Here is a 72,089-nt window from a genome sequence, read left to right as displayed (position 1 = left end):
GGGCTTTTCTCTATAAAATCCCAACGAGCGTCTAAACTGTGAAACCGGACCGGAACCAAACCGTTACTAACGGTTCGGTTTGGTTCGGTTTAAGAGTTCAACGGTTTGGTTTTGATTTACGAAAATAAAAAACCGTTATTAACGGTTCGGTTCACGGTTTGACCTAAAACCACGAAAACCGGACCGTAAACACCCCTAGCTAAAGAAATATGTATTTCTACAATAAAGTTAATAAGTATCATGAAGTGTGAATGATTGATGGGTTACTATCCATGACACATGATTTTTACTAAAAATGATAATGATCAGGTGACGGAAAGTATATCTTAAAAGAGTATTAACTATTAACTATTATACATTTGTACTTCACTTTGTTGGATTTTGAAATTTCTACCTTTAGAAAGAATAAAACACCCACGTGCCATTATAGTACACTTTGTAAAAGTTGAACCATCGACACATGACTAATATTGATTCTCTTTTGAAAAAATGGTCCACACCTTCATCTATTATCAACCAGTAGACAACCACCATACAATGGCATACATTCAGAATCCAGTTAACCCATGGACCACAAGAACAGTAAGTATATGTAGGAGTGTCAATTGTGATGGATCAACTTCTTGTAATTCTTCATCCCTAACCTGTCTTGTTGTATCGACCAGCTTAAATTTGTGTTGTGTTCGGACGAACAATTATCCGTTCATTTACAAACGTTAGTAATACCTAACGGTTGAAACAACTAATTGCTCCAATTCATAGCGAAACATTTTTGGAATTTGTGATATTTGAAATGATTGTGTATTTCTCTTCCTAATTCAGAAATTTGAGTTTACATATTTTACTTGTGATTAGAATAAATGAATGAAAATATTCAGTGAATTGACATAACAAAAAAAAATGTTTTAAAAAAAATGTTTTTACAATTGGAAAAAAAGAAGAAAGAAAATTGTTTTACTTTTTTAAAGTTAATGGCTATATGAAAAAAAAAAAAAAGATATTTAACATAACACTTCTCATATCCCCCACTTGTGACCTAGTGGGAGGAGGCTTGAGTTTTCCAATTGAGACTCAAGTTCGATTTCCACTTGTGTCGCTTTGGGTGGATATTTGCAATGAAGAATTTGAGCCAGGCCTTGAATAATGGTTGTCAGTTTGAACCTTGAGCCCACCCGGGTTTTCGTCCCACCGTGTGTTACGCTAGAGAGTTCTGCTCTTGTGGTGACACGACGGTTGTCATCGTTCTTAAAAAAGTGGGTTAAAACGTCAACCTGGTTTTTAACAATGGGCCTTTTAAGCAAGTTGTGTGCCGTCCGCCGTCCTAAAACTTTTTTTTTTGTTGGGTTGGATTGTAGAGGATTTGCGGTTCTAAACAATAAGCCAATAATGCAATTTGGTCAAGTAAACCAAGTTCGTCGAAATTGGCTTGTTCGATTACGTTTTTTAACAAGCTTGAGGACAATGGAGATTGGAGCTCAAGAAATCTGGTTGAGCCGAACCTAACAGAGGTATCAAAACGAGCCACATTTTAGCCCATCAATCATGAGCAATGTTTTTAAAACTAAATCCGTTGACAATTTGTTTTAACTAGTATTAAATTTGAAGACATTATATATATATATTTTTTCTGGTGTGGACCGAGTTGTTACTGCTAGTCAAGAGAAAAATACTCCGCAAACAAAACCAAAGAACCATCCAAAATTAAACACAAACAGTCGAACAAAAATTACAGACAATGTTTTTGCTATCTCAATCTCTTAACAAAACCCGGTTCACGTCAACATAGCAATAACCGATTAACGTTTAAAAAAGATGTAACAAAAAGTTGAAAACCGAAAGCAAACCTCTCAAAGCTTACTTCTTCTTCTTGGCAGCATCTCCAGCCTTTGTCTGCACAATCAGATAAAGTTTAATCTTGATAACCATCAACCTTGCTAAATATTGTGTTTTTGTGAAATCATAAATAATATCAATCTTATAAAATAAATAATTCTTTTTTACCTTCTTTACACCTCTGATCTTCTTTGCCCTGTTCTTTCTTTCCTTCAACTGCTTCCTTGACTTCTCAACCTTAGTATCCAAACCATTCTACACAAAACCGAAAACTAATTAAAAACTAAAAAGAACCAAAAAAATAATAACAAATTAAAAAACACAAAAAAAAAAAAAGTAAAGATGATAATTTACCCTGATAAGCCTGTATTTTGGCTCGTATTTCTTTGCATTTTCAACTGAGTCGTAAATCAATCCGAAACCAGTGGATTTACCACCACCAAAGTGAGTTCTGAACTTGAATACAAAAATGGCGTTTGGGTCTTTGACCTCGTACATCCTAGCTAACTTTTCTTTCAATTCAGCCTAAATAAACAAGATTAAAAAGACATAAAAATAAAGTTAGAGAATTAATAACCGAAAAGTAGCATGTATTGTAACAGATTGGTAGTTTTGAAGAGTGTTGAACCTTAGAAACATTGGGTCTTCCAGGATGAAGCACATCAATAACCTACATTAGCATAACAAATATCATCGTCATTATTATCTAAATTATGAATCGAAACAAGAATTACAATCGAATTATTACTGAAAATAAAAGCAAGTGCTTTTAAGTATGAACTCACAAATTGCTTCCTGGAAAGAAGCCTGTTTGTCATAAATTTCCTGGTTCGGATAGTAACTGCCTTGGTGTCCGCCATGTTCACTGTTGAATCCTATAATCAAAACGCTGAAAATTAAAAACAGAGTCGTGGATTTGGAAGATAGCAAACATTAAACATACTGTAGCAACTCAACATGCATAACAAGATTAACTAATCAGTTCTTCAAAGCAATATCTCGCGCTTTCAACAAACCAACGAATACCAACCAAGACCTTGTTTTATGTTGATCCATTAAGCTTTTATCGAACCATCAAACGGTTCACAAACACCTGACAGAACAAAACTTCTTGTTCGTGTTCGTTTATTAAAAATTAAAAAACCAAGAATGGTCGGCGTCAACGGTTTGTCAGGCTGTATACTTTAACATTCTTATTCCTATTCTAACTTACATACAAACTAATTAGTTAATCTTATCATAATACTCCTGTATATGTTTGTTTTACAGTTAATAGCTTAGCTTAAACCTATATGATAAAATTAAAAAAAATCATTACGAAAATATTGAAAGCCTTTAATGAGCAAACACTAACAAACATAAATAGACGTAAACAAACACAGTTACTCGAACAAAATTACTGATTTACAGCCCTATTAATATCAATATTCTATAAATCAGAGCCACCTTCAGCTGGATAAAGCTTAAATTGAACTTTAACAAACCCTAGCAACTAACAAAACTATAAATCTAGAGCAAAAACCGCTAATGAACGAATATAAAGTTAAATAATAGTAATAATATTAATACCTCTAACTATAATCAGTTCATCTGTCAATCATAGGCACCTAGCTAACTGATCTAATTGTGAAAAATGACTAGGAGAAGTTTGTACGGAATAAACGAACCTGTGATTAGCTACTCCGATGGACTGCGGCGGCACGGCCTCTTGTGAGTAATTGGATTGGAAGTGATGAAACCCTAATACTGACGATGATATGTAAATGAAACTATAAAATGGGCCTATTTGCTGGGCTGGGCTGGGCTAACTCATCAGCTCATATTAAGTTGTTTTGTTTAATACTTCCATTCCATTTAATTATTTGGGCTGGATGGATTAGAGAGAGAGAGAGGTGCACAAAACAAATCATGTATTTTCATGAGCAGGAACCGGATTGCAAGAGGTTTTGGGTAGAGGAGTACAAAACTGGTTTGGTTTAGAAACTAATTTAGGAACATGAAAGTTGAAATGGTCCAAATCGATTCGGTTCGGTTTAGAAACCGGTTTTTCTCAAACCGGTCCAATTTTAAAACCGATTTGGTAGTTCAGAAGGGGAATTGGCGATAGAACTGCGAGTCGGGTCGGTTTGGGACCCGGTTTGGCTGAAACCGATTTTTTTGTGCATCTCTAGTTTTGGGTATGGTCAGCAAATGTCAAAAGCCGGGCTGGGTGGGAACCGGTTCCAGATATGGTCGGATTTTGACCGGGCCAGGTTTGGGTTTTGACCAGGTAGAGGTGGAACTGGTTCCGACAGGTCTGAGTATGATTTTTCTGAGAACTCGAAACCTAGTCCGTAGCTGGTCTAGTATGACCGGGTCAAGGTCGGGTCCAAAGCCGTGGTTTTTGCCCACCTCTAGGCTAGATGACGCATAACAAATAGGCATAGGTTTAAGCTGTTAATCCTAGTCTCATATACGATTGTAAAATCGTATTCTTTATTACATTCAATACAAGTTAATTACGTATTGATAATTACTTGTTGGATATAGGGTATACCTGCTAATGTGTTAAAAGTTGTCGGCTGGTATTGCTAATTACATATTTTTACTATTTTATTTTTCTGTTGTTTTATTACTCAGAAAAATAGAATTATAAAAACTAAAACTTAGTGAAATAGTAGTTGTTTTATCACCAGGAACACAAGAAAATATAAATAAACACAAGAAAATAAAAATAAACTTAAGATATTTACGTGCGTGTATGTTTTAGTAATCGGGTCAGGTATCACCTATAACGCTACCGTCTCATGCCCGCATTTTGTAAAACCAAAATCTTATTGTCCCTTAGTTGTTTCAAATGCTTCGGGTTTGCCCAGTTTGAGGTTGTTAGTCATCCCTAAAGCAAACAAGTATTAGCTAACTTTCTATCATAATTAACTTAAATTTATAATTTATAATTAACTAGTTTGAGACCCGTGTATTACACGGAGAATTAATGAAAATTAATGCAGGTGACCCTAACAAACAGACTCTAACCGGTTGTGAGCAGGTGACGCTTTGGTTGACCTGAAAGTTGAAGAATGATTTGTTTGTTTCAATAGGAAAAATATTTTTTTTAATGTTTTTTAATACTTACCGCGATAAATATGGCGAAATGTCCATGCAGACATGCATTGTCATGTAAATCTCGGGCCACAAGCTCTTTTGCAGGCGGTTGCATGGAAAAATCCTATTAAAAAAATGTTTATCACATAAAACACAAATTTTCCAACTTCATGATTGGGTTGATTCAGGTTACGTTTTTCTCTAACGGGTCAAACTGGTAGAATTAACAAAATTAGAAGGAAGCGGGCCAAATGAGTTTACCGAGTCAAAAGTCAACCAGCGTCTACTGAAAAGAAGTTGAACTCACAAGAGGCGGAAAGATTTTTTCGACTGCTCGAAGAGGAACAGAAAAGCCTCCATGAGTGCTAGTATCACTTGCTGTCAAAGTTTTGCAAAAAAACTCGGTGTGTGGCTTGTGTGCTTTCATTGACAAATCTGACCTCAATAGTGCTTCTCTATCAAATTGCTAATGATAAACAATTATGAATTATAATCAGTAACATAAATTTAAGCCCAGTGAATTACAAAAGTCCATACCGAAGGAACGGGTTGGAGTGTCATTTGAGCATGCACTTCATCTGTTTTTGTATCAGCCTGAAAAAAAAACATTTTTTGTAACAAAGTTATAAAAGTAACTCATATTTAAAACCAGTGTTGTAAAGATCAGGATTGATCTGTGATTAATCGCTAATCGGTGGGTTATTGATTAATTTTCAGCTAATCGGTGCAACTAATAGAGTAATCGCTAGTTGGCCCAAATGGGAACTTTTTAAAGACAATTGGACCTCGGTTTTAACCCGTTAAACCCAGTTATTGGTTTTCTTATTGATTTGTTATATTTACGTTTAATTGTTTATGTGAACACTGAAGTATTTATGTGAACTTTTATGTTAAGTTATCAAAATTATATATATAATTTTGAAAAGCTACATATAAGAATTCCAATTCGATTAATAAGCGAGCTCTACAACACTGTTTAAAACAACAAAATCGATTGATAAGTGGCGCGACGTACATGCAACGTGACATTATGAAGGATGCACAACAATTTTGACTGAAGATTTAGATAGCTTGGAACTTAAGCATCCACATCCTTTTTAATAGATGCAGCAACCTGAAAACATGTATTAATGTATTATAATCATGTATTATAATAAAAAACAGTAGGTTAAATTCAAAACTTGAACATTCTAGAGTAAATTCCAAATAATAATAATAAATAAGGAACAATATAAAATTGTTCAACCATCAAAATAATGTTACTACTCTAATCAAACCTGCAAATTGATGGCGGTGGCGATGACGGTAGGAGACGGCGGTGGTGACGACGGTCTTGTAGTTGGAGAAAATACATGGATTCAACAACTAAAAGTAGGAGACGGAGGTGGCGATGGCGGTATCTTAGGTGGTGATGACGGAGGTGGCAATGGAAGAGAGGAATGGCGGTTGGAATGAACGAGAATTAGGGTTTGTCATCTCTTTTGGTGTTGAATGAAAAGAAAGAAAGAATAATAAAAAAGGATCCAGTTAGTATTATTGAGACGGGTTGACCCGAAAGAGATACCATTTTTTGAAAATGGGTTAAAAATTGTGAGAGTTGATAAGGGGTTGACAGGTGACACATAGAAGCATTAATTTATTAAAATAGTAAGATTATAAAGCGCTAATAAAATGTAATATAGAGCATAAACGCGTTCTCAAACAATAATTAATTACGATACATATAATAAAGCAAGTATTAATATGTTTTTTGTATGATTGTTTTGGTATATGATCAAAACATTGAAAAAATGTGATGGTAAAATTAATTTTTGTGATTTAGAAAGAACGAGTAGTAGCTTTCAAGAAATAAACAAGGCAAATGCTATGCATGTGGCCAGTTTGGTTCATTGTGTTGTTTCAAAGACCAAACAGAAGACGTATCTATCAATCAACCACATTTATGGAGGTGAACAATAAAGACACTAGAAACAATAGGCTTCTAGACCTCTAAAATGCAAACACTTGGTTCAAAATATATAATGGCCTTGGTTAATGTAGAAAAAGATAAGTCGTTGAAGAGGTAGGTCCGAGCAGAGCCCAGTTGGACCCGCAAGACTCACCTTGAAGAGGGACGTTTGCGCAAGGACCAACTGGTTCCGCATGACCCACCATGCTCAGAGATGAAGACCTTACGCGCAGTACGCCAGCTGTTCCCGCAGGGAAAGCCTCCTAATGGTGAAGTACCCCGCCTGTCCCCGCAGCTGCGGATACAAGCCATCAGGGAAGGCTACCCGCACTAATAGCAAGGCTACACGCACAAGGCACTAACTCAATAATTCAGTGTCACCTGAAGGAATGAGCAAGGCGGGAATACTCCCGCCCAAATGAGCCAGTCCGTATGCTTCTGGAAGATCTTTTGTACTATACCTGCCAATGTATGGACAAAATAGACAAGATCTGACCAAAGCAGCCCATGAACCAATCACAGGGTGACAGCTCACCGACAACAGTACGAGGAGCATGCTCTAGTACTGTTTGTCACTATTAGCCGCTGCCTACTCACCAACCCTTGTCGTGGCACGCACATAGCCTGCAGTTGGTGGAAAAGGAATAGTACACAGCCGGCCTGGTCACTATCAGCCGCTGCCTACCCACCAACCAGCATGGCACGTGCGTAGCCCATAGTTGGTAGAACAGGAATATTATACAGCTGGCTGTACCTGCTTGGAAACCTACCTTCGGCTATAAATACTCCAACACCTTGGAACGGTAGGATCATCTGGTATTTTACCTTCACTAGCTATTTCTCTCAATATACACTTATATTCAGAGCAATCTAGTCTGATTCTCACGCCGGAGGGTGGTCACAAGGAGGAACCCCCCCTTCTCAGTGACGAGCTCACGGTGTCTGTTTTGCAGGTCATCTGAAGAACATCCTTCTTTGCCGGACCTAACCCTCGTGGGAAACATTACTTAACCCCCAGATTATCCATAATCTACTCGGGGTCACCTAGTGTTTCTTCATCCCCCCCTTCTCAGTGACGAGCTCACGGTGTCTGTTTTGCAGGTCATCTGAAGAACATCCTTCTTTGCCGGACCTAACCCTCGTGGGAAACATTACTTAACCCCCAGATTATCCATAATCTACTCGGGGTCACCTAGTGTTTCTTCATTGGCGCCATCCGTGCATAAAAGCTAGAACTAATTCAGTTTTTTCAAAACTTCTGAAAAAATGGTTAACGTTACTCCGGTCCCAAGGCCAGTAAATGACCAAGAAACCCCGGTAACCACAACCCCAGCTACTGGGGGGAACACCGGCGGTTACACAAATTTTACGAACATTACCCCGGTTACCCAAGCCGGGGCAAGTGCAGTAAACAATATTTCACTGGGGTTCACTGATGCCCAGTTGGAGAAACAGACGAGGCTCCCTCGCCAAACACTCGATCAAGTTAAGGCGTGGGCCGAAGCACGTCAGAAGGAATTCCAAGCCGAGTTGGATGAACGATTGCGTTCACTCCAACAGGCTGACGAATTCGGGAGCACTCGACAACAGCTCAACATGAACAGTGAGTGCGAGTACTCGGACGATGATCGGGAGGAATCCGACACTGACGCGAACCCTCGCCATAGGGCGAAAGGGAAGCGTAAAGAAACGGACTTACAACCAAGAAGGAATTTCGGAGAAACCTTCAAACCAAGGAACGCGGGGGGAAACCCACGCGACTTCTCCAAAACCTTTAGACCAACTGCTGCAAATGCGGGAACATCCAAGTTTGCAAGGGACATTGCGGAAGCAATCGCCCCGAGAAGTGCCAAACAGATGTCCAACATCGGCACTTATGATGGTCTATCCGACCCAGACGATCACTTGAACAGATTCATAGCGGGGGCAACCGTCAGTAACTGGACGGAACCCACGTGGTGTTATATGTTCCAGATGACGCTGGTTGGAGCGGCCAGGGCGTGGTTTGATCGTTTACCGGTCCACCACATCTATGATTGGGCGGACTTTCAACACAAGTTCAGCCAACACTTCAGTCAACAGAGGAAATATACTGAAGAGCAGTGGACGATCCTCAACTGCGTGAGAGAGGAAGATGAATCTTTACTAGACTTCATCACTCACTTCAACTCCAAAAAGCTGAGTCTGGGCAACATAAGTGAAGATCTTGTTCGCGCCGCTTTCATCCAGGGCGCCGAATACCCAGAGCTTATCCGCACGTTGACGGGTAAGGACGGCATGCCATCCACATGGGATGCCATCATGACGGCGGCCAAGCGCTTTGCCGAGACGGAGAAGCAACTGGGTAGGGATCTTCCCCAGAGTACACATCTCTACACGCAGAGGACCAGAGAAAACAATGTTCGGATCGCCCGGCAGAACAAAAAGAGGAAGCTAGGTATTTGGCAGTCAAGGGTAAACTTTGACACCTATCCAGCTCTCGCCCTCTTGTTGGCGGAAGGGATAACACGCACCCTTCAAGCCGAAAACACCGGTGGACGCCACTCACCAAAAGCGTCACAGAGATATTTGCCACCGAAAAACTCCCATGGCCAAAAGCTCCAATGATCCGGCAACGACCTAATACGGATCAGAGTAAATCCTGTGACTTCCACGGGACAAAGGGTCACAGTACAGAGGAGTGTACATCCTTGAAGGATATTGTTGAAACATTCGTCAAGGATGGAAGACTTGCACACCTTGTGGCATCAATCAAGAATGGAGGAATGAATGATAACCGGTATAAAGGCAACGGCGAAAGCCCGTTGACATCAGCATCCACATGGTTCATGGCAACATCAGAGGAAGAAAAAGACGAACGACAGAACCATGCGAATGGAAGGAAGCTGAGGTGCGCTTCCCGCGAGTGCCAGGAGGACCCAGCAAGGAAGGCCCTATCGTCATCAAAAGCCAACTGGGGCATTACATAACTTCCCGCACTCTTGCTGACAACGACGCCTCGTCAACGGTTATGTACAGGCAGTTCTTCGACAAGCTAGACGACGAAGACAAAGAACGCCTGGAAACGGTTTACGCCTCAATGGAAGGGTTCGACGGCAGCACAAACACCCCCTGGGTATCCTATCTTTCCCCGTCATTCTCACGGACGGGAAATACTCCCGCACAGAAGACGTGGACTTCGTCGTAATGAGGAAGCCACATCACACATACGACATTCTCTTCGGGAGAGACGGGATGGCAAGATTCAACGCCGTGGTATCTTCAGTCCACGGCATGATGGGATGGCCAACTGCTGAGGGTGTAGCGATGATCACCGGTATCCCCCAGGTATGCATCGCATCCGTCTCATCTAAACCCAAACCAAAGATGGCTAAACCAACCATTACCGAACCAGAAAAATGGGCCCTTAATGGCAAATACCCTGACCAGGCTGTTACAATTGGCCCAACAATCGCTGATCCTACGCGCACCTTACTCAAACGCTTACTACAGAGAAACGCTGACATCTTCGCGTGGACACCAGCTGACATGACTGGTGTACCTCGAAGTAAAGCAGAGCATAAGCTCAAGTGTGACCCGGCTTTTACGCCAGTCATACAAAAGCGCAGAGTAATGGGGGCGGAACAGGCTAACGCGTGTAGAACCCAAGTCAAGGAACTCCTTGACGCGGGCATCGTACGCGTTAGTAGATATCAAACATGGGTTGCAAATCCCGTTATGGTACCGAAGGCTAACAAACAATGGCGCATGTGTATAGATTTCAAAGATTTAAACAAAGCATGCCCCAAAGATTGTTACCCATTACCCGAAATTGACCTCAAAGTGGATTCATTAGCACCGTTTCGTCTTAAATGCTTCCTTGACGCATATAAGGGGTACCATCAAATCCACATGGTTGTAGATGATCAGGACAAAACCGCATTTCGGACGCCCGATGGCACATTTTGTTATCAAATGATGCCATTCGGACTTAAGAATGCAGGGTCCACATACCAACGCCTGATGGACAAAGAGTTTCATGCCCAAATTGGGAGAAACTTGGAAGTCTACATGGATGATTTGGTCATCAAAAGCCCTGAGCCAGAAGCGATGTTGAAAGACATCGAAGAAACTTTCAACACGCTCAGAAAGATAAACATGAAGCTCAACCCGAGCAAGTGTTCCTTTGGGATGGAAGAAGGGAAGTTCTTGGGAGTCATTGTTACAAAAGATGGCTTCAGAGCGAACCCTGAAAAGGTCGAAGCCATTATCAAAATGGAATCACTTACTACCATCAAGCAAGCCCAGACACTGAATGGACGTCTAGTCGCACTTAACCGCTTTTTGTCAAACCATGCGGATAGGTCATTCCCATTCGTGTCAACATTGAGAAACTGTTTAAAGAAAACGCACTTCCGCTGGACACCAGAAGCGGAAGCAGCTTTTCAGGAAATTCGGTAACGCTTGATCGAACTCCCAACGCTCACAGCACCAGAAGCGGGGGAGGAATTAATCATATATCTTTCTGCCACAGATAGAGCAACCGGGGCAGTCCTGCTAGTAGAGCGAAAAGGTACCCAGATGCCTATTTACTATGTTAGCCGTGTCCTAACAGACGTAGAAACCCGGTACTCCACCCTGGAAAAACTAGTCTTAGCACTTGTACAGGCTTCACGCAGGCTAAGACGATATTTCCAAGGTCACCCAATCACCATTCTCACCAACTTCAAACTTGCAAACGTTCTAGGCAAACCCGAGTTATCGGGACGTCTAGCCAAATGGGCAATTGAGTTGGGGGAATATGCGATAAAGTACAAGCCAAGACCAGCCATAAAAGGCCAGGTTCTGGCCGATTTTATAGCAGAAGTCCCCGCTTCGCGGGAGAAAGAGTGCCAGGAGGAGGCTCAACCCTCCCCAGCACAGGACATCAATGATGTCTGGCGACTCTACACCGATGGAGCAGCCAGCAACGAGGGTTCAGGCGCAGGGTTGAAACTAACCAACCCAGCAGGCCAAGAATACACTTACGCTATTCGACTGGATTTTCCAAGTACGAATAACGAAGCCGAGTATGAAGCATTCTTGGCCAGGCTGAGAATTGCGTGTAAAATGGGAGTGAAAAACTTGGAAGCCCACGTGGATTCCATGTTAGTAGCCAACCAAATAAACGGAACGTACACGCCAGTGAACGACACAATGGCCCGGTACCTCGCACAAGCAAAAACCCTTATGCACAATTTTAATGATTGTAAAGTTATACACGTCAAGCGTAGCGAAAACAAATCTGCGGATGCGTTAAGCAAGCTTGCATCATTAGCCTTCACCCATTTGGGAAAGGACATCCGCATTGAACTCCTTGAAGCACCATCAGTCCCGCACAAGGAAATTTGTGTCATCCAAACCGGCACAGAAACGTGGATGACACCGATAATAAATTACCTTGCAGCGGGTATACTACCAGAGTCAAAAACACAGGCAAGAAAAATACGTTGTAAAGCATTAAACTATCAACTCATCGATGACATCCTTTACAGACGTAACTTTCTTGGCCCACTCTTAAGATGCGTGGACAACCAAGATGCTGACTACTTCCTAAGGGAAGTACACGAAGGCATCTGTGGAGTACACGCAGGTCCACGCGCTGTTGTAGCTAAGTTAAACAACGCGGGATACTTTTGGCCGGGGATGCATACGGATGCGCTGGCATACATCAGAAAGTGTAGGTCTTGCCAGCTCTACGCACCCAACACGCATCGCCCGAAGAATGAACTTGTTCCAGTCACCTTTTCATGGCCATTTCAGAAGTGGGCCATCGATGTGACAGGCCTATTTCCTACAGCAGCAGGAAACGTTCAGTTCCTAGTAGTAGCCGTCGACTACTTTACCAAGTGGATAGAAGCAAAACCCTTAGCCCAAACAACCGCAAAACATATTAAAAAATTTATTTGGGAATTTATTATTTGTCGTTTTGGACTTCCACAGACTTTGGTGAGTGATAACGGCACCAACTTTGCTGACAAGAAGCTACAAAAGTGGCTAGAAGAACTTCAAATCACCCACACCTTTACCTCAGTGGCACACCCGCAAGGTAACGGTGAGGTGGAAAGAGCAAATAAAAGCATCGTCGAAGGCATAAAGAAAAGACTCCTGGAACACAGATCCGGCTGGGTAGACGAAGTTCCACACGTCCTTTGGGCAAACAGAACGCTGAAAAAGGCCAGTACGGGAGAAACCCCGTTCAGCCTCACTTATGGCACTGAAGCCATGGTCCCAGTCGAAATTGGTTTGCCCTCACCAAGGGTCTTGATTCAGCCAGAAGACAATGATGCGGAAAGACGGTTAGACCTTATGCTAACCGAGGAACGCAGAGACTTAGCCGCAACGCGTGAAGAAAACTACAAGCGACAAATGCAAAAGTACTACAACACGCGGGTAAAACTCTGCAACTTCAATGTAGGAGACTACATATTGCGTAACAACGAGGCTTCAAACCAAGAGCGCCCAGGAAAACTGGCACCGGTCTGGGAAGGACCGTACATTATCAAAGAAGTTTTGGGAAAAGGCGCATACCGGCTCGAAAGGCTCGATGGCACTCCTATCCCAAGAACATGGAACGGAGCTCAATTACGCAAATGTTACATGTAGATCAATTCCAAACTTGTAAAGAAAAGGCCTAGAGCCACTTCTAATGGAAATGATTCTCCTTTCACATTGTGTTGATAGCCTTACCTTTATACTTATGAACTTCCCACGCTGATATGCCGGTATTCACCGCATAAATATGGGAAGAAGTAAGTCGTTGCGTGTGGAAGGCGGCAAAACCCGCATAAACACATAAAACGGTAAAAATTTCTAAGGAAAACCTTCACGCAGGTCAGCTATAGGTGAAGTTTGGTCATCCCAATAAATGAAACTGACGGTCCTACCCGCACAATCATGATAGAGGAAACTGAACATTGACCTATTGGCAACCGCGCGTCGAAAGGTTAACTTATTCAAAACACTTAGAAAATTTCAAAGGAAAAGATGAGGAAAACTTCCACGCAGGTCAGATATAGGTAAAGTTTAGCCATCCTACTAAGTGAAAGTGACGGTCTTATCCGCAGAATCACGAAAGAGGAAGCAAAACTTTAACTTATTATCTGCCACGTTGAAAAGTTAACTTATCTAAGTACTAAAGAAATTGATAAGTTAAAACAAAATATGAGCGAAATAAACAAGGCAAGGCATTAACAAATAATTTTTATTCCATCAACATTCAAACATTACAAGTGAAAGTGATATAGGTAAAGTTTAGCCATCCTACTAAGTGAAAGTGACGGTCTTATCCGCAGAATCACGAAAGAGGAAGCAAAACTTTAACTTATTATCTGCCACGTTGAAAAGTTAACTTATCTAAGTACTAAAGAAATTGATAAGTTAAAACAAAATATGAGCGAAATAAACAAGGCAAGGCATTAACAAATAATTTTTATTCCATCAACATTCAAACATTACAAGAATTGCTGGGTACATACCCGCATACAAGATTAGAAGTCTACAAACATAAAAATCTACTCTAATGGTGGAAAGGGATCTAAAGTAGCAAGCTTCAGGACCACTCCCACTCGGACCCGCACCATCAGTAGAGTGTGGTGGTTCAAGGAAAGCATTGAGGATAGCTAGCCCATCATCAGCAGCAGCAATCTCGTTTACCTTCTCCACCACCGGATGCGGGAAGGCGGCATACTGATTCACTGCTTAGTCATACGCAGCTTCAGTATCCACATTGTAAAGAGGGAAGTTGGAAGGCGGAATGCCTTGTTCAACAAACCCTAGACCAAGCAGGAAGCCAGCCTTTTCCCCATCCTCATGAGAAGCGTTGAGGGCTGCGCTCATCGCATCGTCATATGATGTGTTTGTGAACACCCGATGCACAACCTAAAAAACAGAAGTATATCAAAAACTCTTCTAAGGAAAAGCGTAAAGAAATTGTGAAACTACGCATACCTGCGACAACGCTTCTCGAAGAAGCCATTCCTTGGTAACCAGAGCCTCCTGAAGGGCAACTTGAGCTTCATTACGGGCGTGTTCGGCTTCGTTATTTGTAAGGTTGGCAAGCAACACATCTTTGGCTGCAGCCTCTTCGACGCCCATTAGCTTACGCTCAGTTTGGTCAAGCACCCCCCTCTAGTCCAAGATCTCTTGGAGCTTCTTGGCATCTTCCATGGCCAAAGCATCATGAGCCTGCTGGAGCCTCTCTAATTTGGCTTTAAGTTCCTCATTCTCGATGCGTAAAGGCTCAGCAACAGCTTCAGCCTTGGTGGCCCTCTCGGTTGCATTCCGTGCAGTTTCCTTAGCCAACCGAAGCTGTTCGTTAACAGCTTGGGCAGCCTTGGAACGGGCCTCGAGCCGGGCCTGAACTTCAACCTCGAGGGCCTTGAAGGCCTTCTCCTTTTCCGCAGCAACGGCGGCAAGCTTCGCATTCTCCTCCCGGATAGCCCGCGCCTGAGCCACTTCAAGGCTACGCGCCGTCTTTAACTTGTCGTTTTCACGACAAAGTAGCTCGACGCGCGGCTGCATCCGGGCGAGGAGGATTCGGAGCTCGTTGGACAGCCTACCTTCCTGGTAGCTGGCCATGGCCTCCCCCAGCGCACCGCTTGGGGCGGCGTGACGCGCCCATTCGACGCACTCCTCAGCAGTCCGGAGGGTCGTTCCCTGGCGGATCTTCCACCGAGGAGCGTACACCTCGTTGGAATCACGAACTGCAATAAAACAAAAAACAGTTAAGAGAGAGAAATGATGAAAGGGATATAGGCCAAAATAACCCTACGCACCTGTAGGGTCGACAACAGGCCGATAGCCACCAAACCCATCACCTGAACCTAAGGGATATCCATCCAAAAGGTCAAGGAGACGGGAAGGAGGCAAGGATTGGCTAGACGCCCCAACCCCAAACGTACCTGAAGGACTGGCCGTAGTCGCAGGCGCCGGAGGAGGCATGGTGGAGGCTGCCGCGGTGGAAGCCAACGGAGGTGAACTCACCAGAGGTGAACTCACAACCGTGGCCGCGGCTGCGGAAGAACCCGCAAGAGAAATCACCGCCGGCTCAGTGATGGATTCTGTGAAAATGGCACTGACGGCCGGCGGGGATAATGTTACAGCTGGAACAGTTGGCTCAACGGGATGAGCAACTGAACCAGTACTGCAAGCAGGCGTAGCCGCCTGGGTCATCGCCTCGGGTAGGTTGACCAAACCTACCTTCATGGGTCCAGAGTTGCTCCTTCCCGCTCCACTCTGGAATGCCGTAGCATCCACGCCTGCACGAAGACAAGATATATAAGTATAATAGCGGAAAGATATGAAGTTAAAGTTATGTACACTTACGGGTCCTTTTGAGCTTGAAGGTGCGAACAGGCGGGGAAGAACCCGATGGAGCCGGCCTCTTCGTACCGGTCACCGTCGTCGTCCTGGGCTGCTCGGAGGTGACAGCCGTTTTAACCTCCGGAGCAGTGGTCTCAACACCACCTGGGTTCCCCGCCGCTTCTTCACTCTCGGTCTCCGACTCAGACCGGTTCCCCTGATCGGCAGTGGAGGCAACCTTCGCCTTGCCCTTCCCGCCGATAGCCTTCTTCTTCCGCGCAAGAAAAGGACCATCTGCGGATTCCTCATCAGAAGATGACAAGATTAGAGGAATTCCAGCAGAGGTTTCAGCATTCAGAGGGCGAGGGTTAAATAGTCTTTTACCTGGCCGCGTGGCGCTCAGTATTTCGTGGCCTGGCGGGTAGGCCTCCACAAACCGATCCGCAGTCTGCGCAAGGATGGGCAACTCGTTCTCGTCAAGAGCACGAGTACCCAACCGAGCGGGACCGTCAGCTTCCCGCGGATGCAGGAGGGACTGCAAGTCATTTCCTTCTGAAATAAAAAGAAAAACAGTTAGAAAAAACCTTATATCAACAAAGAAGACGGAGCATACCGTAAGGGATAAAGTTCAAACCGTATTCAAGTACGATGGGAATCTGTGGCGCATCCGCCCCAGCATCCTTCCACACCCTGCTCATACCAAGCATCACCATCCCGGACTCCGGAAAGCGGTAAACCAGCGTCTGGATCCGGGAAATCTTGGAGAACCATTCCGCCTCCTGGTAGTTGGAGGCGTGAAGGCTGGGGAGAGCTCTCCCGTTCTTAAATGTCATCGCTATAGGGACGACACGGGCAGAGATGTAAAAGAACTCCCGCTTCCAAGACCGAAGACTGCGCTCGGTAGCGCAGATCTTCAAACCCTTGATCCGGGTGACCAGGGTATACCAGCCTTGGATACACCTCCAGGAGTAGAAGGTCATCAGGCGGTCGACGTGGGGATCCACGCCAAGAATGAGGCACACCCACTCAAAATGGCGGATCTTGGCGATCGCCATTGGGTGTACCTCGGTCAGGTGCACACCGTGTCTATCCAGAACACGGTATACAAACTTCGTCAACGGGAACCTAAGATTCCCATAGACGAAGAAAGCGGCATATACCCCTATTTTGCCCTTGGGGGCATCGTACACCGTCTGGTGTGGCTCCGGAAACTCAGGCTCGAACGGCTTGAGCATGAACTTCCGGACGATGTACCGGTAAAGCTCGATGGGAAGAGCACACTGGCATTCGCCAGCAGTGCTCTTATCGTCCTTATCGGACGTAGACGTCGGGTTCTCGACATACAAGTCAGACTCCTCGACGGTAGCTTCTGGATCATGAGTAGACATGTTTTGGAGGTAAAGAACGATTTCAGGAGAATGCTCGACAGAAAGTTAGTATTCGCCGGAAATCGCTTAGAAGAAGAAGAGAAGTGAAAGTGTGGATTACCGTGAACCCTCTCCCCCTTTATATACTCATCGCAATGAATGCGATGAATTTAATGCGGAGGAGAGAGAAAAGAGCTGGTGCAATGAAACTATGACACGTGGAAAGAACAAGCTGGCAACAGTTGTTGACGGGACGCGCGTCGTAAAATCCGCACCCACGCGCCCGAAAAATCGTGTCCACACGCCTGAAAAAGCGTCTGGAATGACCATATACTGTCACGTCGCCATAACTTCCTACACGTCCTGACACTGTCAGAAGAAACCGTCGAACGACGTTTCAACAGTTTGGACTGTTCTTATCCTTTCACCAACTCTTCGAATTTCAAAAAGATTCAAAAAGATTCAAAAGTAAGCGGGACTATACCCCTTACCTTGGCAACCAAGTAACTATAAGACATGTGCGAGTACAGTGTTAAGGCAAAACCCTTCGCATACTTAGCACCTGCAGGGAATTGAAGCCAAGAATACCTCGGCAACCAAGTAACTATAAGACGGGTGCGGGTACAGTGTCAAGGCAAAACCCTTCACATACTTAGCACCCGCAGGGAATTGAAGCCAGGAATACCTTGGAAGTAAAGTAACTATAAGACGAGTGCGGGTACAGTGTCAAGGAGAAACCCTTCACATACCTAGCACTCCGCAGGGAATTGAAACCAAGAAGGATCTTCTGGGCCATGCTTGCGGAAACGGGAATAACATCCCCGCATAGCGGGAACGTCGAGAACTAGATTGTTTGAAGCTCCAAGATGGAATTGGTTGTTTTAACATAATTGATCACTATGTTCAAAACTACCAAAACCTCATGGAGAATCTACACAAGTGGAACTCAACGCTCCTGACTTGCGAGGAGGTTACACACCTACCCGCATCATACCCAAAGATCAAGCAGAAAAGTCGGGAATTTCTGTGTGACATTAGGGAAACCGCGGGAAGAATCCCCATGGACAACCTTAAAACTAAATCATTTTCAAAACCCCTTGATTAAGTCCAAAGTTCACCTCATTAACAATTCATGAGAAGAACATTGGACTGGGGGGACTTGAAGAGGTAGGTCCCAGCAGAGCCCAGTTGGACCCGCAAGACTCACCTTGAAGAGGGACGTTTGCGCAAGGACCAACTGGTTCCGCAGAACCCACCATGCTCAGAGATGAAGACCTTACGCGCAGTACGCCAGCTGTTCCCGCAGGGAAAGCCTCCCAATGGTGAAGTACCCCGCCTGTCCCCGCAGCTGCGGATACAAGCCATCAGGGAAGGCTACCCGCACTAATAGCAAGGCTACACGCACAAGGCACTAACTCAATAATTCAGTGTCACCTGAAGGAATGAGCAAGGCGGGAATACTCCCGCCCAAATGAGCCAGTCCGTATGCTTCTGGAAGATCTTTTGTACTATACCTGCCAAGGTATGGACAAAATAGACAAGATCTGACCAAAGCAGCCCATGAACCAATCACAGGGTGACAGCTCACCGACAACAGTACGAGGAGCATGCTCTAGTACTGTTTGTCACTATTAGCCGCTGCCTACTTACCAACCCTTGTCGTGACACGCACATAGCCTGCAGTTGGTGGAAAAAGAATAGTACACAGCCGGCCTGGTCACTATCAGCCGCTGCCTACCCACCAACCAGCATGGCACGTGCGTAGCCCATAGTTGGTAGAACAGGAATATTATACAGCTGGCTGTACCTGCTTGGAAACCTACCTTCGGCTATAAATACTCCAACACCTTGGAACGGTAGGATCATCTGGTATTTTACCTTCACTAGCTATTTCTCTCAATATACACTTATATTCAGAGCAATCTAGTCTGATTCTCACGCCGGAGGGTGGTCACAAGAAGGAACCCCCCTTCTCAGTGACGAGCTCACGGTGTCTGTTTTGCAGGTCATCTGAAGAACATCCTTCTTTGCTGGACCTAACCCTCGTGGGAAACATTACTTAACCCCCAGATTATCCATAATCTACTCGGGGTCACCTAGTGTTTCTTCATCCCCCCTTCTCAGTGACGAGCTCACGGTGTCTGTTTTGCAGGTCATCTGAAGAACATCCTTCTTTGTCGGACCTAACCCTCGTGGGAAACATTACTTAACCCCCAGATTATCCATAATCTACTCGGGGTCACCTAGTGTTTCTTCAGTCGTGTTGGATGCATCATGACATAGAGGAAATGATTGATGTTTGTTTACTGGGTGGGATATTGTAAAAAGAAGGTTTTTTTTATCATTACAGCATAATAAGCGTGTTTTAAGCAGGTGCTTGCGTTTCTATATTTACAGGTTATAATTATATGCGTACATGCATAATTATACATTACATGTAAGGCTGTAAACGAACCGAACGAACACGAACAAGGCCTTGTTCATGTTCGTTCGTTAAGAAAACAATGTGTTCACGAACGGTTCATGAGCACTTACGAACGAGGTTTTATGTTCGTGTTCGTTCATTAAGAAAATTAATGTGTTCACAAACGGTTCACGAACACAAACGAACACAAATAAAATCGGCAGAGCCTAGAGATTGAGACTGATGTATTCATCAATGTTAATAATGAAAACCCGTAAGCAAATCGGATGAACACGAACAAGGGTATGTTCGTGTTTGTTCATTTAACTTTAAAAGAACACGAACACTTAATCGAACAAATATTTATGTTTATGTTCGTTTATTTAAAAATAGACATTTGTGTTAGTTTGTTTAAAATCTAAACGAACATAACTGAATAAAAATAAATGAATATGTATGAACAAATATAAATAAACACAAATATAAACGAACTTAAATGAAAACAAATTAACAAATATAAAACATTTAAGCATATGGCATATCCAAATAATTAATATTTAATTATTTTCAATTAATACATAAACGAAAATAAATAAATAGACATAAACGAACATTAAGAACGTTCATGAACATAAATGAACGAACGGAACATGTGTTCATGTTCGTTCGTTTAATTAAACGAACACAAATTTTTTGTTCATGTTCGTTCGTTTATTAAATAGACGAACATAAACGAACTTCCCGCCGAACGGTTCACGAATAGTTCACCAAACGTTCAGTTCATTTATAGGGCTAATTATATGTATATAATTATCTCTTGTTAGAGCATTTACAGTGGAGGGTGCACGGACTTCAAGCATGTTGGTTATCTCCACGAATGCTCCCACCCCCGTCTCTCTCACATTTCCCATCTTGTGAGCGTTCATCCTCATGATGTCTCCCTCTTTTCGTCTTGTAAGCAGGGCCGGCCGGGGCATAGGGCAATGCAGACGACCGTCCGGGGAACTTGATTTTCAGGGGCACTTAATTTTCGAGATCGAAACGCACGTAATATGTTGTTATAACGCGTAATGAATGATGATTAATGTTTCTCCATTATAGTCTAAATGTTTTACGAGATTTAATTGATTTATAACGTACGTTTTACGGCATTTTTGATGTTCGCCGGTGTTTTCTTGCCGGATTCCGGCAAGCCGGAAAATCAAGGTAGGGGGTGACGGGTGGGTTTGGGCTGGGTAAAAAACAAATATATATATTATTTTAAATATTTTGCCCTTGCAAAATTAAGTTGTTTTAAGAAAGAAAATTAAAGTAAAATTACAATTTGAACCTTACACTTTGAAATATTATAAAAATGTAATAATAAGTTATAAACTTGGATATTTTGTTATATTATACTCGTATTGTTTGAAGATCGTTTAATTAAAAATTAAATCCTGGAGTTTCGTGAATTGGACAAACGAATAGAAAATGAGCTATCGATAAACGTAAATCATCAAGATTGAAATATTAATGAAGCATAATAAACATGAATATATTGAAACGGCAAATCGGGTCTGTTTAACGAATGCGAATGCAAATTCAAATTCGAATAAAAACAGAAATTAACGAATGTTACATGAAACGAATATTGAGAATATTATATATATATATATATATATACACATGCACACACCCAAACACACACACACACATATATATACACACACACACATATATTTTTTATATATAAAATATTTTTATGAGAAAAAAATGTATATTTAATGTTTTACCCTATACAATAACTAGCTTGATATAGTGGCAAAGGGGTATGACTCCTAACCAAAAGATTATAGGTTCTAGTCTCACTTGAAACATTTTTAAGCTTTTTTTATACAAAAAGTATTTTACACAAACTTAATCATAACCAAGTAAGCTCATTTAAAAATTTAATAGTTTAAACCAAACAAAAAACCATTTACATAAAGCCTAATTTTTATTTTTATTTTTATTTTTTGCTTATATTTCGTTAATCGTTAGGGTCTACGGGCTTTTTTATTTTGACTCGACCGAGGCATATAAATTATTGGAGACGACCCTGCTTGTAAGCACCACAAAGGCGAGCATTCGTCTGTCGAAGATACTCTTACTCGCATGATTTGGTAAAATGTATATACGGTTATTAGCGTTTGTAAATACTTTTTTCTCTTAAATACACAACTATACTGTAATTAATTATTGAGAATAAAATTTTTCGTTTTGTGGCATAACTCTTTTTTGTTTTTTAAATAATGAGCTATATAACTTAATTGATTTTATAAATTTGTTTAAGACTTAAGATATGCTTAACCTAAAAAAAATTCAATAATATTATTCTTATTTTTTCTCTCTTCCACTCAGGCTGAGGGGTGTGGGGCTTTAACGGGGGCGCGAGAGCCCCTCCGCTCGCGCCCCCAGGCGCGAGCACCACACCACCGGGACGCGAGAGGGGCGCGAGAGGGGCGCGAGCACGAAAAACAAAGCAGGCGCAAGCCTGTTCGCGGGACCAGTATGGCGTAAAGGTGCATGGGATTGTGTGAAAGAGCCGTTGGACATTTAAAATGAGCCGTTGGGCTCTTATTTAATAAAAAAAAAGTTTTTTCTTCCTATATATAACCCATTTCACATAAAACAATTACCACAACTTCAAAAAAAAACCCAAAATCAACCCATCTTCCAAAGAGGTTGATCGAAGAAAACCAAGCCGAAGAATAAGAATAATGTTTTTTTTAGTACTTTTATTTTTATTTTATTTTTAGATATTAATGTGTTTTTTCATTAATGTGTGTTTTTTTTAATAATTTATGAGTTTTTTTAATAATACGTTTTTTGAATATATTTATAAAAAAATAAAAAAAAATCCGCTGGAGCCCCTGCTGGAGCCCCTCCACACCAGGGCCAGGGGCTCCAACGGGGGCTCCAACACCTCCCTTATCCAGTTTCTCTCTCTGCCACACGTCACAATATTATTGGCTGGAGCCCCCACTCGCGCCCCCATTAGAGCCCCCCACACCCCTCAGCCGAGGCATATAAATTATTGGAGACGACCCTGCTTGTAAGCACCACAAAGGCGAGCATTCGTCTGTCGAAGATACTCTTACTCGCATGATTTGGTAAAATGTATATACGGTTATTAGCGTTTGTAAATACTTTTTTCTCTTAAATACACAACTATACTGTAATTAATTATTGAGAATAAAATTTTTCGTTTTGTGGCATAACTCTTTTTTGTTTTTTAAATAATGAGCTATATAACTTACTTGATTTTATAAATTTGTTTAAGACTTAAGATATGCTTAACCTAAAAAAAATTCAATAATATTATTCTTATTTTTTCTCTCTTCCACTCGTAATCCTACACTTCGCACGGGTACTTTAAGTACTTTTATCCTATCCGTACATGTATTAAGAATTTTTGAACCCATTCTTAAGTTGATTGGACAATACACATCACGCACTATGGGACACAAACATATAATCGTATGATTTGATTTGATTTGATTTGATTTGATTCAGTGACATCGTCTGATCTACAACTTGACGATTAAGGCTGAGGGGTGCGGAGCGCGAGAAGGGGCGCTAAAGCCCTTCCGCTCGCGCCCCGGGGCGCGAGCACCACACTACAGAGGCGCGAGAGGGGCGCGAGAGGGGCGCGAGCGTGGAAAAAGAGGCAGGCGCGGATGGGCTAGCGGCTGGGAATAGCGTGAAGGGTTCTTGGGTTGCGTGAATAGAGCCGTTGGGCTCGTTTTTTATTAAAAAAAAATTTTTTTTTTCTCTATATAACCTATATCAAACACAAACCAACAACAATATAACATACAATTTTTTCTCTCTATTAAACCTATATCAAACCCAAACCAACACCAATATCACATACCAATATCACATACCAATATCACATACCACACCCAAAACCCAAAATCACCCCATCTTCCAAACCTTTTTTTAAAAACATGGCTGGAAATTGGTACCCAAACCTAGATTCAGATTACAGTTACGACGATTTATGGTCGGCACCGGACCAAGCGATGTTTTATTCGGGGGTCGCAACAATCATCCGGCTTTCAACCATCCAACATACAACCGTCTCCTAACTTTGTAGTTCCGGAGACACAAGAACCAGAAGGTGAAGCTGCGGGACAAAGAAGACGCGTCCACCGGAAAAAACAAGTTGCAACGGACGGGTCGGGTTCGGCTTCGACTGGAAGGACGAAACGGAAAACCACTCCGTATTTTTATGAGTTTTTTTAATAATACGTTTTTTTAATACATTTATAAAAAAATAAAAAAAAAAAACCGCTCGCGCCCCCTCTCGCGCCCCTCCACACCATGTCCCGGGGCGCGAGCACCACAACCAACACCCATCTTATCAAGTTTCTCTCTCTGCCACACGTCACAATATTATTGGCTGGCGCCCCCACTCGCGCCCCCTCTCGCGCCCCCCACACCCCTCAGCCTAATAAAATCGCAAATGTTAATTGTTCACACATTTATCCTTTAAAATATGTTTATAAAAATTTGTATATTTAAATAAATTCATAATTAGATGTTACATGGCAAAAAGGTCCTAAAATAGAATGTCAGATCATACATCGACATACTGTCACCTTGATTAACTTTTTGAACTTTTGGCGAAGCAGGCCTCTTCAAGCGCCTTATCACATTATGTGTATGGTCATTGTCCATTATTGTATACATGTTATGCTAGTTATGGACAAAAGGCGATTAGGATTTAATTTTCCATGCCTGTATACACCTAAATAAGAGCATAACGGGGGCATCTTTTGGAACGATGTTTGTGGTACCAGCCCAAATTATATAAAAAAGCGCGACACTTTAGGCTCCACATTTTTGACACTTTTAGACTTGGTTCAAAACATTTTCCTCCATTTTGTAGAAGCTACATTCACGTAGTAAAAGCTTTCTTGAATTGTATTTCACGCAGGAGAAATCAAAACAATTTTTTATCGCAATTATATTCTTAAAAGTTTTGAAGTATGTTGAACTTGTTTCTTAAGGTTTATATATGTTCGCATATTGTACAAGAGAGATACAATAAGGATATATAGGCATGGACATTGAACCAACTTAAAACTATAGGTTTCGTTTAGATAGTGATAGCCTAAGGACGCGTTCGTTTCACAGAATTCGTAGAAATTCAAAGGAATTGGAATTAAAGTCTCATGACATGTCGTGTTCGTTTCATTGGAATTGGAATATTAATTCCATTTTGGTGTGTTCGGTCGTCAAGGAATTGGAATTGGAATTCAATTCTTTTAAATTCCTTTAAATAAAGAGATCCTAAATCCTTCCAAAATGTGGAGGATTTCAAGTGAATTCGTTGGAATCTTTTCTCGAGATTTTTTTTACGAGAACAACGAATAAAACATTTTAGTTTTTTTTTTAATTTTTTTGTTTTCGGTCTATATTTTGAGCTATGAATTTTTTTTATTATTATTATTTATTATTTTTTTGAGGGGTTTTTGATCTTAATAGAAAACCTCTAAAATATTCAAAAAAAATAATAATAATAAACAATCATAACGAAAAATATAAATAAATAACAAAAAATCTAAAAAAAAACTAAAATGTTTCCGCGGTTATCCTCGTTTAAAAAATAATAAAAAGAAAGATTTCGATTCATTTGTCAAACGAACACATCAAGAATGGAATTGGATTTCAATTCCTTCAAATTCCAATTCCTATTGGAATGTTCAGATTCCAAATCCAATTCCTTCCGATTCCAAATTCTACGCGAAATTTTCCGTTATGTGAAACGAACGCGCCTTAATAGTTACAACTAGAATTCCCGTAGTATGAATTCGTTCAAATAATGATTCTGATTTTAGAGATATGTGAGGACAAGGAGCTATCTATGTGAGACGTTTGAACTTTTAAGGTAACAAGTGTGATACACGTTTTTCAAGGGGTAACAAAACATTGTTCTCGCTTGAAGAAAACTCAAAACTGGTGTGATGAATGATTCTTGTCATACTTTCCACTCAATTCGTGGTCATGCATTTAACTTTTGTTTTCGGACTTCAACATAAACATTAGAAAGGAGACCATATAACATCTAAAACGTGCTTGCTACAACTTTTAACAAATAGAACACCGGTTTGAATAATTTACAGGTCTATATTTAGATAGAGAAAATTATTGTATGCATCTCTGTGGTTTTAGTGCGGAGACGCAATGAGTCCCTGAAAATTTTTTTGAACTGGTTGAGTCTCTGTGGTTTCAAGAACGAACAATTTGAGTCCCTGTGGTTTCAGAAACGAACAATTTGAGTCCCTATGGTTTCAGTAAAATGAAAGTTTACCCTGAAAATTAAGTAACGGCAGGGACTCAAATGGTTTGTTTCTGAAACCACGGGGACTCAACCAGTTCAAAAAAATTTTCGAGGACTCATTGTGTCTCCACCTTAAAACCATGGGGATGCAAACAGTAATTTTCTCATCTAGATAAATAGCGTGATCATCTTTGTTGTCTTTGGATACACTCTCAACACTAACTCATAAGCACGCGCCGCAACATTTTTCTTCATGTCATTTGCATAAGATTCTCATTTCTTGTGTCACATACCCACATCTTGATAATACTATCTGACGATAATTTTTAAGAGTCTTATATATGATGAAGATCTTCGAAACTTATGCAGTGAGTTTCACATAGTTAACGTCATGTAACATAACTAAGTGTTTCGATATCCAAAACCAATCAATGCACGCTTTTTTAATATTGGCGATTCCGTAATGTATTTTTGTTATGGGAGAGGGTACACATGTTTTGCTTGTAATAGGATTGAATTAGAATATAGTACCAAACACCAATACTATTATTCTTTTTGTTGTTTTGTGTTACCTACTATAACGTAACAAGCCCTAACTCTTCTTTTATTAGTCTCATTCAAAAACAAGGGGACCCCTCAATTCTAAAGCTTTTTCGATCATTCTAATAAACCTAATACAATTTCAATTTTCTATTCTTGTAAACATATTCTAATAAACCTAACACAACTTCTATTCTCTATTATTATCAACATGCCACATGTTCACGATTTCTTTTAAGACAAAAATACTCGCCATATCATTTTCATCTTTATTATTCCATTCATAACTTTCCAACTTAGTTTTAATTTCCGAAGTGCGTCGCAATAGATTTCTTAAATGATAGTTTGTTTTTTTTATCTCCAATATGAAATAAATATCTCGCTTTCTCAGTCTTTCACGTCAACGCCTCTCTTCGACCTCGCCCCACAAATCTCTCAAAATTCGTGACTATATTATTATTTATTATACTACAAAATTGTAAATACAACTTGGTACGATTATTTATTCGACAAACACTACATTAAATAAATAAACAAGTTGTACATCGTACACATCAAATCCAGTTTCACCACCTCAGCATTTACTCACTAAACCACTACACAATCAAGTTTCAAAATGCACACTTTCACCCCTTCAACTATCACATAACCACAAAACAATAATTATAAATTTATAATCGGGTATAATTTTTAATATTCCCAACAAAAGGGTATTGGTTGATAATAATCCTAACTAGGTTTATCGTCCCTAGTGGTTTCAAATAAAAAAAATGGCTTTCAGTGGTCCCATCGTTAAAAAAACTTAACAGCATTAACTTTTTTTCGAAATTCAAACTGATTTTTAGGGCTTTTGATCGGAAAGCGGATACGAGTCGATTAATATAAAACTTAGCTAGCAACAATGCTCTAAATGACTTGATTAGTGTTTCAAATTGGGTGTTTAAACTTCCAATTAACAAAAACAAAGCTTTTTGAGCATCGTTTCGAGCTAAGTTTTACATTAATTGACCCGTATCTGCTTTTCAATCAAAAACCCCAAAAATCAATTTGAAATTTAGAAAAGAAAAAAATTAACGTCATTAAGGTTATATTTTACAAGGGCAGCTAATAGCCAACTTTTTTTTTAAAAATTGAAATCATTAGTGACGACAAACTCAGTTGAGATTGTTATCCGCTAACATCCTTCCTTTAGTTAGGAAAATTAAAATTTAATATCACATATATACAGTGTTTTAAATATCGGTTCATACCGGCCGGTTGAACCAGTAATACTGGGTTTCACATATCAAGTCGGTATTTTCAACCCGGTATTTTTGGACGGTTTGTTAGAACATCAAACTGGCGGTTTTTTCTAAAATACCGGTTTAAACCGTTAAACTGGTTTAAAGCACAAGAGATTTTTGATATTTTGTGGCCTTTATTTTTTTAAAATTACTTTTAATCTAGCGATTAACATTGAAACGAGTATACTTTTGGATCATTTTTCTAAAAACGAGTGGTGTTATATTATTTTTTAATTATGTATTAACTTTTGGATTATGTTTTATTATGGAATCATATGTTTTTGGGTTATTTTTTGAGTTCAAGTTGCAATTACATAAAATTACAAGGTAAACTACATAACCCGGTTGAACCATCATGTACAACCCAGTTCAACCGGTTCTATCATTTTTAGCCTAACCCGTTATGAGTAAAAAACCAGCTTTTAAAACATTTCATATATAATTTATATTCATTATTATTGCCTATTAAACCTGCATCTTTCCTACCCACATCACATGTCATCTTCTTCATTCATATCAACAATCTTGCCCTAATCCCCTTTCATTTCCAACCAATCCCATATAGATTTTCATCAATTTAGGGTTTTTAACTTATAATCACCATACCCATTTCATATAAACACCATAAAGCTTCAATCTTTATCATCTTTAATCCCAAAACCCACAAAGATTTCATCAATCTTAGGTTTTTAAACCTATATACACTATACCGATTTCACATCTCACCTTCAAACACCATAAAGTTACAAACTTCATCCATCTTTAATCCAAAACCCACATAGATTTTCATCAATTTAGGGTTATTATCACTATACCCATTTCATATCTCACCTTAAAACACCAAAAAGCTTCAAACTTTATCATCTTTAATCCAAACCCACATAGATTTTCATCAGTCTTGGGGGTTTTAAACCTATAATAAACCTATAATCTCTATACCCATTTCATATCTCACCCAAAACACCAAAAAGATTCAAACTTTATCATCTTTAATGAGGGATTTTTCATGTTTTGGTGAAAATGGAGTTCAAGTTTCAGATGCTGCATCTTCATCAAGTGGTTCCATCACTACATCCAGTGGTAAAATTGGTCAAAATCTTGTTACTTGTGTTTACCAGTGCAGACTGAGAAACTTTTCTTGCTTTATTATTTCCCTCACTTGGACCAAAACCCTAATGGGCCAAGGTCTTTGTGTACAAATGGATGATTCCACCAATCAATGTTTGTGTAAAGTTGAAATTAAACCAGGGGTGTTCTCTAAAAGAAGAGGGTTCAAGAATCTTGAAGTGGGGTCTAAGTTGATTGATGTTTATTGGGATTTATTGTCCGCAAGATTCGGGCTTTCGCCTGAACCGTTTGAGGGTTATTATCTTGCCATTGTTGTTAATCAAGATTTGATCTTGATGTTAGGGGATATGGAGAAGGAGGTGAAAAGCAAGATGGATGTTTCTAGTTTTACGCCGAATTTCGTTTTCGTGTCGAAAAAAGAACATATTTTTGGGAAGAAAGTGTACTCGACTCGAGCTCAATTTTGTGGGAAAGGGTTGGTTCATGATATTGTTATTGAGTGTGATCTTGCGGGTACGAATGACCCGTGTCTTTTGATTCGGGTGGATGGGAAAACAATGATGCAAGTGAAGCATTTGAGGTGGAAATTTAGGGGGAATTATACAATTTTGGTTGATGGATTGCCAGTTGAAGTGTATTGGGATGTGCATAATTGGTTATTCGGGAAGTTAACCGGTGAAGCTAATTTCTTGTTTCAAACGTGCTTTTCGGCTGAGAAAATGTGGGAGACAAGTCAGCCAAACTTGGACCCGTCTTGGTCGAACTCGTTTCGTAGAGATCCGCACTCGAACGGGTTAGGGTTTTCTTTAGTGTTGTGTGCTTGGAGAAACGAATAGAAGTATGCTTTTGATGATATATTTACCAAATGTTATGCAAGATGTTATTCAAAATTTCAAATACATATTTATCTCGATTTAACTATAATCAATGCATTATCGGTTATGTTTTCGATTCTTTTGAATCCTTTTGTGATAAATTTGTGTTTGTATGCTTATTAAGTTTGATAGACGCGTGTAGTATAATCTATAAAGGAAAAAGAAATCAATCGAGATCTCAACGTTTTCTCATGAGAATTGAGATGTGACGTTGACGAGAAGATTTTGTTTTGTGAGTGAAACAATAAGGTACGTTTTTAATCCTTTTTACGGTTTATTGCATGTATATATATGTTTAGTTTTGTGTTATATAATTATAATCTTTATTCAGCTGATACATTTAGTATTAGTAACGAAAGACAACGAACATGAATAGATGAAGTTTTTGCCTAGTTTAATTTTTAAGAGTGTTCGGGTTAGTGTTGATGTCTTAATACCTCTGACACGGTTAAATATGTGGGTCGTTTAACGTTTATTGACACCCCTACTTGTAAGTTGTTATACATTGTGCTATCTTTTTTTGGAAAAAAATACAATTTTTAGTATGTATTCAAGTTGTAATAATCAGATTAAATGTGCATTTAAACGTCCCGACAAACATCATAGATACTATACATGAAGATGATCATATTTCATTATATTTTCATTCCTTTTTCCAACAGAAAACGAAAGAGACATAATTAAAACATCAAACAAATTTGTCAAAAACTAAACACTTCACGAAAACTAGTCACTGTGATCGCTGCAAGCATTAGAAAAACAATTGGTGGTGAACTTTGTAACCGGTTTGAGCCCGATGGTGGTGTAAACACCGGTTTGATGCCTGAACCAGCTCCTGAACCGTGTTGAGCAGTTGGTGCTGAGGCACCAGGTGTCACCGGGCTGAACTCGTGCGAGTCTGGCTCAGGCACGTCGTCTTGGCTTGTTTCAGACGGGGTTGGTGCAACTCCCAACTCTGCTGTCACAGGACCTAGAAATATTTAGGCTTTCAAAATCTCTGTAAATTGATTCGGTTTGTATATTATGGTTCTTACCGCTAGTGCTTGGCGGCAGTTCTGGAGTATCGGCGGCAGGTGGAAGAGCTCTCGGTGGAGGAGGAAGAAATAATGCAGGACCTGTCTCGTATAGGTCAATACGGGTCGGGTTGTGTTAACATGTTAATATGTTAATTTTGTAAATAGTCAATTAGTCAGTATATTAAGTTATTATTAAATTAATTTTAATCCTTTGAATTAAGCTATTTAGGAGGTTGAAAGCATTCTAATATCATTTGACCCGTTTGACCTTCTCGGCCCGTTTGACCCGTTTCATATTTTATAGTGTTATGGCACATAAGTGATTAGAAGTCTGCTACAAAAAGTAAACCAGTTCTTTCCAGTTATAGTTAACATGTAATTATATTTATTAAATTATTTATAACACTAGAAGAAATGGGCATAAATATCGGCGGGCCAGCCCAGCTCAACCCATTTGTACCCACACCAAAATTCATCAATTTATCAACTTAACCGACCCAATCCGACCCGTTTACCTTTCTTCTAGTTAAAACATAATATACTAATCAACCCGTAAACATTACCTGCAGGAGGCAGAGGAACACCAGTAGCTACAAAACCAACAATACAAAAAAAAATGAGTATTTTATAAAAATAATAACCATTGATAACAAAATAAACTAATTATTAAAAAACCGTTACATTTGCATTGCACCGGTACACTCTTCGAGTTACACGCTCTCGGGAGCCTAATAGCCAACGCTTGGTTAATCGTGCTCGGTAGTGAAAACGGGACATTTCCCGTCACAATAAGACGTGCACTGCATGCTAGTAGACATAAGGGACTCAACCGCTTTACAACAATCTGCGGTTGGTGATCCCCCGTTTGCACTACTCCCCGTGAGGTAATTCACGCACGGGGTGAAATTAGCAATCATTGACGTCGTGCATGGAGTGTTAATTATTTGAGCCTTAACTGAAAAAACCGCAATCGCTAGAAAAACGGTTAATAAACCTGAAAATCGGTCCATTGTTGATGTAGGATTGTGGTAATCACACATGGGTTTTGTAGGAGATTTATGGGTTGGGGAGTTGCCATAGGGGTTGAACCACCTTGACTGGCTAAGTGAATGGTTGGTTGATTTGTTTTGACCTTGAGAATTATATTGTACTAAGAATTGTAGCCAATATAGGTAAAACTTTTAGGATATTGTGGCTTGTTAACAAGTCTCTAGATAGGGACGAGAAATGAATCTGAATCTGACGGAAAACCTGAAACATTTGAGACATGTATTCGAGTGGTACACCGGGTGTGTAATTAGTTTCAAAAATAGTAAACGATATAAAGTGATCCTCATCTAATAACCTGAACTCGGTTAATCACATATATTAATGTACAAGTTAGAAACTCGTGTGTTACACGGGGTTCAATAAATGAAATATTAAAAAGTTAGTAATGAGGATTTAGAAATTATAAAATGAAAGGGGGTTAGAAGATATTAGATAGTTAGTAATGAAGATTTAGAAATATTAAATTGGAATGAGTAATTATACGGGTAAACGATTAAATAAGAGAAACGGAAAAAATAATATAGCTTGATTATGACACATGGCAGTGTGTAATTACTTAGTTTTAGTTATTTGGCATGGATTATATCATTTTAAAATATAATAAATTGAAAACTGTGAAATTAGTCAAATTATTTAATGTAGTTAAATATTTTATATTTGAAGTGATTTTTAGGTGAGTTTAAGATTAGATTTCTAGTAAAGGTATTAGATCTAAAGTAATGGTAGGATTAGGTTAAAATAAAACTTACTTAAGTTGTGAAAACTCTAAAAACTCATTATCAGTCACATGTTTTTCTTGTGCTTCATAATTAAAGTTAATAAAAAATATAAATGTAATTATAAATTTTTCTCTCTCCTGAAAACATATGTAAAAATTGTAAAAAAATAACAAACAATTTTTTAAAATTTTTTAATGTTTTGTATTAAATGTAACAACATATATTACATATGTAAAAAAAAATAATGTTACATAGGGTTTTCACATGTTTTCACAACTTAAATAAGTTTTCATTATATACTTTCCCGTAATAGATATTGATTATGTATTATTTTTTAACTGTATAAGATTATAAATGGGTATATATATGCTAGACGTAAAAAAAAAAAATTAGGGATTAGGGGTCCCTGACATTTATAGATTGTACATATGTTGTCTTAGAAAAATCCAAACGTGTGTGGTTTAAAGGAGTAATATTCCTTGAAGTTGCTAAACCATATAGGACCGTAGAGGTGGTCAATGGCAGATGTAATGGCACACTGCTCAAATTGCATGTTTGTTGTGAAATAGACGACATACGGCACTGCTCTTTGACCACTTCTCCCTAAAGACAATGACTACCAAATTTTGGTTTCTTTCATTTCATTTTCAATCCCTCTCTCTCTACATATAATAAATAATATAAATAGCGGTCTCAACTTCAAACTTGGCTCGCGACGGTCCAAACTAAATGTGTATTTCTTTTCAACGGTCCGCGACTAATGAAGGGTTTAACTCCAGTAGTTTGTTGCTTACATGGCACGCCTAGTGGACCGATAAAAAAAAAGTATCCCTTGAGTTAGGGCTGTAATTTGCCAATAGTACATAGTTGGAATTATTTAAAACCAATTTTTTTTAAAGAAATAGATGATTATTGTCATTAATGCACATAGATGTTTATTGACAACTAGGCGTGCCATGTAAGCATAGACTAATAGATGGTTAACTCCGTTAGTCGTGAACCGTTGGTAAAAAGTACACCTTTAGTTGGGACTGCCATCAGCCAAGAGTGAAGTTTGGACTACTAGTTGCCAATAGAGCATAGTTGTGATTATTTAAAACCAATAATAACAACAACGATAAGGGTACTAGAGTATAGAGGCATGCGGAGGAAGCCGAATCTCCATGGAGGAGCACCAACCAGGAAGGATTATTACCTCATCTTTAACAATTTATTTCCATTGAGATCAAACAGAATTGGTAGAATGGTAAATTGGTAGGGGTGGATGACGACTTAGATTCAACATGGGAAATGTGTTCCAACCAATCACATGGTGTTCCACATAAATAATGTGCTTTTGGAGATTCAGGCATGGGAAACCGATTTGCTATAGAGGGGTGCTTAGGGTGTTTATGGAGGGGTCGCGCATAGATGTAAATGAGGTGGACATGCCATAACAAATTTAGACGCTATGTTTTAATCAACACCATAGTTGTCAATAACGGTGATAGCGAGCGCTATAGCGTGCTACATAACGATGCGACTATAGGCCGGCGCCGCTATATACTAAATATAGATCATTTAACGTGATTATAGCGGTATCTAGGGTTTTTATTTTTATTTTATTTTTAATATAAAAAATTATAGAAACCTATTTTTTAGGCTTGTTTATCGACCAAACAGCTGCACCTTTCACAAGTTCCACCATAAAAACTTATTTTGTGAATATAAACCAAATTATTGGCTTAAAAATTTTCTACTACTTTATTGCTAAATATGAAATAGAGGTCGCTATTTACCGCTATTCGCTGCATAGCCATATAGGAGACCCGTCTCTATTTACCGCTATTCGCTATTGACAGCTATGATCAACATTGTACACCTAAGTCCAAGCTTAGCTGGTTTAATTCACTATAGCTCGATCTTGAGTGATATACCTAAATCTTGAGCTTGACTCTGTTACTTTTTGAGAGTCCGATCTAGAGCTTTGTATCTAAAGCTCAGACTCAGCTTGTTTAAATACAAATTGCAACCAACAGAGGGCAACAGTTTTTAAGTTATACAAAGTTGCAATCATCACCTAATTCGGAACATTAAATTAGATTATAACTTATAACAATAGTTTAAAGTTGTATAAATTAGGTACATACAGAATATATTTCTCACCCCATTCGTAATCAGTTTCGTTGCAGCTAGTATAGAACCGAGTAACCAAACAGAATCATACATGTTTATCCATCCATCAAAAACTCTGCAGGTAACCTCAACACAAAGTATACAGAAGCAGTAGCTTATTAATGCCACTAATTAGCCGGCTGAAGCCAAATTTTGATCGTTCGGTCATTAATAAGTCCAGAAGACGCGATCATATTCTCTGACGGGTGACAATTAACAGATATAACAGTATCAGTATGCCCTTCAAGTTTCTGAAGTAAGTTCTTACCCTGTAAATCCCAAATGTAGACACAGTGATCCTCGGACCCACTAACGATATATTTGCCATTTGTCACGGAGAATGTGGGGGTTATACAATACGTTTTGTTCACGTGACCCGTATACATCTTCAAGAACTTCCCGGTTGAGTAGTTCCATAGCTTCTGCATTAACAGTAAAAGAAAACTATGTCAAAACATCTAGTTTGGCGGTGGTACCGACTAGCGATTAATCAGATTGGATTAGTAAGTATAATTTTTCAAAAACTTCAAAATTTTGACCGACTTTGACCAAATTTGACAGATTTTGACTAGGGGTGCAAACGAGCCAAGCTGCTCGCAAGCTACTCGAGATCGGATCGATAGAAAGCTAAAAATGCGTCAAGCCTTTTCGAACTAGACCCGAGCCCAAGCCTCAAAACAAAGTTCTTTTAGATATCTAGCCTGAACTTTATGGGAAGCTCGCTCGTCGAGCATTAACGATCCTTGTGTATTTGTTAGCTTACCTCTTTTTAACTCCTATGTATTAGCGTCACACTTCACAGCTGAGCTCGAGCCAAGCTTTAGCTTGTTTAAAGTGCTACACGAGCTCGAGCCGAACTAAGGCTCGACTAAGTTTATTTTCAAAATATATAAAATAATTAAAAAAACGCGTATAAATTGATTAATAAATAATAAACAAGCCAAGTCCCGAGCTTGAAAAAACAACTCACTAGCTGAGCTCGGGCTTTAAAACACAAACTCAAATCAAGCTGAACTCAAGTTTTTTGTAGGTCAAAACGAGCCAAGCTCAAGCTTGTTTACAGTTTACACCCTAATTTTGACTGAAACTTGACCGACTATGACCAAAATTTACCAAATCTGAACGATTTGAGCCAACTTGGACTGACTTTGACCGACCACCAAATTGTTGGTCCAACTAGGTTGAATCAAATACCGATTAATCAGGTGGGCTAGAGCTGAGGCTTAGCTCGTTTAAGGTGCTATGCGAGCCTGAGCAGAGCTTAGGCTCGTTTAAGTATTTTTTCCAAAACATACAAAAATAATAAAAAACAAATATAGTTTAATTAATAAAAAATAAGCGAGCCAATCCAGATATGAGCTTGAAAAAACAAGCACAAGCTCGAGCTTTTGTAAGTCAAAACAAGCTGAGCTGGAGCCTAGTCGCCTAGTCGAGCTACGCTCCAGCTTGTTTACTGATATGTTAAACTGATCCGTTGGTCTGATCACAACTACTCGGCAACTAATCACTACTCTTACAGCACTAAATACACACTAACCAAATTATCATCCAACGTCGCCAAACGTATATACTTCCAAACGAGTTCAAGCTTTCATAAGCCAAACGAGCCGAGCTTGAGCCTTGTTGAGCTTGGCCTCAGCTCGTTCACACCCTAATTTTGACTAAAATTGACCGATTTTGAACAATTTAGACCAACGCAGACCAACTTTTGACCGACTACCAAATAGTTGGTCCAATCGAATATCGACTAAGCCACGAACAGTCACAGCTTTTACGATACTAAATACACCAACGCCAATCCCCAAATCCCAACTAACTAAACTAGAACATTTCTACTTAGTCGAGCTCGGGCTCTGCTCCTTTATACCCCTAATTTTGACCAAACTTTGACCGATTTTGACCAAATTTTACTGCTTTTGAACTATTCGGGCCACTTCAGACCGACTTTAACCAACTACCAATTCATTAGTCCAATTAAGTGTAATCAAATACTGACTAATCGGTAACTGACTATTACAACACTATATACACCAATGCCAATCCCCAAACACTATATACAGCTTTAGAATCGTTTAAGGTACTATAAAAGCTCGAGCCAAGCTTAGACTCATTTAATTTTTTTTTCAAAATATATAAAAATAATAAAAATGATATATCAATTAATTAAAAAATAATAAACGAGCCAAGCACCAAGCTTGAAAATGCAACTCACGAACCAAGCTCATGCTTTAGAAAATAAGCTCAAAACAAATGAGCTCAAGTTTTCGTAAGTCAAAACGAGCCAAGCTCAGCTCGGGCTTAACTTTTCACAAGTCAAAACAAGCCAAGCTCAGCTTGAGCTCGAGCTCGTTCACACACCCAAATTTGACCAATTTAGACCAAATTTTACCCATTTTGAACAATTCAGACCGACATTGACCAACTACCAATTAGTTGGTCCAATCCAATATCAACTAATCCACAACAAATCACAATCTTTACAACACTAAATCCTACAATGCCAATCCCCAAACCCCAAACTAACCAGATCATCATCCAACGTGGCGACAAGTATAAACTTGGTAAACAAAACAAACCATGGGCATCTTAAAGTCAAAACAAGCTGAGTTTTAGCTCGTTTAAAGTGCTACAAGAGCTCAAGCTGAACTTAGACTCAATTTAAATTTTTTTTTCAAAATACATAAAAATCAATAAATAAATAATGTATATATAGTAAATTATAAATAATAAACGAGCCGAACCCCGAGCTCAAAAAAACGACTCACGAGCTGAGCTCAAGCTTTAGAAAAGAAGCTCGAAACAATCATAAATCAAACGAGCCGAGCTCGAGCCCTATTGAGCTGGGCCTCAGCTCGTTCACACCCCTAATTTTGACCAAAATTTGACCCATTTTGAACAATTCGGACCGATGTGGACCGTCTTTCCCACCAAATTTTACTGCTTTTGAACGATTCGAGCCAACTCAAACCAACTTTAACCCACTGCTGATTCACTGGTCTGATTAGTCAGAACCAAGTAGCGATTAACCGGTGCCAATCTGCCACTTTTACAATACTAAATACACCAATGCCAATCCCCAAATCCCAACTAACTAAACGAAAGCATTTCTACCTAGTCTAGCTTGGGCTCCCCTAGTTTTGACTGATTTTGACCAAATTTTACTGCTTTTCAACAATTCGGGTGAATTCAGACCGACTTTAACCAACAATTCGTTTACACCCCTAATTTTGACAATTTGGATCAATGCAGGCTGACCAATTACTCGGTAACAAATCACTATACTCTTACAACACTAACTACACCAATGCCTGAAACTAACCAGATTATCATCAAGCGTGGCGACGAGAATAAACTTCCCGTTGGGCGAAAACTTGGTAAACGAAACCGCGGGGACCTTATCGTCAATCAAAGTCTTCAAACACGTCCCGGTCTCGGCATCCCAAATCCGACAACTCCCATCATGACTCCCACTCACAATCAACGACCCGTCCCGATTAAAATTCACCGACGTCACCGGCATCACATGGCCTCTGATAACCCGACTCGTCTTACCCGTCTTCACATCCCAAACCCTAATCGTCTCATCAAACGACCCACTCACAATCAGATTCGAATTCACACTAAAATTCACACAGAACACGAAGCTCGTGTGGCCGCGTAGGGTTTTAACGCACTCGCCGGCGCATGCGTCCCAGATGCGGAGGGTTTTGTCGTCGGAGGCGGAGCAGACGTAGTGGGAGTCGGATGACCAGGCGAGGTCGGAGACGCCGGCGGAGTGGCCGGAGAGAGTGGTGGTGGGGGTTAGGGTTTCGGTGGACCAGAGGATGAGGGTTTTGTCGAGTGACGCGGAGGCTAGGAGTTGGCCGTTGTTGGAGAATTTGACGGTGGAGATGGCGGAGTGGTGGCCGGTTAGGGTTTTGATGAGGCGGTAGGGGGTGTAGGGTGGTGATGGCTGGCCGGAGTTGGTGGTGGTGGTGCTACCCATATTATTATTATGAGCTGACGGAGTTTGTTTAGACAAAGGTGAAGCTTATTTATAGGTGGTGAATTTCGTCAGAAACCGACGATTTTGACCGGAACATTAATAGAAAACACCGAATAAGTCCGTTTAATCGTGATTTGGCCAGATTTGACCATTGACCGATTAATTGGCTGAGTAACCCAAAATAAGTCAGTAGGTGGGGACTAGCGATTAATCGAGGATTAATCAGTGTCTAGTCGAGACTTTTGCAACACTGCTTGTGGTCTAGTTGTAGGGGTCTTGGGTTCTACCGTGAAGACCAAATTCGATACGCACTTGTGTGTCTTTTGTGGATTATGCAGTGAAGGGTTTGAATTAGGCCTTGTGCAATCGAGTTTTCGTCCCACCGTGTGTTAAGCCAGAGAGTTATGCTCTTGTGGCGACACAATGACTATCAAGAGGCAGCCAGTAGTTTGAATTCTCGGGGGAACGTCCAAGCCAAACTCTGAAGACAACGTGAGCCCAGATAAGACAACATAGTCTGGACATGATGGGGCAACGGGACTCTCCAAATTTGAGAAGTGCAGCAGCTTAAATACAAAAAAAATAGTCGATTTGAAAAAAGCTATAGGTGGGGATGTTTCGTAATCATACAAACCAAACTGAAGTAAAAGTTGACGGCCTGGTTTTATGTTTTCTGAAAATCTAACTTTCAGCTTCGGCTTCGTTTTTGTTTTGGTTTGTTTTTTTTTGTGTAATTAAGAATAAAAAAACCCCGAACAAAATATATAGATTTTTTAGTGGTTTAAGAGCATTCATAGCAAGTTATCTATCTCAATCTCTATAATTACACTAAAAATCACTACATTTTCTCTCTTATTTTCAGTTAAATAATATTTTTATAATTTTATCATTACATTTCTTTGTCATCAACTCACAAACACTTTCAGCAAATATTACAAAATTATAGAGTATGGATCGTGTTTTTCTAAATTAATCATGATGTTCTCTCCACCCACAATTACTCCATACAAAATATAGAACCCACGCACATAAATATAGAAGACCTGTTGTGAATGTTCAAGTAAATTGTAAGAATTTAATGAATAAGAAACTCAATAATTTTAGCCTTCAGAAGTAAAACAATTGATTAGTTATTGACTAACAAAGAGAATCATGATCAAATTCATTATTTTAGACTATTTTCAGCCGAAGATTTTTACTCGAAATCGAAAGCCGAAAAAATTGAATTTGAACGGTTTTCAAAGTTTCAAAAACAGAAATTTTGGTTTTTGGTTTGGTTTTAGCTCAAATCAATCTTAACAGAACTGTGCAGACCCCTAGTTTGTAATGTTTATAAGTATACACATTTGATATATCCTACTTAATGAATTATCATCTCCTTGATAGACTTATTAATGATTATCGGTTGGCGTCGTTTGTTGGTGTGACATTAGTAATTCAATAACGCATGTCTTATTTATTTTTCAGAACTACAGTACACTACTCTTAATATTATTTTGCTATGCTAGCATGGCCCAAACATATCAAACCCGCTTATAATACAATAAGGTCGGTTTGTGGGTCCTACGACTACCAAAATATTATGCTCGGGCCTGCAAGAATGACTTGGAAACTGCACAAATCAATTCCAATACGGCAATACTAACAAACAAATTCAATACTTGAATAACGGACTAGGACACTAGACACTAAATATTATTTTGCTATGTTAGCATTTTACAAGGCCCAATATTTATAGGGATTTACGAAGTCGCACGCTAACAATACACAAATTCTATTAAAATAAAATTGTACATAAAACTTTTGCTACTGGCAAAGCCCAAAGTAGAATCAGCCATCCTTCAGTTGTAACCAAATATTCATAAAAGTAGGAGATCGAGGAATACTCTGTGGAACTGGAGAAGCAATAGAAGGAATAACCGGAGTAGAAACAGCAGTGGAAGACACAAATGGTTGACTCGGTATCTCAATACCTGAACCACGTTGAACACGTTGCTTCTTCGGTTTCTCACCCTTATCAACCATCGGTTCCTTTCCCTTACGTTTACGCTGTTGCTCATAAGTTAATTCGGCTTGTGGTCCTGGACCACCATTACCACCATCATCTCCATCATCACCACCATCACCACCTTCACGTTCTGAATCTGAATCGTCATGAGCCCAACGATCATTAGGTGACGCGACATAATCAATATTCGCTAGATGACCAACCAATCGTTTAAACTTTGGTCGATCTGCCAAACTTTGACCTCTATACGATCTCAAACATCGCATCGTCTCTTCATTCATATGATCGAGCTTCATCACGTCTGCTTGATCTTTTTCCAAGTCAGGCACCAGATCATTTATCATCATTTGCAAAAATCTGGGATACATTAAGAACTTATGTCTGCTGGTAATGTTTTCTTTCAAATGATAATAAACCAATTTGGAGAAATTGAATGGTTTATTAAGAACAAGGGCAACAAACACAGATTGAAGCATAACTCGGCACTGTCAAATCCACCCTCACGTCACCGAGACAATGAATCAAAACGTGAAGCAGATACTTGTATTGTTCACACAAGTTCGCTTTGTTGTACATAGATCTGCCCAAATCACCATTATACTTTACACGGCCAAATAACCCTCTGATCAATGCTCTATCGAACTCACATCTGTCATCAATTGTGTCCTTAAATCCCAATGAGTCTCTGATCACGCCAATATCGATCACCACCCGTTTTTCTTGAATAACCGCTTCTATCTGGTTATCTTCTTCATTGAACTTAGCAGTATTCTAGAACTCTTGTATTATCTTCTGATAAACAACTATACGGGTAGAAATGGCCTTGTAGATTCACGAGCGAATCAGAAAACTAATCACTCCCTCGAATATTGGAGAATCTTCAAAGTTCGTCTCAAGATAGGCACAAATGTTATGGCTCTTGTTCCATGACAGCATGACGGGATCTTGAACAGGTTCTGCTTGAATTTCAAGCTGTGGCTCAGGATTATCTACTGGTTGTTGCTCGGGAACAGTGTTTTGAATATTCTCATCAGCCATATCTGTTAAATACGAGCAAACATTAGTAAAATATTCAAAAATAATAATCTGATTAACGAATGTCAATCTCATTCGTTAAAAGGTTTAAACGAATGAGACATTCGTACATTAAATGGTACATTCGTTACAAGTAACAAATTACCCTTAATCGTTAACTTATTCGTTACAATTAACGAATCAAGTTCAACATTCAAACGAATCAGCTCAGATTCGTTACACTCCATTCGTTATCAATTCCTTTAACGAATCAATTCTAATTCATTATAAAGATTAACTATCTATTCGTTACCTTAACGAATCAGATAGTTATTCGTTAACTAATCAACGAATCAGACTATCATTCGTCATACTGATAACGAATCATTTTTCACTCGTTATTATTATAACGAATCTGATTCATATAATCACTTTGACTAAACCAGAGTCAATTTACTTTTAATTTTGACTACTCAAAGTCAAACACGATGAACATTTCACAATCAAACATAACTAGTACAATCGATAATCAGTTTAATGCACCATTCATCGATCATTTATTCAAAAATTGATTTGATTATGAGGTGTAATTGAAGTTTAACTGAGCGATTAACATGCACAAAACAATTCAAACTGTTAATCTCTAGTTATCCGATGAAATCACATGTTTAATATATCCTTGAGATTGCCTTTACCTGTAGAATAAGAAATTGTTATTCAAATGATCTGAAATGCAAGTTCTGAATTCTTAAAAAAAAATTGGCAAGAGGTTGTTTATGGAGTCGATGAAATAGTGAGAAGGCGAATGAAGAGTCATTCGTCTGTATTGGGATTATAAACTCCAATAATTTCACAACGCCCGAGGTCATTCGTTCAAATTTTGAACTAACGAATGACCTCATTCGTTAAACTATAATCCTGATTCGTTAAACCTTTCAACGAATAAGATTCTCATTCGTTAAAATTTTTAACGAATCTTATATTACCTTCTCTTATTCGTTAACATTTTAACGAATAAAGAAGTTATTCGTTAATCTTTAACGAATGATACGTTATACATTCTATTCGTTAAATGTTTAAACGAATGTCCTCCATTTGTTATGCACAACGGAAGCGAATGTCTTTATAACGAATGAGAAATTCATTCGTTATGTTTAAATAACGAATGGCTTTACATTCGTTAAACATTTTAACGAATCACCCTGTTTTCCTTAGCGAATGAGATACAAATCTCTTTTAAGGAATTAAATAATATTAAAACCAATTAGGGTTTTAACAATGAATTAAATAATCAATTAAATCCAATTTTAGGGATTAATCGCATACATTAAAATACTCGATCAACCAAGGATCGGTAATATTTAACTTAAACGGATTTTTACGTTAAATACATCAATTGATACCAATTGATAATACGTTAAAACATACAACTGATACCAGCTGTAGATTACATTAAACACGATTAACTTAAAACTTTTTAGGGAACAATCCTTTTCTTTTTCTTTTGAATTTATTCGCTAGCTTGGTAAATCGAAACTAAAGCAGAAAGGAAAAGAAAGAAAAATCTTTTTTAGATTATCGAAAATTTTCAAATAACAAATAACGAAAAATAATAAACGACTAAATTATTAAAGCAGTACATATTTTTGTGAGTTGAGCAGGGAATCATATTGACAAAAATATCAATAAGTAACACTTCAATTTCGATGATTATTATACGCGTAACCCAACGATGATTGCAGATATAATTGTCCTTTTAAACTTTTCACAGACTTGTCGGAAACTTTACGATATGCTTTAATTTGGTTCAATTAGGCACGAAACCATATGTGGACCCCATCAATCAGATATAACATTTCTATCTCTTATACAGTGAATATCACATGTACGTTTTTCTTTTGATTTTCCAAATTTTGATTAACTGTGACTTATGCAAAAATAATAAAAGGAAAATAAAGTAGAAGGTTAAAATTTTCCCTTAAGGTCGATATGACTACACGCAAATAAGGTTCCATTTTAACAAAATAAAAAGATAAAAATAAGCTGAAATTGCATAAAATCTTAACTCTCAATTCGGATAATTCCGTATTATCGCGCGGAAAAAGTCCATGATTTTATACGAAACACCAAGAAAAATAAAGTAGAATACCCAAATATTAACCCTCAAGTCGGATAATCTTATCGCGCAGGAGAGGATCCAATGTTTGAATAAAAATAAAGAAAAATGAAGTTGAATTTATTTGCAAAATAAAATAAAAACAAAGCAGAATTTTATTCAAAAATGAAAACATGTACACACAGTAATCATTTTGACTTTTGACTTTTCTTTAAATCAGATATAGTATCAATCTTTCAAGATGTAATTCCACTAGGTTCGGCATTCATTATATTTATATCTTATCAGTTCCTATATAGTCTGTCAAGCCTATCTTTGCATATCATATTGCTGGCCTTACGGTAATTTTAATCTAGTTTATCCATGTACTAGATCAATCCCGTCAATGTACTATCATTTTCCCTTTTTGCTTCAAAACTCATTTTGAGGAGCATTTTTCAATGTTTTTGAAATTTTTCAATATTTGAATGTTTTTGGAGTTTTTCAAATTTCTCTGTACAAACTGAAACACAATGTTTTTGGATTTTATATTTCTCCCCCTAAAAACAACAAAAATCGAAACAAAACAAGAAAGAAAATAATTTAACCAAGCTTTTGAATATCTTGTAAAGTTTTTAAACCATTTATACCCAGCAAATATTGAAAACGCGTTTTATCAAATGCTTTGGTATAAAGATCAGCCTTTTGAAAATCCGTGTGAATTTTTTCAATTGATATTAATTTCTTTTCAAAACAATCACGTATGAAGTGATAACGGATTTCAATATGTTTGGTTTTCGAATGGTGAACCGGATTTTTGGTGATTGAAATTGCAGCAGAATTATCAATATAAATGGGAGTAGTAAGAAACTTCAAACTGTAATCCCGCCAGTGTCGCTGGATCCGGAGAACCTGTGAGCAGCAACTTGAGGCCGCTACATACTCCGCTTCAGCTGTTGAATTTGAGACCGTTGTCTGCTTCTTACACTGCCAGGAAACAAGCCGGTTTCCTAAAAATTGACATCCCACTGATGTAGACTTGAAGTTGATTTTGCATCCGCCATAGTCCGAGTCAGTAAAAGCGGTGAGATCGAACTTATCGTCTTTGGGGTACCATAACCCGATGTCTAGATTTCCACTCAGATAATGTAAGATGCGCTTTACTGCCGCCAGGTGAGTCACTCGGGGACTCGATTGGTACCTAGCACACAAACAAACAGCAAACATAATGTCAGGTCGCGATGAAGTCAATTACATGAGAGAACCAATCATAGCACGATATAGGGTTGGATCAAAGATATCCTCCAATTCATCCGGTGATAAATTGTGAGCCACGGGAAGAGGTGTCGAAGGAATTTTGCCGTCAGATATCTTGAATCGGCTCAAGACATTGTTCATATATTTTGTCTGATGGATAAAAATCCCGGAATCAGACTGGTGAACTTGCAATCCTAAGAAAAAGTTCATCTCTCCCATCGAGCTCATCTCGAATTTGGTTTGCATCGTCTTTTCAAAATCTTTACACAAGCTGTCGTTCGTCGAACCAAAAATTATGTCGTCCAGATAGATTTGGATGAGGAGCAAATCATCACCCACGTTTTTATAAAATAATGTATAATCCACAGTCCCTCTCGTGAATCCACTCTCTAGCAGATGGTCAGCCAACATGCTGTACCAGGCTCTCGGGGCCTGATGTAAACCATAAAGAGCCTTGTTTAATCGATAAACACGCTCGGGAAAGTCTGGATCCTCGAAACCGGGAGGCTGCTTCACGTGTACTTCTTCATGAATAGCTCCATTTAAGAACGCCGATTTCACATCCATTTGATAAACCTTAAAATTCTTGTAGGCTGCATAGGCAAGAAAGATACGTATAGCCTCCAGTCGTGCCACCGGAGCATATACTTCAGTGTAATCTATGCCTTCTTGTTGATTGTATCCAAGTACGAACAATCGTGCTTTGTTTCTCACGATTACCCCGCGGTCGTCCTTTTTGCACTTAAAGACCCATTTAGTTGGAATCGCCTTTTTTACACGATCGGGTTTATCTATTAAGTCTCATACACCCAGTCTTATAAACTGTTGCAGCTCCTCCTGCATAGCTTCAACCCAAGATGGTTCCTTGAGTGCCATTGCAACACTAGTCGGTTCTATCTGTGATAGGAAGCAGGTGTATTGTGAGATACTAAGGATACCCGAAGAGTGCAAATCCGCATAAGCACAGACTATCAAATCCTCGGTAGGAGATACATTACAATCAACTTGATCATCACATACATTAGCTAATTGGTGTCTTGTGCGAACCCCATCATTCACATTGCCAATTATCTGTTCCTGCGGATGACTCAAATGAATCCTTAATGAAGGATTGGTAGGGACAGATACATTATCACCCAAATTGGTAATATTTTCCGCCGCTGAATCGAAAGAGACAGATGGTGAATCATCACTAAGTAGAATTGGCTCAGTTGTCTCTGGAACTTCATCTAACATAACAGACGATGAATCCACAAACTCAGCATCATCGGAAGAATCAGAAACTTCGTTCGACGTTTCTGATACATTAGGAGAGTCATTTACATTAATTGAAGAACACCTTGGATTCGGAAGAAATTGTTCCTCCAAATAAGATCTAATTAGATCTTCAGGGACTTCTTCGACATTTAATGTAAACGAATTAAATAAACCATCGTAATCAAACATCCAATCGGGACCAGTACCAGTTGGCGGAGTAGAATAACTTTGGCAATCAACGTGATACCATTCTTCCACACAACCTGAAGAAATATTGAATATCCGCTTCTTAGGAGAGTTGTATCCCAAGAAATAACCCTCAAAAGCTTTCACATCGAATTTTCCAGCAACTTTCTTCAAAATAGTACACGGACACCCGAATGACTCCAAATACTTTAAGTTCGGTTTACGATTATTCAAAAGCTCGTAACTCGTCTTCTTGAGCTTCTTTACAATTAGTACGCGACTTAGTGTATAACAAGCAGTATTCACAGCTTCGTTCCAGAATTGAACAGGTAGCTTTAAATCAGCGAGCATTGTTTTTGCAGCTTCAATCAGCGTACGATTCTTTCTTTCAGATACCATTCTGTTGAGGAACATAAGGTGCACTGAATTCCCGATGAATTCCTTTTTGAATGCAAAAGAAATCCAATACATTATTCCTTAATTCAGTTCCGTTGTCACTACGAATTCGTCTCAATTTCAGTTTATAAAGTGATTCGATCTTTGTGATAAGATTCTGAATTAAGATAGGAGTCTGATCCTTCGATCCCATAAATAACACCCATGAGTAGCGTGAGAAATCATCCGTTACTACTAAACAGTAAAAATCTCCAGCAATACTAGCACGGTTCACCGGACCAAAGAGATCCATATGAAGTCATTCCAGAGGAGTAACAATAGTGGTTAGTGACTTGCTTAGATGTGATTTCTTCTTTTGTTTCCCCTTCTTGCACACGACGCAGTGATCATTGAACTTGAAATTCTTGAGTGACACACCATCCACTAAATCATTTGACATTAGAAAGTTCATCTTTCGTAAGTGGATGTGTCCCATGCGTCTATGCCAAAGAATAGAATCTTTTTCAGTAGCTTTTGACATGAAGCAAGTAGCTGAGGGTGAAACCGGTACATCATAACTCATGTCAAGTATATAAATATCATTTGATCGAGGTGATCGCATGACAACCATGTCTTCTGGAATCGTGTACCCCGGTTGAAGGATGGCACATTCCTTGTCGGTGAAAAAGTGGTAAATTTCTTATCACAAATATGTGACACGCTCAACAGATTATGATCCACCTTTTCACAATAATTAACCTTCTCAAACGTCACTTTCCCGTTTGAAACTTCTCCCCCTTTCGTAATCATTCCACCCTGGTTACCAGCAAACGCAACATAACCCCCTTGAATATCTTTGACGTTATTCAGAAGATCCAGGTTGTCAGTGATATGCCGAGAACATCTACTATCCAATATCCATTTGTGATTAGACACAGACATAGATGAACTCTGCACAAACAAGTAAAATGATTAGTTCAAAAAGGCAGCCCAAGCCTCAGTCTTGGGCTCTCCCTTTGATACTTTAGGAGAAACATTTAAATTAACGCTAACATTCGGGACTTGAGAATATGTGACGGTTTTCTTAGTTTTCTTCTTTAAGTATCCATCACGTATTCTTCCCAAATCAACACTTGAACAAATTGGTTGAACACGGTCAACACATTTGGTTGCTTCATTATCCGAATCAATCCGAATAACTTTCTTCGGATTAATATTTGAACACATTATAACACACTCATCAACTTGATTTTCTTTTAAGTTTGGTAATGAGTGAATCCTTCGAGTTGATGAGTCTTTGATATCATCAATCTTTGCTTTGCACTTTTTGGAAACATGACCCGGTTCACCACATTTGAAACATAATCGAGAGTCCAAAGTGTTTTGTGGCAAAGTACATGTAGTCTTTGATAGCAAAGATTTATGAATATCATCTTTGGGTTTCCCAATTATAACTTTCTTCGGCGTTTCGTGTTTTAAACCCTTTCTTTTCTTATAGAATTCAAGATTTGTTAAATTCGAAGAATTTTCCAAACCTAATGATTTTATGAAGGTGATAGGTTTAAAAACATTAGTTTTTTATTTTCCTTGAACTTAACAATTTTTGATTGATAAAATTTTTGTTCAAGTTCAGTCATTTTTGATGTGTCATCCTGAAATACACTTTCAATCATTTCAGGTTTAAGAATATTCAAAGGAACTTCTTTGTCAGAAAACACTTTTGATAAACCCTTTACTTTAAAAACTTTTCCATTTGATGATTTCAGGTGAGGATTAACGAATCGCATCAACTCCTCATCAGACACAAAGGCTTGTCTGATTGAGATACATTAGATTTTTCCTTAGGAATTACTTTAGGATTTACTTTAGGATTGTTTGAAAAAACACCCGAAGATTTTGAACCATACACAGCTTGTTCAAAATCTTTAGGTTCACACAAAATGTGATTGTCAATTGGAATGTCTTTGTTTTTGACAATAACATTAGGTTCAGAAAACTCCTCGATTGAACCATCCAATTCATTTTTGGTAAAAACTCTTTTACTTTCGATATGAATTGGTTCACGAGTAGTTTCAGTTGTATCAACATTTTCAGATTTAACAATAGGCATATCTGAATATTTTTCCACATCAGGAATGCTACTGTAATCATGCTTAAAAGGAGGTGGAATTTCGACATATCCCAAACCTTGTTTTCCATTTTTCTTATGTGAATGATTAACTTCGATTATTTCATTCAATAGAAATGAAGAATCTCTGAATTTTCCAAGCTTATTTTTAAGTTCTTTATTCGTTATTACATTAAAGATAGCGAATGGCCAACATTCGTTATGTTCCATTACTTCGTTTTCAAGATTGGAAATACAGGTTCGGAGTCGTAGAATCTCATTAAAATGTTGATCAACTTCAATGATCTTGCAATGAACCTTAGCTTTAAGATCATGATTGCTTTCAGACAGAGTTTGAATTTTAAGAGTCGATTGCTCTAATAATTTTGTTTTTTCTGTTTGTAGCATTCATTGATCATAAAGTGATCTTTTGTGAGAGTATTGTTCTGATTTACTGCTGTTTCAAGTTTGACTTTTAATACAGCACATTCAGCACAATTAATCACTTCAGATGAAGGTTCAGATATTTTAGATTGAGATTTGAAACATACCTCATCAATCATAGCCATACAGGCATAAGTTTCAACTTTATCAGGGATTGATTCGGTTTGAGAAGACAGGCTTTGATCAGTATCTGTCTCATAGTCAGATGAATCACTTCCCTCTGATACATTATCACTGCTAGCATCTTCGAATTTCTATTCTGGTTCAACAATTGCCACATTTGCTTGATTTCCCAACAGACGTTGAGACCAATCAACAACTTCATTAACCACCAGAGTTTGAGTAGCAGGAGATTTATCTTGGTCACCAGATGTATTTGTTTTACTCTTATCCCCACCAGATGAATTCTTTCCTGAAGACCTTTCAGAATTGTGTGGGCCAGAATATTCTTTTCTTGGCTTGTCACACTCTTTGGCAAAATGGCCAAAATCCCCGCAATTATAGCATTTTACCTTTAGCTTATCAAATCCGACCCTTTTATTCAACGTAGGAAGATCTTTCCCAGTTCGTTGCATAAACCTTTTGACTTTTCGAACGATCATGGCCATGTTCCATTTAAGGTCCATCAATTCAAGATCGTCTGGGTCGATTTGATCATAATCTTCATCTGTTTGATCGCTCGTAGCAATCTTGCTTCCAACAAGCTATTCATAAGAAGTCATGAAAGCACACAAGAATGCAAATTGTTGTTCAGCCTCTTGCAGATTTACTTTAGGTAAGTTTGATGATGGAGCATTTGAGTTTTCATTTGCTCCATTAGCCATAAAGCATATATTAGGAGAACAGTTTAAATTAGTATCGTCTTGAGATTGAGCAAAGAACGCATTGATTGGTACAGAACTTGAAACATTATTTGCGGGCAAAGCACCTCCATAGAGTAAAGGATTCCGAGTTGAAGAATGTTGGTTTTGATTTTCTTTCAATGAATTTTGACATTTGATATCAAATTCCCTTTCCTCAATCTTGTTTATAAATTGCACAGCAGTAAGCTCAGTGTTTTGAAAGAAACCGTTTTCTTTCAATACAAACAAGAAAGTCGAGTATGAGGAAGGTAAAGCATTCTTTAGTGTATCAATCTTATCTGTCTCAGTTGGCTCGAGATTGACACTTAACATCTCCACAATCAGATGACTAAAACGGTTAATCATCTCTTCAACTGTCTCGTTTTTCATCAAAATAAAATTTCTGAATTGAAATTTTACGAGAGACTTTTTACTCTCAAGAGTGTTTCCCAAACTTCTCATCTTCAGAGTTGTGAACAATGAAGCACAGATCTTGATAGTACTATATTGATGAAAAATCTGTTCTGGTAATGCCATGGTGAGAGTTGAGTACGCTTTAGTTTCACTCTCAAAATCTTTTAGCTCTTGAGTCTCATAATCTTTGAATGGTTTCGGAGTCCATCCCATGTTGTCACTTCCTATCAACGGTGCTGCATACACATCATCGAGAAACCGTACACTACTAGGATGCACAGATCCCAAATGAGCACGGAACCTCGGTTCCCAGCGAGCAAAGTCTGGCAATTTTAACAATTTGGGACATTTGTTATGACTTCCGATTTCATTATCCATGGTCAGCATTTGTTGCAATAATACGTTCAGAGAAGCTAACGCATAGTAAGACGCGTTTTGCAAAGCCATGAATAAACAACTTTTTAAACTTCAAGGAGTAATTTTGTCAAATCTTCAAAGTTAATTGGCTACTGTTCACACAAATGGACACAGTAACAAATGAGACGATTCCTTAACGAATTACTTTAACGAATGAGTGAGATTCATTTAACGAATGGTTTTAATGAATGAATGGCTTAACGAATGATTTTAACGAATGGTTTTAACGAATGAATGGCTTAACGAATGAAGGGTAATTCGTTTAGCCAATGAAGTTTAGCGACTGAAATTTAGCAAATCTTGATTAGATCATAACGAATGTCTTAGCGAATGTCTACAACTCTAACGAATCAATCTTTAACCTTAACGAATCAGTCTTCAAACATTCAAACTATTCAACTAAGTCCAGATTCGTCCATATCCGTCCGTAGCACCTAAAATCTAAATCAAATTGTTCCTAAACCAAATCCGAACTCACTGAACTAGTCCGAACTCACAATCACCCATCAGACTTGTTTAATTGCAACTCTACTCAATCTCTGTTTCTCAAACCTTCAATTGAACTTCAATCTCTATCAATTCATCATGAAACTAATCAAATATACGTTCAATTATACTATTAATCCAACAATTAGTATCGAAGATCAGATCCCTAGGCTCTGATACCACTTGAAAGAACCTATACGGATCTAGATCTTGATAACAACGATACACATGTTGATTCTAATATGATTAGGCTTGCATACGTTATGTGTGTGTAGTGTGTATGTTGAGTGAACAATTCGGCAGAGTAACGAGAGAGAAATTGTAAATATCAGAACTGTTATAGATAGAATAGATTACAGGGGTATATATAGGGAGATGACCTCATTCGTTAAGATAAACTTAACGAATGAGTCATTCGTTACACTTACTTAACGAATAAACAACCTTATTCGTTATTACATTAAAGATAGCGAATGGCCAACATTCGTTATGTTCCATTCGTTAATATGGGTTAACGAATGGGACGTACATTAGACGAATGTGACACATTCGTTACAGGGTAACGAATGTGCCTTACATTTAGGAATATTTACATTATAACCCCTATACATTAAACTATTACATTAATAACCCTGATAAAGATCGAGACGTACAAAACATGTATCAACAAATATATATATATATATATGTAAAGCGTTTGTCGATTCAGCTATCACGAAGGCAAATATATTCAAACATAAAGTAAATGGAATGAAACAAAAAATAACGCTCTAACTTAGGAGAATGATAATGATACCACCATTCTCGATAACCGAAGTTGAAGGATAGGTAGCGCAGGTACATCCCGTTGGACCCTCCCGCTTTGATGTTTGATGTTTGATGTACCAGCCATAATGCGATAAACACATTGCACATTATACACGTATAATCATCATAAACAATATGAAATAATGTTATTAACATGCATGACATAATTACGAGTTGCTTTGTAAACAATGATCATAAAATAACGAGAAGCATTGTAACGTGTTACACCACAAAAATGTTAAAAGTGAAAAAAAAAGGATTATGAAAAACTCACCTCGAAAATGAAGACGATAGTTTGAATGAGTGGATTATCCTAAATAAGTAAATACGTATGCTAGATTTTAACAACGAGTTTAAATGGAAAGGAAACTATGACAAATTGTGACTTAGGGATTTTTTTTTATTTAAAATGAGTTTAACTAAAATGAATTAAAGTTTATATAAATCATTTGATATATATTAGTTGAAGAAAGAATTTTAAATGAATAATTATAACTTATAAATATAAGCTTAAATAACAAGATTAAAAACAATTTATGATTAAACGTTTTGTTTTTTGAGTAACATAATAAATTAATTTACTAATTAATTAATTTAAAGGTTTTTACATGAATTATTTTAAGGAATTTATACATATTAGTTTTTATTGAACAAATATAAACAATAATTAGTTTACTCAATTAGTTATTTAGAGATATCAAGAAATATTTAAATAAAACATTTTTTTATAAACCATCTTATTTAAAAGAAAGTTCATAAGTTTATGATGATCAACGAATCATAAGATTTAGCTAAATGTTTATGTTTGTTCTTGCAAAATAACTAGGTTTGATCCAATATATAGAAAATTAAAGTATTTATCTTGGATATCCATGATCATGAAGAACAACTTATGAACAAGTATGAACATTTAAGGCAAATTCAAAACAAAAGCTATAAAATTCATGAAATCGTAAAACGTACTTGTTAGTGCTATTAAAGAAAAGAATATATTGAGCTGTGAAAATGATGAAGGATTAGTCCTATTTTTATAATGAAATTGTAGAGAAGTTATGTTTAAAGAATTTATGAAATTTAATCATGTTTAGTGTAATTAAAAACAAAAATTAAAATGGTTTAAGAGGTTTAGAAAGTGTTCAACTCTTCCAATAAATTTTATTTAATTAAAATATTTATTGATTTTTTTATTAGTTAAATACAACATATGAAAAGTTGGTAATAATAATAATATAAATATCCAAGAATAATTCTAGTAATTTGCATTGGAAAAAGTTCATGAGTAAATAATCATGATTATGGATTTTTAAATAAAATTGTATAAAAATGATCACGAGATCGCAAAGGTAACGTACAATAAATAAAAGATCAATTTCAGTAAACATAAAAATGAGTCGGGTGTCAAAAACGGATTTCGAAAATTACGAATGTTACATACAATGTTTTAAAAACCGGTTCGTACCGGCCGGTTGAACCGATTATACTGGATTTTGGTAAGGCAACCGGTATTTAAATCCCGGTACTTTTAGGCGGTTTGCTAGAACATCGTACCCTCGGTTTTCTACAAACACCGGTTTAAATAGGCAAACCAGTTTTAAAACCAAGAGATTTTTGATATTTTTAGCGGACGGTATTTTTTAAAAATGAATTTTAACCTAGTAGATAAATTACAACGAGTAAGCATAGTAAACAATGATTCGTTAGTCAACCAATTTTGTATCTTGCAAATTCAAGGTTGGTTTCTTTACATCTTTTGCAATTGATTAATTTCATATACAAAGTACAAACTTCCTATTTGACTCGATTAGAATTTATGTGTGATATTTATTAATGTACTTTACGGTTGTTTTTGGAGTTGGGATTGTACTTATATGGAATTACTTGGTAAACTATTTAACCCGGTTGAACCTCTCGGTATATTCAGGTTCAACAAGTTGTACCATTTTTAAACCAAATCCGATACAAGTAAAATACCGAATTTTAAAACATTGGTTACATAGATGAGGATGAGGTAGCCCAACCACCAAACAATAAAAATAAACACATAACCATATAGCATGTCAAAAATGAGCAATAAATTCATATAACACATAATATCGAATTGTAGTTTTTGAGATATAGATGTATATAATAAAGTTTGATGTGTATGGAACACATGCTACCTCCAAAAGTAAAAAAGATGAAAAAGGGGTTTAAGTACTCACCTTGAAAGTAGGTGATTGGAGAGGTATATAATATGATAACTTGAATTATGAGATAAGCGGGTTGACATCCGAACTCAACAAAATCCCTAACATGAGGTCAAACCCATAAATAAATAAGAATAACGATAATTAGATAGAATAACTAATCAAATCTGAGATTGTTAAGCGAAAAACAGAATGTTCATTTTTAAGCGAGTGTTTGGTTCGTGTCCGACCCGAATGTTGATTGAGGTCAATTTCGGATCCAACAGACCAAAACACAAATACAAACATAAAACATTGAAAGAGCAAAAACTAATTCGGGTAAATTCATAGTCTAATTGAAAAGCCCCAAATTTGTTCTTAACATAAACCTTAGATTGGAATTGATTCAATTGAACATGAAATCTCCCAAATCTATTGATATTAGACGATGGATTTCGTCCAAGGGTTGATAACTAACAAGAAAAACCAAAACTTACTTGAGAATTGTATGAGGAACTAATTAATTTAAGATTGGAAGATTCATTTGACTTTTGAAAGTCAAACCATGAAGAACACCTTGATTAAGCTTGAATTCAGAAAGGAAAGTGAAATTGATGAATTGAGTGACATGAAATAATGAAAATAAACCTTTGTTTATATAAGAATCAGAATTAGGCTTCATGTTTATCACTAACTATGAGATAATTCGTTTAAACTTAAAAGTATGAAGATAAACGCTAGAATATGATCAAGTTTGCATCTTTATCATGATTTAGAGAATAAAAGTTATGAGTTTTTGATAGAATATGATGTTGAAACATTCTAAAATCAGTAGATCGGATAATAAACGAGATTAGGATGAAGATTTGAAGTTAAATGAGTCAAAACGAACTAAAACACGAATTCTGCTGCATAGCTATGTAGGCCGCGCTACGCGTAGGAACCTCCTATTCCTGCACGCCACGCGAGGAGGGGGTTTTCCCAGAAGTTTCATTTTGGCAGTCTTAGCCCCTATAATTTCCATAAATATGTTTTAAGCCCAAATTAAGTGATTTTAAGGATTGTTTAACATGCTTAGATGACATAACAATATAAAATGAATTTAACAAAATAAAATTTTAATAAATACTCATTATATATATATATATATATATTTAAAAGGCATATTGATGTTAACTCACATAATTTACTGTAGTACCTTTGGACAATTAGGGAAGCATGCAGCACAACTATTTGAAGTCGCTGAATGTTCTTAGTGCTTTCCACGTGTTGTTTTCGTGTTTTCTAACCGTCATTCTACGTGTCTCATTTCCTTTTCACTTATTTTCATCTCTCTTTTTTTACTTTCCTTCTGCATTTCTTTTTCGTTTCTGTTGTTTAATTTATGAATATTTTTCCTTTTTGTTTGTTAACCTGCATAGACAACAGATCGTGTTTTCTCCATTCTCCGTCGGTTTCGTTGTTGGGGGTTTTTATTACTTGCTGTCGGTAAGACTTTGTTCAACCTTTTTTGTTAATCGAGCTATTTTTTCGTTTGTATTCTGTTTTCTTTGTTCTTAATTTGGACCGGTTTTCGTTCTGCGTTTTTGCTTTTGTGGCCTTTTTTTTTGCGACTCAATATCTTGATCTTGATTGTTGTTGTTGCTGCATTAGGGATTTGGAATTGGTATTTTGGTGTTTGTGAATGGTAACTGTTTTGATTTTTGTTGTTTTGGATTTTAGTTGTACGTTCATTTGTTTAGAGAGACAGAGAAAGTGATAGAACCGGCTCTTCACCTCGACACATTGTACGATCGGATTTGGTTTTTCCATCTACAGGTACGTTTTCTTGGTTTACGTAACCAATTTGGTTGATATGTTTTGATATTTTACGAGTCCTTTGATGAATCGTGTGAAGGAGTTGGAACATGTGAGAGAATGAAGATTAGTCTGGTAAGATTTTTCAAAATTACCAACATTTAAGTGATTTATTAAATTGAGCCTAAGCCCTAAAACGATTTGTGCTTTAAAATTGAACTAGATTAATCGATGGACGTTCCAGGAAGCATCAGGGGAGGCTTGCTATCTGTTAGGTTCAGAGGCTAATATAGCAAGATTAAAAAAGTAATGACTGTTTCTCAAATAAAAAAGATTCGGTTGATCGCTACTCGGAGATCAGGTAATGCCTTCATCAACATCTACCTTTCATCATTTGCATCCTTTTTAACTTTTTTGTAACATATCTCTTACGTTGTGAAATAAATTAAACCGGCGTCAATTGTTTAATTTTGGTTCGGTTGAATACTTTTTAAGATCCAAAGTGTAGTTAGAAATGATGTTTAAAATTTTAGTTCACCATTTTGTTTGGTGCTTTGAAACATTGCATCTTTACAGTTCTACATTAAAGGAGATTTTTTGATAAAGTTCATGTAAACGTACCATATGAGTGCCGGTAAAGCTATCTGTAGAACTGAGACATAGATTCAACTTGATTTACCTACGCTTGCAAATCATCATTGGCATGGTTTTTTGAAAGGTGCAAAGAAAGGTATGAATCTACAAGGGTATTTTAGACATTTAACGGAATCCCATTTTGAAAAACAGGTTCCAAGCAGAATGGCGGTGTGGGTCGAAACATGCAGTTTTAAAAAAGTAGCGAGTTCTATAAAAATGATATTGGAGAGATTCTTTATAGCTGATAAAACTGCTTCATTATTCCTTTGCTCGGTTGTCATGGTGACCGTGTTCTGCATCGTTTGAGCCAAATTTTGTTATGGTTGTTTATGTATAGTGTTACGTGTGACATTCGACAATTTCGGGTCTTGTTTGTATTCGTTTTTGTATTTGTTTATTATGTAAACCGACCTGATTTGTAAACCGAAGCTTATGTTATAATCAAAATGATGGATTTATGTTACAACATTGTTACACACTTGTTGGGTTTTGAAAACATCCTATTTTTATTTTTATTTATTTATTTATTTATTTTTTTGTTGTTTTGTGTTTTTGTCTTGATCCATTTTGCATGAAAACTCTTGTGTCTCACACCCATATTTGACCACCAACATTACCCTATATATACACCACCTTTCCTCTTCATTTTCCCTTGCTACAACTCCAAAAAAAAAAAAAACTCTCTCAAACATCAAAGATTCAAGGTTATCTTCTTAAGTGTTCTTGAAGGATTTTGGTCTTTCATCTTAATTAGTTTATGTAGCCTTATTAATAATTGTTTATGGTTGTGCAACATATATATAATATACACCCCTTGTTTACCTTTGGTCGTTACTTCTCCGATTCCGGTCGGTGAGGTTTCGGACCCCATAAGGCAAGGCTTCATGGAGGACTTCGTGTCCTTGATATATATACATCTATATAACTTGTTCATACATATTAATCTTGCTTATTTTAGTTTGTTGGTCATGTTTACAAGTTCCATGGTTATGGGTTTTTAAAAGTCTATGCTTTGGTTTAACCGTAAATAGCTCTAAACCGTAAACCGAACTTTGTTACTAGTTTTGTTTGTTTAAACATACTTAGTGTTAGATCTAAGTTTCTAAAATCTTTTTTACAAATTCTATGGTTATGGGTTTGTAGAATCTTACCTCGGTCTTAACCCGAAACACGATCCGAACCGAAAACCGAACTTTTGTTTAAAGACTTTATTGTTAACTTTTGGAATTTTTTTATTTGTACATTATTATACAAGTTCTTTAGTGTTTGGACATGTGGAAACCATCTATGAACTTGTTGTGAGATGGAAACTGAACCAAACCGATTCTTGCTCGCTTAAGACACACAAGTGTGTTTTTTTAGCCATCAAGACTTGTATATTTCTTTAAAAATAGTTACAAATTGATTTTTGAATATTTTCTTAAGTACTTGGAAATATTGGATCCAACTTGATCTCATAACAAAGTTTGGACCGACAAAACCGAACACTCGCTTAACGTGCGTTGTTAGTTCTAAAACAATGGAACTACATACTTGGTTAAATCTTATTAAATTTTATTGAGTTATCTCATAACATTCAATACTTTGGAAAGTTGACTTTGGGTTTGACCAATTATCAAGACCCGAACCGACAACCCGAACACTCGATAAAAAAAACCCGTTTTAGTATCTTTATTCCAAAGGGATTTGCATTCTTGCATTTTACCCACCTTATTACTTAACATAGGTTGAGTAAATATTAAGGTTAGATACTTTAACCCGGTTTCGAGCAAACTTACATTTTTAAAGGGTTATTATTATAAATTCTTAAATAGTCACATTTTAAACCTTGAATTTTAATTATTTACATTTCTCAACATTTATTTTGTTTAAAGACCTTCAAGACAACCTTTCTAAATTCAAGACTTCTTTTCTTTTTAGGCATTGTGCGTTAAACTCGTCGTTCCGACAAATCTCCAAATTATCATCTTTCAAGTTTACTACTTGAAGGTGAGTACTTCATACCCCATTTCCCATCTTTTATTTTGGGGGTGACATTTCATACTTATTCAACAAAATGCTTTATATTTGAATCTTAAACCACAAACGTAGTTGTATACTTTACCTAAATAATTGCTCGATTTGGTGTTCTATGCTTATATGCCTATGTGTTTATCGCTTTTGGTTGGTGGAACTATAAAATTCTAGACTATTTGGCATCCCCTTATAGCAAGGTGTCGTTAACGTAATGCAATTAACGATAACTATAAAATCCTAGACTATTTGGCATCCCCTTATAGCTAGGTGTCGCTAATGTGTTTAGCGATATCTATTTATCCAAATTACCACTTTTATTTATCGTTTCGTATGCAAGTTTTGTGGCTATCTTTATTATATACTAATATGATTAAACTTATGAATTGCTCACCAACCTTTGTGTTGACAAACTTTATTTTATGAAATGTTGCAGGTTTGCATCTTGGTTGATTTATGATTGTGAAGAAAACGACATCAAAGACCTTAGGATATTAGTAAAAATGAACAATATCAATTTATCATATTTTGTGATATCTTGTTCATGGTTATTTTATGGATAATTGTTATGTGACATTTTCGATGTTGTGAAATGAAATGAGTTTATTAAATATTATCACTTTAATTAGTGTCATGTGCTTATGGACAATCGTTACACCTCGGCATGTTCCGCCGCCTTTGGTCGGGGTGTGACATTACGGTTATTTTTGGTTTAGTGTACATGTTGGCTGTGATAGTTAAGACTATAAGGTGTTTGTTTAGACAATTTTATTTAACTTCGGTGAGTTACATACTGATTCACTTTTCGTTAGTGTGTTTGTGGTTTACTTTTTAGCAGCTTTGTGTATGAGTTCAGTCCTTTTGTTTGGTTTTCCTAAATTGACTCGCCGAAAACCAACTACTTCACCTACAGTGAATCAGTTATTGTATAAAAAATGAATATGGTTGCACTTATAAAAGCCACATACTTCTACTTTATCAACAGTTTGCCTACACTAAAAGATGAAAGACCATAAACATATCATCAACTCGGCCCGCGGCAACGCACGGGTACGATTACTAGTTTTTATTAATGATAGAGATCTGAAAACAATCCCGAGTCAGGTAAACAAGTACAAAAAATAAACCGAAAATTGACGGATGTTACATCATATCCCCTCCCATAGACTTTCAATTCCGTTAACAATTATTTGACACAATACTCCCATCTAACACTTGTTTTTCATTTATTGTCTCCCTTTAAAATATTAAATCAAAAACTAAAAAGTTTTTACTTTAATTTTTTTGATTTTTCACTTTATTGTGTTTACTGTTCTTTAGTAATATTTAGAATATTAAACAGAATAAAAATAAATTAATAATAACATAATAGTTTTTAATTTGATATATTGAGTGTAGACTATTATGTATAAAAAGGGATTAAATTATGTAAATAATGTTAAGAGAAAATTATAATTAATTTGATAAGTTCAGGGGTACAATCAGTAAAATTTTTATAGTGGAGTGTATGCCTAGCAACACCTTTAAAATCTATTTTTTATTATTAAGTGTACTAGGTATTGACCCATGCACGACACGGATGAAAATATAGAAATCGTCAAGTAACCATATACATAATTTCAAACGATAAGTTATTTTTTAATATATTTTTTGAGACAATAGCATGATTTGTAATTGAAATTCATATTCATATGCTTACAAAGTACTAAAATACTAAACTTATAAAGAATAACTTTACATAATAGAATGTTTACGAAAAAAAATTAAAACTTTAAAACATAAACTTCATAAACTTTAAAAATAATATTAATAAAAAACAAATTTCACTAACATTAGTCTGGAAAACAAGAAAATTAGAAATAAGCATCCAGGAAAGATTCTTGATAAGTATCCAAGAATGATTCGGTTTCTTCATGGGATGGGAACACAACTGATAACATAAAGATTCATACATTAATCTAATAAACATAGTGACTAACTGACTACGAAAACTATTTTTATATTTCATGTGAAAAGTCTTGCACCCTAATAAACTGAAGCACGTCCAAAGCGCATTTAAAAACCAGAACCTGATCAAAAGCTTTTAAAATGACATGTTTTGACCATAATCAAATTGATGCGTTTTGAGAATAACCCATTTTAACCCGAACCAAATCGATAACTTCTAAAATGACCCGGTATGACCCGAACCAAATCGGTACGATTTTAAAAAGATCCGTTGAAAGGCAAACAAAATTGATACATTTTTATATTTACTCGTTGACCAGAACTAAACTCATACTGACCCGAGCCAAAGAAAATCGAAACATTTCTAAATTGGCCCATTTTCATAAATGAAAATTGAAATAACAAACTTGAAGACTAAGAAGAAAAATGAAAAGTAACACATACAACGTTCTTAGCGTTTGAAATCCTTTCTATCAAATGCGAATTCATTATTACTAGTTATGAAGATCCAAAAAAAAAATATAGCTTCAATGACTTCAACCCACTTGAAAGTCGATACTCATGTGAACCTTTCACTTAATTTGTAAACCCTCCATATTCTTTCATTTTTTCAATAGGCACTAAAACCAAACACCAAACAAACTAAATACAATTTGACACGAAACTAAATTGAAAAAAAAAATAAAAGAAAACGAAAACCGAAAACCTAAATAAAACCAAAAACCAATAAAACCAAAACAAAAACAAACTAAAACCGATAAATCTGGAATCAAACCAAAAACAAAACTGTAAAAACCGAAACGAAAAACTGAATAAAGTTAAACCCATCTAAAACGAAACTAAAAAAACAAAATCAAACCGAAACGAAACAAATTTATAAAAACTAAAACCAAACAAAAAATCAAAAACCGAAATGAAACCAAAATAAAAAAATAACTATCATGAAATTTTGAAAAGAAAAACCCGAACTCGTTAAGGAACACATGTATTAATAGTATAATAGATTTAAATATGTTGGATTTAATTAAGTTAAATGTAATTTAATTTAATTTTAAATTATTTTATTGATATTAAGTTATAAAAATACATGTTATTTATGGAATGAGTTATTATTATGATAGTATACTATATTAACATTATATCTGTTTTAACCCATACAATATACCAGATTTTAATCCACTATTTATAAATGAATAAATGTATTTTGGATTGGGGTTGTGGAAAAGCTCATCATAGTTTAAATGTTTAATAAGTAACGAATATTCTTAAAATTTATACTAATATCCTGTTATCATGCTTGAAATCGTAAATATAATAGTCATGTTAATTACTTAATTGAATCTCTTGGTTTATTTAAGGCTTAATTTATGTACTTAAATCTAGGTTGATCCTTCACTTGTGGCCTAGTGATAGAAGACTTGGGTTTTCTAGTGGAGACCCAAGTTCGATCCCTACTTGTGTTACTTATGGTGGATATTGGCAATTAAGGATTTGAGTTAGCCCTCGCAAGGCTGTCAGTTCGGATTCCGAGCCCACCCGGGTTTTCATCTCATCGTGTGTTACACCAGAGAGTTATTTTCTTGTGACGGCACGACGACTGCCAAGTGGCAGTCGGTGGTATGGTTTTCCGGGAAACGCCCAAGACAAACTTTGAAGCTAGCGTGGACCTGATTAATACAACATGTCTGGCCAGAGTGGAACAACGTGCCTCTCCGAATTAAAAAGTACGATAGTCTAAACACAAAAAAAAAAAACAAAAAAAACAAAAACAAAAAACAAAAAAATCACGGTTTAAAAGAAAAATTATATCTGTGTTGCATGGCGACATTTGTTTTGTACTTTTAAAATATGGTTTCTTTGCAACATTTTCAATAACGCGTTATACATGTCATTCTCTTTCTTTTATCATTTGTCAACTCAGCACCATCTCAATTCTCAAGATTCATCCCTTGTTCAACCTCACTACTTTTTTATTTTGCTAACAATGTTTGGAGCCACCCACAATACTTCGGTGAGCCTTTTTGAGATGAGACCACTGTTAAAAAACCTCCTTAAATCAGGTCTCAAACTTGAGACCTTAAGATCCCAAGTCTTAGTCGTTCTCTATTTCTTATTTCCTACTATTCTCACCATTTGTATGTCACATAGCACCATCTTAACCATACCCGTAGCCTTATGAATTGCATATTTAGTAATGCTTCGAAAACTAATTTTATAGATAACTGATTAAATATTTTATAATCTCTTAGCATGAACGAATAGAAAAATATTTAAAGAAAACAAATATATACATGAGAACTTATTTTCAATAGAATAAACTATTTATTCCAAAATTAGATGAAATTATATGTTAGTGTAAACGACAAAACTTTTCATAAATTAGTTGGCATCACGTAGTAAAAACTTGATCAAGCCGCCTTATACAAGCTTAAGCACATGCTTTATGTACCGAGTTTCATTAGACTAGTGATACTAGACGACAAATAACAAAACCTAAGAGCATTCTCATCCAATTTCCTATCCATATCTCTATAATTACACTCAATATTGTAAAAGTAGGTCTCCAAGGCCGAGTACTCCTCGAGTACTCGCTACAAGGTATGACGCCGAGGAGAGTTTCTTCAACTCCGCCTAATTACTGAGAATCGATCAGATGTGGTCAACCCCAGCCAGAATCACATCTAGTCGGTTAACTTGGGCCGATTTTGACTTAAAAAAGAAAACATAATTCATAGTTCTATAATATTATAAAAAAATTTCACGTTTTGTAGTTAATGATTAGCAAATTTTAGAATAATTTAGTATTTAAAAATATATATTCTCTTATTTATATCGATATTCACTTATTGTGTTATAGATATCAGCATACTTATGATATTTGACATATATTTAATATTCAAAAATTAATTTTCTTTATATTTACCATTTCCGAGTACTCTCCGAGTACCCCCCAAGTACTCCGAGTACACCCAATTCCCTAGTTGGCTGCTTAGGGTCCGTCTAGCGACTTTTGCAACCTTGATTACACTAAAAAACACACATTTCTCTCTTCTGTTTAATTAAATAATATATTTTTTGTACTTTAATCATTACAGTTTTCTCTCTCCGCCCTATAAGTTTTCTCTCTCCGTCCTATAATTTACCAAAAATCACTACTTTTTCCCAAGTTTACAAAAATCACTACCTTTTCTCTCTTCACCCTATAATTTACACTCACAACCACTCAAAACTCCACCATATAATTTGCAAACTCTCCTCACAAACATTTAGGGAACCGGATGAGAATGCTCTAACATAATATAACATAACAGTAACCCCGCAAACCCGAAGTGTCACAACGGTTGGGTTGATACATACAACACAATTCTAAAACTAAGAAATTTAAATAATTAGCAACGAAAAAGCAAATGGATTACAAGTCCTTAATTAAACATAAGTTGTCTTTTAACGAAAAAGCAAATGGATGTCAATCTCTGATAGGTGTCCCGCTTCGATGCCCAACACGTCCAAGCGTCCTCAAACATGACCTAAAAATTACTTGATATACATACTAAAAGTAGTTAGTGTTGCTTAAGTTCCAGCTTTCATGGTTTAAAATTAAAAAAGTATTTAACATAAGATATAGCTTTAAAGCAAACTATAGTAGGTGTGGCACAAGGTCACACTATTGTCAATTATAACACTATCTCTATCGTACTGCCACTATACATTTAAGTAAAGACAATATAAGGATCAATTTTATAGTCGTAACACTATCAGGTAGGGGTGAGCAACTTAACCGAATTTTAACCAATAACCGACATAACCGGTGGGTTCGTTTAATAAATTTTTAAAAACCCCCAAATACGGGTCGGTTTTGGTTAAAGATAACTCCAAAACCGTCATAACCGTTTAAGCGAACCATAACCGATATAACCGAACCGGTTTTAACCAATAACCGACATAACCAGTGGGTCGGTTTAATAAATTTTTAAAAACCGCCAAACACGCGTCGGTTTTGGTTAAAGATAATTTCAAAACCGCCATAACCGAATCGACCCATTTATTTAACCAACAAAATGTTTGGGATTAACTTCCACCAAACATGTTGTTGGATTATATCATTTTCATGTTTTTAGTTCAACATTTGTTATTAAATAAAGTTAAATTTCATTGTTGGTTTATATAATGTTATTCCTTTTTTAAATATTTGGTATTAATATTAACGATTATATACTTTGGTATCATGTCATGTCGTTTTTTGTAATAATTGATGCCAAACTTTTAAGCTTAATTATATTCTTTTTGGTTACGCTTAACCGACCCATAACCGACTCACTATAATCTACAAACCGATTAACCATAACCGCCATAGCGGGTCGGTTATGGTTATGGTTATGGTTATCCATTTTTTTTACTTAATTAATTTATCATTAAAATCAAAACGATTACAACAAAGTGGCAGGCAAACGGGCAACAAGCTGCGCATATTGATTATATTGATTATAGTTATGAGTTTAGCTCAAAGCTGTCTCAAAACAACCCATGCACACCCCTGTTGTCAGGAATGATCATTTGTTTTGAAAACTCATACTGAAGTAGACTAAAGACCTTGCTTATATAGGGATGAACTCTCACAACTATTCGGTTAAGGTTTGTGACTAATAGCTAAACAACCGACAGCTAGATGACTGTATTAGTGAAAGTTACTCAATATAAAACTCTATTAGTTAGTTAGCACTGACGACCAGTTGCTGACTTATGACTATTTACCATTGATAGAGCCAAACTACAACCAATTAGAAGTGACTACTACTAATGATTACCACTAATAATCATTTAAAACTGATGATTAATTTACATGCAAATTTTCATCAATCATATCCGAATCTACCTTTAAAGTTGCATTTCAACAAGGCAACAACATACTTCCTCACAGCGGATGGCCACTCACAGAAAGTTTCATTGGTGTCGCTTCCAGTCCTCTCGGATGGATTGAGCAACTACTCCAAACCTCATAACCGTATCAATTTATATTCTTATAAGTAATTTCTTGATTAACAAAAATGACTTGATGATACATAAAACAACTCATAATTAGACCGTTGAAAGTCATATGGTCGAATACATGCTAAAATATGAACTTAAGTTTTTTGACTCTTGAGATTGTGACTTCTAAAGTCTATTAAGTTAAAATATATGGAGGAAATCGTGGTTTGATGTGCATGGAATCAAATAAAGGAATCTTAGTTAGTATTATTTAATTCAATAGTTTACACTTATGACATTTTAGTATATTAAAAATGATGAAACTCGTGCTATAGCGTGACATAATAAATTGGTTACGAGTTACGACTATTAAAAATCATGAAACTCGTCTCTTAAACCTAGCCTTTCTCATGATAATAACTTGTTCATGTTGAATCATACAATGATTTGTTTATGGAAAATTCCTCAAATACCCATTCTTGACCAAGTTTTTTAGAAATAACCATGGTTTTCAAGAAATTCTCAAAATGGCTGAAAAAAGCCGTCAGATCCGCTCTAAACCATTTCTGATCTGACGGATTAGATTGGCCACTAAAATCTCATCACGTGTCATGATGTCTGGTCTTTTGACTAAAAACGAAGTTTTTCCGTCGTCCGACGTAATTTTTTGGTCTTTAGACGTAAATTTTTTTTATCGTCACCTTCTACATGTTAACCCCTAAAACCTCCATAACCAACCTCCATCTCCATCTTTCTTATTTCTTCACATAATCAAGCAAATCCATAGTGTCAATCGCTTAGTTTTTCGAATAGGACACAACTGTAGTGTTTATTTTCCCCGAATCACATTTGTTTTGAGAAATCCGCTCAAGAAAACGATGAACCCATGAGTTCTATTTAGAGAAATTCGATGGAAGATTAATCTGTCAGATCCGACGTAACATGAATTAAGCCGTTGGACCCAACTGTTTGTTTGTTTGTTTTTTTTTTTACGTCGGCTCCTTCATGAACGTGTCGGAAAAACTCCCAATCAGTCGGATTCGCCGAAATAATGGAAAACCTGGTGACCTTTGATATGGCACATTAATCCTTCGGATCATAAATGGTTTGCATTGGATACGGATACGACGGGTTTTTTTTTTTCATTTTGAGAATTTTTTTTTGAAAACTATGGTTATTTATAAAAAAGAAGTGTGGTCAACAATGGCTATTTAGGGACTTTCCCTTTGTTTATTTGTTTAATAAAGCATTAATGAGATGGTGTAATGATAAGCACAAAGACTACTTTACATTTGTTGATGCTATTCGTGTTTAAGAAAAATATAAAAAATATTATTAAAAACAAAGTTGTGTTTAAAATAAATATTTTTTTTATAGTAAACTAAAGATAACACTTTTATCGAGTATTGGTACCACACCGATATTATAACCAACTGATACCAAAAAAAAAACATTTTTGCTGGTAAAATTTAAACTTTTATGTAGTATCCACTAATATAACTCCATTCTTAAAAAAAACAAAAGAAAAAAAGCAACAATTAAACTATTCTTAGACTATCTACAGCGGACCTATACGTTGGAGGCTCTTGGAAGCCCTTAGCATTGGAGAATGTTCATTCATAAAAGCCTATTAGGTAAAGTGTCCTTACACAAAGGTATGCGTTTGTCTCAGTTCCTGTGAAAAGGTGGGACCAAAGTAAAAAAAAAATTATTTAAATATTGTGTGTAATATGTAGGTGATGAGATGGTAATTAAAAAGGTTAAGGATATTTGTAGGGTTGGAAATAAAATTAAGGTTTTTAAGGATTCATAATAATATTATGTGGCAGATGATGTAAAAGTTAAGAGCGTTTAAGGACGCCCATAAGGGCATGTGTACTGGGCAAGAAAAGAGGCGAAAAGGATCGATTTTTTTTGGAACCCCCCTTCCCCTCGCGCCGATAAGAGGGGCGACAGGGGGGACAGATATGTCACCTGCTATTGTTTAAAAATATTATTATTTTATTGTTATGTGTGTGGTATATATATATGTATATATTGGGCTACAACACTACTATAGTCCTAAAACAAAAATCTTCTCTTTATCACATATCAAAAATCGTCTCTAATTTATAGCCCTCATTGCATATAGCCTAACATTGTGGATAGACTGATATAGCGTAAGAAATTACTTAATATGTTAAAGAAATGTGTCAGAAAATAAAGAAGTAAAATGTAATAAACTAATAATATAAAGAAATAAAACCTATATTTCTTTTCAATTTCAAAATAGGTTTTGATGTGTTTTAACAAGGGAGATTTCTCTATTAATCCCCTTGTCCCTCATTTGTTTATTTGAAATATAACTTTTAATTTATTTTTATTTACTTATTTAATTGATCTTTTATTTATTTAATATGAATATTATTCCTCTTTTTTAATATATTATATTACTTAAGTCTCATATTTTGATCCCTTAAAACATGAATCATTTTCTTATTAAGCGAATGATTCAAAATAAATTAGATTGATTAAAAGGACTATGTAAAATATTCAGTTTTTTCATCTTGCTATGTCCCATTAATGCTATTTGGTTATCCAATAAAATTAGAATAACATTTTTAGAAAATCAGAACCATTCGTGTTTACCTAAGCGTGACATAACATTTTTTACTTAGATGAGCGCGACTGTTGCACAAAACCATGACGAGCATAAACTAATCAAATATTCCATTCACTTTAATCTTATATCTAGGGTCGTGTTAGGGACACCCCACCACATCACCCTATACGTCACGTATGAAGCTATACGCGGCGTATTAGGGTACGATTTGACGTCCTAACCTGGCTCTATCATAGGGTTGTCGGATCGTACGGGCTATACACCGCGTATAGCCCTATAAGCGGCGTATTGGCTTTTGTATATTATTGGAGCCCGGCTCCCTCCCCGCCCTCTCCACCATTTCTTTTTTCCTTTATTTTTTTTTCTTAACCCTCACCCTTTTCATTCAACCAACACCAACAACCATATATGTTTTCGGAGTCGGACGAGAAGATGCCGGACGGCTAACGGTCAGTCGGAGTTAAACCATGTATGTTTCTGGAGTCGGACGAGGAGATGCCGGACGGCGCTAACGGTCAGTCGGAATTAAACCAGGTTTCGTTTTATCTTTATTTTTTACATGTTAGGACATAGTTGTAGATGTTAGGACAGAGAATTGGTGAATGGTTTACTTTAGAAATTTGTCTAGGCACCGACCGTTTGACGGTAACCTTAGTTCGCCGGGCCTCCTAAACTTAAAATAGATTTCCCGTATTGTTACCGTTAGCGCTAAAATTTTTATTATATTATTACTATTAAAATATTAATATTATTATTAAGATATTGTTGTTATGAAAATATTATTGTTAGTAAAATAAAATACTATTATTGTATTTATTAAAATAGTATTATTATTATTAAAATAATAATATTTAAATACTATTTAAATATAAATTATTATATTTTATTATTATTATTAAAATATTATTAGAATAATTATAGTAAAATACTATAAAAATATTAATTATTATATTATTATTTTTATTCTAAACATATAATTATTAGTATTAAAGTATTAATTTTTCTATTATTATTAGTACTAAAATATTATTATTATTAGGTACCTGATGTACGCCAGATAGTCAGATGCCGGGGTTAGGCGGCGACGCAAGACTTTCGGATGTACGTTTGTATAGCGTATTGTATAATATAATATAATTAATATATTACGTTATGTTATATTGTATTATGTTATATTTATGTTAGTGAGTTTTTCTAGAAAAATACACCAGTGTTGTCTTATTATGGCTTTTTTTTTTCCTTTTTTTTATTTCTTTTCTTTTCTTTTGTTATTTTTAATGTTATTTATGATTATTATTAATATTAATATTATTTACTTATCAATAACATATTATTATTCGAAATTCGATAACGGGCGTTCAGTAGCAGGACTTATTTGAGAAAATTGACTGTGCGAGACGAACTTTTAATTTATTGGCTGGTTCCGTTATGGGCATCTTGAATCAGTTACAGTGGCTTACCTAGGAAAACTGGCATTTCCAAACGAACTTTCAATTTCTTGGCCGCTTTCGTTATCGACATCTCAAATCTGGCTCTTCGATTTCTTCGAACTCCAACGATCTTGACCGTCGGTCACCACCGACATCCGTAGTTGTGTTCACTTAAACACATATGAGTCGTCACTAAGCTTAATTTTAGGCTTGTTATTAGTTTTATTTTTAGTTAGGGGTATTCTAAGTTGATCATCTTGCGTATATTAAGAGAATTATCAGCTTATATATATACGTATATATATATAGTAGATGTGCGGTATAAAAATTCATTGCGCCGACATAACCAGCAGCAGATCAAGATACTAGTTTGATGAGTTTGAATCTCTCGGATCCGCGGTATCCGCTAACGGCAGCAAGAACGGGAACCCCTACTTTGAAGAGATAGGTGGAAATTCGGTCATTGCTCAAACATAACGAGCACCAGATTGAGATATTAGTTCGGATTTAGCTGACCGGTTGACACGTATGCAGACGTGGATTTAGGGTTCGGTGTTGACGCATATATTAACACGGTTGTTTATAGCATTGGTTGACATGTTTGCATAATACACAATGAAAGCACAAACTCAAACAACAATCCATACAATAGCAATTGTCTTCGTTATTTTTCTCTTCTTCTTGTTTGACTGGTCGTTGAAGAGAATTGCTATTGTATGGATTGTTGTTTGAGTTTGTGCTTTCATTGTGTATTATGCAAACGTGTTAATATCAGCGTCAACACCGAGCCTAAATCCACGTCAGCATACGTGTCAACCGGTTCAGGTATGTCCGGACTAATATCTCAGTCTAGTGCTCATTAAGCTGGAGCAATGACCGAATTTCCACTTATCTGTCCAAAGTATGGGCTCACGTTCTCGCTGTCATTAACGAATACCGCAGATCCGAGAGGCTCAAACTCATCAAACTAGTGTCTCAATCTGCTGCTGGTTATGTAGCCGCAATGAATTCTTATACCGCACATCTACTATATATGTATACGTATATATATACGCCGATAATTCTTTAATATACGCAACATGACCAACTTAGAATACCCACAACTAAAAATAAAACTAATAACAAGCCTAAGCTTAAGCATAGTGACGACTAATATGTGTTTGAGTAAACACAAATACGGTTGCCGGTGGTGGCCGAAGGTCAAGACCGTTGGAGTTTGAAGATATCGAAGAGGCGGATTTGAGATGCCGATACCGAGAGCATCCAAGAAAGGGTTCGTTTGGCACTGCCAGTTTTTCCCAAGGTAATCACCGTAACTGATTCAAGATGTCCATAACGATATCAGCCAATAAATTGAAGGGTCGTTTTGCAATGTCAATTTTCCCATAGAAGCCCTGCTACCGAACACTCTTTGCCGAACTGTGAATAATAATATATTATTCATAAATAAAATAATATTAATAATAATTATTATAAATAACAAAAAAAAAGAAAAGAAAAAAACAAAAAACAAAAAACATAACAAGACAAGCTGGTTGGTTTTTCTAGAGAAGCTCCCCTATACGCCGTGAATAGGCCTATACGCGGCGTATTAGTTTGATTCCAACCTGCCCTCCAAAAGCTGGGCAAGGTTGTCAACTCATACCTTATACGCCGCGTATAGGCCTATACAGCGGCGTACTGCTTTTGCTGAATTATTGGAGCCCGGCTCCCCTCCCTTCCCTCCTTTCGTTTCTTTATTATAAATGGAGACGTTGTATCTCTCAACGTTCTACAAAAAAACAACACAACATTTGTACTATATATACCCAGAATGTCTTGGTTTATCCATTTATTTCCAGAGGAAGAGCCGGGTTATGCCGCTA

At 37.0% G+C, this 72,089-nt stretch overlaps 3 protein-coding genes and 1 pseudogene across 4 annotated transcripts; 1 reads left to right on the top strand and 3 right to left on the bottom strand.

Moving 5' to 3' along the window:
- Nucleotides 1–1,747: 1,747 nt before the first annotated feature.
- Nucleotides 1,748–3,552, bottom strand: LOC143593578 (small ribosomal subunit protein eS24z). Its single transcript, XM_077073170.1, has 6 exons — nt 3,501–3,552; nt 2,619–2,708; nt 2,462–2,503; nt 2,188–2,358; nt 2,002–2,088; nt 1,748–1,890 (listed from the first exon to the last, which is right to left on the bottom strand). Exons 2-6 carry the CDS (start codon nt 2,691–2,693, stop codon nt 1,855–1,857), a joined length of 411 nt encoding a protein of 136 aa, XP_076929285.1. The 5' UTR covers nt 2,694–2,708; nt 3,501–3,552; the 3' UTR covers nt 1,748–1,854.
- A 25,500-nt stretch (nt 3,553–29,052) lies between these two features.
- On the top strand, nt 29,053–30,076 carry LOC143593577 (uncharacterized). Its single transcript, XM_077073169.1, has one exon. The coding sequence runs from the start codon at nt 29,083–29,085 to the stop codon at nt 29,992–29,994; it is 912 nt and encodes a 303-aa protein (XP_076929284.1). The 5' UTR covers nt 29,053–29,082; the 3' UTR covers nt 29,995–30,076.
- An 884-nt stretch (nt 30,077–30,960) lies between these two features.
- LOC143593572 (non-specific lipid transfer protein GPI-anchored 16-like) lies at nt 30,961–32,073 on the bottom strand (annotated as a pseudogene). The gene is made up of 3 exons (XR_013146129.1): nt 31,731–32,073; nt 31,613–31,639; nt 30,961–31,148 (listed from the first exon to the last, which is right to left on the bottom strand). The product of XR_013146129.1 is annotated as a non-specific lipid transfer protein GPI-anchored 16-like (transcript).
- A 3,027-nt stretch (nt 32,074–35,100) lies between these two features.
- LOC143593576 (COMPASS-like H3K4 histone methylase component WDR5B) lies at nt 35,101–38,959 on the bottom strand. Its single transcript, XM_077073168.1, has 2 exons — nt 38,292–38,959; nt 35,101–35,394 (listed from the first exon to the last, which is right to left on the bottom strand). Exons 1-2 carry the CDS (start codon nt 38,955–38,957, stop codon nt 35,101–35,103), a joined length of 960 nt encoding a protein of 319 aa, XP_076929283.1. The 5' UTR covers nt 38,958–38,959.
- Nucleotides 38,960–72,089: the final 33,130 nt, after the last annotated feature.

Source organism: Bidens hawaiensis, unplaced genomic scaffold (assembly GCF_021521415.1).
Source record: "Bidens hawaiensis isolate Kalapana, Puna unplaced genomic scaffold, B.hawaiensis_p1.1 tig00042383_1, whole genome shotgun sequence".
Classification (NCBI taxonomy): Eukaryota; Viridiplantae; Streptophyta; class Magnoliopsida; order Asterales; family Asteraceae; genus Bidens; species Bidens hawaiensis.
The sequence above is the reverse complement of the archived record's forward strand: the minus strand, read 5'-3'. Positions and strand labels throughout refer to the sequence as shown.

What these genes read in the sequence shown, in the direction of transcription:
- LOC143593578 (XM_077073170.1), bottom strand. Translation starts at nt 2,693, where the DNA reads ATGGCGGACACCAAGGCAGTTACTATCCGAACCAGGAAATTTATGACA. An exon ending in GAAGACCCAATGTTTCTAAG is followed by an intron (nt 2,359 to 2,461) that starts GTTCAACACTCT and finishes TTGTTTATTTAG; the next exon opens with GCTGAATTGAAAGAAAAGTT. An exon ending in CAAAATACAGGCTTATCAGG is followed by an intron (nt 2,089 to 2,187) that starts GTAAATTATCAT and finishes GGTTTTGTGTAG; the next exon opens with AATGGTTTGGATACTAAGGT.
- LOC143593576 (XM_077073168.1), bottom strand. Translation starts at nt 38,957, where the DNA reads ATGGGTAGCACCACCACCACCAACTCCGGCCAGCCATCACCACCCTAC. An exon ending in CCACGCTTGATGATAATCTG is followed by an intron (nt 35,395 to 38,291) that starts GTTAGTTTCAGG and finishes CTGTTAATGCAG; the next exon opens with AAGCTATGGAACTACTCAAC.
- LOC143593577 (XM_077073169.1), top strand. Translation starts at nt 29,083, where the DNA reads ATGAGGGATTTTTCATGTTTTGGTGAAAATGGAGTTCAAGTTTCAGAT.